At 42.3% G+C, this 61,368-nt stretch overlaps 4 protein-coding genes across 5 annotated transcripts in view; 1 reads left to right on the top strand and 3 right to left on the bottom strand.

Annotated features, from left to right (window-relative positions):
* Positions 1-2,320: 2,320 nt before the first annotated feature.
* tmem208 (transmembrane protein 208) lies at positions 2,321-5,871 on the bottom strand. 2 transcript variants are annotated; one of them, XM_064312558.1, is made up of 6 exons: positions 5,671-5,871; positions 4,958-5,053; positions 4,781-4,837; positions 4,510-4,646; positions 4,285-4,369; positions 2,321-3,189 (listed from the first exon to the last, which is right to left on the bottom strand). In XM_064312558.1, the coding sequence occupies exons 1-6, from the start codon at positions 5,674-5,676 to the stop codon at positions 3,052-3,054; spliced, it is 519 nt and encodes a 172-aa protein (XP_064168628.1). In that variant the 5' UTR covers positions 5,677-5,871; the 3' UTR covers positions 2,321-3,051. The 2 variants fall into 2 exon arrangements, with proteins under 2 accessions (XP_064168628.1, XP_064168627.1); XM_064312557.1 differs by lacking the exon at positions 5,671-5,871 and adding an exon at positions 5,412-5,635.
* A 1,484-nt stretch (positions 5,872-7,355) lies between these two features.
* Positions 7,356-33,155, bottom strand: LOC135241833 (anoctamin-5-like). The gene is made up of 21 exons (XM_064312556.1): positions 32,820-33,155; positions 30,854-30,924; positions 30,030-30,071; positions 28,761-28,868; positions 27,016-27,084; positions 26,089-26,373; positions 25,035-25,154; positions 23,371-23,486; positions 22,636-22,770; positions 22,253-22,358; positions 21,775-21,835; positions 16,581-16,732; positions 14,679-14,759; positions 13,244-13,472; positions 12,431-12,600; positions 11,343-11,440; positions 10,577-10,707; positions 9,783-9,988; positions 9,431-9,633; positions 8,457-8,562; positions 7,356-8,080 (listed from the first exon to the last, which is right to left on the bottom strand). The coding sequence occupies exons 1-21, from the start codon at positions 32,893-32,895 to the stop codon at positions 7,850-7,852; spliced, it is 2,796 nt and encodes a 931-aa protein (XP_064168626.1). The 5' UTR covers positions 32,896-33,155; the 3' UTR covers positions 7,356-7,849.
* A 3,694-nt stretch (positions 33,156-36,849) lies between these two features.
* On the top strand, positions 36,850-39,113 carry LOC135242610 (myosin-11-like). Its single transcript, XM_064313761.1, has 6 exons — positions 36,850-37,026; positions 37,305-37,437; positions 37,581-37,649; positions 37,830-37,945; positions 38,298-38,403; positions 39,036-39,113. The coding sequence occupies exons 1-6, from the start codon at positions 36,872-36,874 to the stop codon at positions 39,111-39,113; spliced, it is 657 nt and encodes a 218-aa protein (XP_064169831.1). The 5' UTR covers positions 36,850-36,871.
* Positions 39,114-53,214: 14,101 nt separating this feature from the next.
* The window catches only part of LOC135241742 (cyclic nucleotide-gated cation channel beta-1-like), an 8,353-nt gene continuing 199 nt past the window's right edge, over positions 53,215-61,368 (bottom strand). The window contains exons 2-13 of the mRNA XM_064312373.1: positions 60,914-60,999; positions 60,537-60,585; positions 59,962-60,037; positions 59,391-59,412; positions 58,260-58,455; positions 57,205-57,468; positions 56,957-56,998; positions 56,344-56,566; positions 56,130-56,160; positions 55,091-55,814; positions 54,774-54,873; positions 53,215-53,278 (exon numbers count right to left, since the gene is read on the bottom strand). Coding sequence (XP_064168443.1) covers positions 55,537-55,814; positions 56,130-56,160; positions 56,344-56,566; positions 56,957-56,998; positions 57,205-57,468; positions 58,260-58,455; positions 59,391-59,412; positions 59,962-60,037; positions 60,537-60,585; positions 60,914-60,999 — 1,267 coding nt within the window. The 3' untranslated portion in view covers positions 53,215-53,278; positions 54,774-54,873; positions 55,091-55,536. The remainder of the gene's footprint in view (positions 53,279-54,773; positions 54,874-55,090; positions 55,815-56,129; positions 56,161-56,343; positions 56,567-56,956; positions 56,999-57,204; positions 57,469-58,259; positions 58,456-59,390; positions 59,413-59,961; positions 60,038-60,536; positions 60,586-60,913; positions 61,000-61,368) is intronic.

The raw sequence follows: 61,368 nt of genomic DNA, 5'->3' as shown, positions 1-61,368 counted from the left end.
GCTGATGTCACAGTCACTACTGGTAATTGAAAGCAACGGAGTTCCAGAACACTGACTTACTTGTAATTTTGAAAGAAATATACAAAACAGCCTATTCTAGGGTTAATACTCGTGTTCCTTCAATAGAATATGAGATGTCAGTACAGAAGTACATTATGTTGATTGTTGTCGATCGTTAACAGCTGGAAGAAATGCTGGTAGGCTACTATTTGTGAACTTCTGGGTTCGCAGCCCATTCCTGATCTGCCCAGACAAAACAGAGCTAAAAACAGACCTAATACCCGTTCCAATCGCAGTATACCTTCAGGCCCCATTGGGTTCAGGTCAACCTGCACACCTCTAACACAGTGCCCTTCATTCCACCCCAAAACTAATAGGACATAGGCTGTGTTCCAAACTATACTTGTGTTCTATCTAGGGTGTAATAGACCGAACAGCACTGCTCTAGAAGGAACACAAGTATGCAGTTTGGAACAGCCATAGAAAGCAGAAGTGCACTTTTCCACCAGAAAAGCACTGTCACCTAGTGGCAAATACAGCAAACACCACACCATTGAAGCTGCCATTGATAGTCTAGAGCAGGCTTTGAGACTGCCTCTGCTCCATGTATGATTTTTAAACGTAAACTTTGTTGTGGTATTAACACTGACAAACCTATCACGGTTAAATTTCACCATATTCCTGACGCATTCTGTGGAGTCCCTCCTTCAATTGGGTTTATTGAATGAGCTTAATCCCTAAATTGTCAAGTTCTCCATTAAAATTTCTTACTATGAACTGTGTACAGCCTGATTTAGGGTAACACTCAAGGGTAACACTTTACAATAAGGTCAATTTATAATTAGTTCACTATATTAACGAATACAAAAACTTTTTTAAATCCCAATATGAAATGGCATTAACTAATATAGTTAACTACTAACTATTAATTCATGTTAACTACTATATTAGTTAATTCCACTTCATGTTGGGATTGAAAAAAGTTTTTGTATTCGTTAACATAGTGAACTAATTATAAATTTATCCAATGTTTTGCATAACTATGTATAACTCATGTAACTAATATATTTGTTAATGTCAACTACTAACTAAATTTCCTGCTTAATTGAATGTATTTGTACATCATTAATTCATGTTAACAACTACAATAGTTAATGCCAATTCATGTGACCTTATTGTAAAGTTTCACCAGCCCAAGTAACCAATAGCCACGCATCATTTTGTCTTACTGTCTGTATACATGCCAACGGGACCTTATTCAGTTTTTCTGTCAGAATTTTCCTATCATATCTCGCTGTTGTGATTGTTGGTGACTTCAGCATACGTGTGGACAAGGACAACAGTTCCTTAGCAACTGCCTTTTCATCTACCATTGACTCTGTTGGTTTAATACAGAATGTTTCTAGGACTACTCGCTGCCTCAGTCATACCTTAGACCTACTGCTGTGCTGTGGCATTCATGTTTCAACCTCACCATTCTTCCCCATAATCATTTGCTAACAGGTCATTTCCTTATTGTTTGAAATTCAGGCAACCACCCGGTGTATACTAGAACCTAGACATTATAGCCAGTCGCTAATGCCTTCTACCGCTCCTAGAGGAAATAAGCTCCTTGAAGACAATACTGAGGGATCTACCATTGGAACAACTGGCTAACCACGAAAATTGTACTCTTGATGAAATTGCCCCTTAAAATAAATAGACAGAAAAATCTTGTTTCTTGGTACAATGACTGCACCCTTCAAGTAGTCAACAAGAAAACAAGTATAAGTGGCACTCGTCCAAATTTGTTATTTCAACTTGCATGGAAAGTCTCCTTTAGAACAAGCTGTCCCTCACATCAGCTACATCGCTATACAGTATTTCTCCAATCTGACAGAACAGAACAAGCATAACCCAATATTTCTTTAATACTGTAGACAAAGTAATACCCCCCCACCGTGTATGTACATAGGTTCCAAAAAATGTGGATGTTATCTAACACTGTGCCAAGAAAAACAGAGAGACAAGTGACCAGTGTCACATGGCTAAATGATAGCATTTTACACAAATAGAATTTCATGGCAGCCATCTTACGGGTGGTGTTACCATGGTTACACTACAGCAACTAAAATTCTCTCAAACCCAGATCACATCTCATTGATAAATATTCCCCCTGTAGTTTTAGTAAGCATTTAGTAAGTACATGTGCCTGAAATAGGTTTATAAATAAGTTATTTTGCACCGTACCACACAGTGGCCACAATACAGGGGTTACAGAGAATGCAATGCCCCTCCCACCACCCCCAAGTCAAAACAGACTAAATAAAAGAGAAACATCCACAGAAGGAGCAGGTTTATTGGTGAAATGTGCATTAAGGCACATTTTTACATTGCCTGTTACGGGGATGTATTCGTTGTATTAAACGTGTGCCGTTGCTTTCTGAATGACGCCGATATATAATGAAGCTCGCTGCCCTTTTTTAAGAAGAAAAAAAGGCTACAGACTATCATGTGCCACTCAAAGTCTCATCATGCAACATTTACACAAATCTGGGTAAATCTTATCTTAATCTTATTTTACTTCAATACTTGGGTATGAACAGGTCCAATAAATCATGGCTATGATCATTTTTTTTTCATATAAATCTGTGCAAGGTCATGACACATTAAAAACAAGAATTCTTCCTCAAAGCATACACGTTTACCAGGTAGCAAGGAAAACAAGGCAGTGGAATTGAGTGAAAACAGAACTAGTGCTCATACTTGTGAACACAGGCAAACAGTTGAATGAAAAAACCGTTACACGCAGTGCTGACAAACACAGCACTCGGTTTTACCGCGAGACCGGCAGACTGGATTGTCAAACGGATACTTCTCTGAACTGAATATGTGTCTCTCCTTGTTTCTTTTCCTTCCAAAAATATCCTTTTTTTTAAATCACAGTATATAACTGGACAGATTGTGAGAAACCACAACTCCTGTTTTTAAGCCGGTGCGAGTCCGTAGCTCTCGATCCACCCAGTGGAGACGTGAGAACGTTCCGGACGCGCGCCGATGCATAAAAGTGGGTCAGAATCTCTTCATCTGTCTTCGCTCCTGTCGTCTCTGTTTCTTCTCATTCAGCTCCTCTGGGGCCGACGGGGCCTCAGCTGCAAACCAGGGGCCCAAGAAGTTGAGCCAAAGCAGGTACAGTGCCCGTGCTGGAGCCTATCATGAGTGAGTTAACAGAAAACATACGAAGCATAAAAAAAGATAATCACAGCAGAGACTGGACGCAATTGCATCAGGAATAGAGGTCAGTGGTAAATGTTTGAAAATGTTGTCAAAATACACCAATTTTCTGAATCTAAACTAGTTTCATCGTAATTGTACACTTACACTACACAAGCCTTATTCTGCAAATAGGCCGCTCTAATTTTGTAGCTACAACCTCAGAAGTAACCAAAAAAAAAAAAACACTCAATTTCTTTTCCATGGTAGCTTTCGAAACTATGAATCTCATTTTCCAAGCTCAGTTATCTGAGAGCCGTTTGATTTCGTTTTATGTATGTTAAACACTTGGCTTTCCCCACAGGTAATGCTCACCTTTTTCACAACAGTGGTTAGGAGCTTGTACTGACATAATTATTTTACATAATTATTACATTACGTACACTACATGGCCAAAGGTATGTAGATACTTGACATTCAACACCTCATCCAAAATTATGGCCATTAATATTGAGTTGGTCCACCCTTTGATGCTATAATAACCTCCACTCTTCTGGGAAGGCTTTATAGTAGATGTTGAAGCGCTGTTGCAGGGTTTTGCTTGCATTCAGCCAGAAGAGCATTAGTGAGGTCAGTAACTGATTGGGCAATTAGACCTGGCTTGCAGTTGGCTTTCCAACTGACCTCAAAGGTGTTGGATGGGGTTGAGGTCTGGGCTCTGGGCTCTGTGCGGGCTAGTCAAGTTCTTCTACACCGTTATCGATAAAACCATTTCAATATGGACCTCGCTGTGTGCCCGGGGGCATTGTAATGCTGAAACAGAATCGTCAAGAATGTGATTCTATGGTGTGGCATTAAAACATGCCTTCCCTCGAACTAAGAGGCCAAGCTGAAACCATGAAAAACAGGCCCAGACCAAGGGGTGTCCAGACACTTTTGGCCATATAGTGCAATTACGAGAATTACATATGCTACTTGCTACAGGTTTCATAGCCCAATCAGGTGACTGGTCAGTCCATACAAAGCTGAATTGCAGTACTGAGAGTATCCATGCAGTACTAAAGGTAAGCAAGGAGTTAGGAAAAGTCTCACCAGCAGCCACAGGTACCAGAAATAAGACGATATTGTGCTGAGGACCTGAACAATGGCAGTGAGCAAGATTACGTCTTTCAAGTGCCTGAAGTAAGAGAGAACAATGGTTATGAACACAGAGAAAATTTGGTTCGCTCCAGCACAAACCAGCATTGCTTTTGAACCAATCATATTCTCCTTGAAGCAAGTTTTTCCAGTTCCCATTTTACTGGACTCAACACTCACTCTGCCATGCCTTGCTCCATGTTCAGGTCAATTCCCCCGTCCAGCAGGCTGCCATCCTCCGCAAACACGGGCTTAGCCATCGCAGACATGGAGCGGTAACTGCCCAAATACACTGCCAGCGCAAACAGCAGCAACAACTGCAGGAATATATAACATACACCCAACATCTGAATAACCAATAATTATTTTTTGTTGTTGTTAAAAACCAACTGAAACGAGTCAAGACAGAGACTCTTGTCATGAGCCCATGTAAAACTGCATTGAGCCTTACCCATGTCCCGACTGTGGATGAACTGTAGAAGAGGACGTTTACAGCAGTGAATATGGCCTTCAAAAAAGAGAGGGCATGTTAGCATCTACAATTATGAATAGAGCTTTCAGCATAAAAGCAGTGTATGTTGTAGCACAGTCGTGACGTGGACCACGTCTACATTGGCGATGTGCTTACGTTTGCTCCCAGGATGACTCGAGTGTAGAACTTCAGCGTTGCAGTGTTCTCTTCGTATATCTGTTTCTTGCCTTTGGTGCCAACCTTACCTTTGGGCTGAGAAATATTCAACGAGTAACTGTAATTCGTGTATAGTCTGACCGGAGAGCAACCCTCCTACACTACACCTACCTCAAAAACCATACACTCAGGAAACAGGTGGATTCCCTAGTTAGTTAGCTAGGCAACGTTAAAGACGATTAAAACAATGGCAGCTTTAGACTTAGTTAATATCTGTATTACAGTGACATTAAGCCAACAACGTACATATGGTAAAGTTAACAAACAACCAACACCTAGTTAGATATCTTGCTAACAGTAGTGATTACTTAACAGGCTAGCTAGTACAAAATACCCAGTGTTTGATAGCAAGAGGAAGTAACAGTAATTAAAGGGTAACGTAGAAAGTACTTACTGCTAGCCAGAAATGTAGCCTAATGGCATGCATGAGCGAATATTATTTCAATATTATCCGTTAACCGACATATGTCGGTAGATGTGTACAGCTGAAACTAAAGAGCTGAAACGTTTTAAAGGCGGAAATCTGGACATAGGTACTTTCCAGCTAATATAGCCTGTTAGCTAGCAATAATGGCCATGATGAACACATTAGCATCCATGCTAGCTTGATTGCAACTCAATCTGTGACAGCTTCAATTTTTAGCACACCTTACCGCCATATTTTCTTACACCGTTTCGACCCGTAAAATTGTGGCCTCCGGTCTCAAGCCAGGTTTCCTTCTTAACATCTACTTCACTGTACTCTTGTAATTGTAAAGTTACCAATCAAGCCATTCAACGTGCAGCGTTGCTCCAACTAGACAGTACGTGGAGCTGCTGTGAAGCTGACGAACTAGCAGTTGAGGGATCAACTTCCGGTGTCGGACACGGCTCAAGATGTTAAAATAAAAGCGCTCAGTTTCTCATCGAATACGTTTGTGCACAGTAGACCAGAGGCTTTCAAACTCATTCCTGGGCAGCATGATTATGCAGTGAATAACGCTGTCACCTCACAGCAAGAAAGTACTGAGTGCTAATCCCAGCTGGGCCTTTCTGTGTGGAGTTTGCATATTCTCCCTGTGTCCATGACTCCACGTAGCTTTCCCCCAGATACTCCAGTTTCCCACTCTCAAAAGATATGCAAATAAGAGTTTAAATATTAGCCTATATTTATGAATGCATGAGTGAACAGTGTGTGGGCCCTGTGATGGACTGTCCAGTGTGTATTCCTGCCTCTCACCCAGTGCATGCTGGGATAGGCTCCAACCCTGTTTAAATAAAGCTTACAGTGTTTCTGAGATTTGAGTACTCCAGCCCTCCTTACTTTGGGTAGTACCTGTGAAGTAATTCTGGTTGACATTGGTTTCAAAGACACTTGATGCCATTGTAATTTATGTAGATTTGGCCTTGAGCTACTGCTGCTACTTTTTAATTGTTTAATTTGTGCCAAATCCACAAACTATATAGTAATTTAAAGGCACACTATTCAGTCCTGTGTTTACAATCAAAGAAGTCTCCTCCTTTATCCTCAACCCTGGCCACTCACCTCCATTGATGGCAACAAACAACCTTGAGTGCAGCAAGCATAGCTAGTTGGATGGCTGGAGGAAACGTTACTTTCAAGTCCAACAGGAAACAGGCCAACTCTGTGTTGCTTTTAATCCCCTTGGTAAACATGAGCTGTCGTTGTTGAGGAAAAGCTATTCTGAGGCTGACTCTGGTTTTTCAATGAGCCCTGTCAGCTAGTCATTTTTCCTTCTTTACATCCACCCTTGCAGTAACTAGCAAACTACAAGCGCTCCACTGAAACCTGATCCCACCTATAGCCTCTGTAGCCACACCCACTCCTACCCATAGAAAAGTGTGTCACACCCAGAAACATCCCAAACACATTTTAGAAGAAATACAGGCAGAGGAAGACAGATTTGCCAAATGTGCGTAAATTCAGAGATTGCCAGTGCATCATAGATGACTGAGCATGTTTATTTAGAATAGTTTCAAGGTAAAAATCCTGCATGGTATGCCTTTAAATTGCTCTTAGATTTCAAATGCAGGAAAATCCAAAAAATAAAAATAAAAAATCAAAAAAGCTACAGGAATGGTGCTACTCTATCAGCAATGATCTGACTGGTAGTTTTGGTGGATCTGGTTTAAAAATACTCACTTAAGAAAAAATGACATGGACAAGCATCACATGAAAAACTAATCAAACAACTGAAAATGACAAGGAATTTCAGTTTGATCCTTTTCAACAAAGCTTCTCCATTTATTCGTTTTGTAAACTATATTTTATTTGTTTGACTTAATGGCATGTCTAATTTGTAGTGGGACGATGTAAACTGCAGTCATACACAAGAAATCAACAACATGTAATAACATTTAATAAACATAATGGTGGCAGACAAACTTCTGTCTGTGACACTTTCAAGTTTAAAAAAAAAAAATTCTACCTGCCTTCTTTGGCACAGTGCAGCTTATTGAATAATAAACTGCCTAAGCAACAGTGCGAGCTATGCGGATATGGCCTAAGATTATACTAGCCCATCCCATCTCTCATTAAGTTCTGCATTGCTTTGATACAAAAACGCCAACTGTATCTGTGGAGTGCAATTTAATTCGCAAATGTCACTGCAAAGACCCCTTCCTTCCCTGTCTGGAGGTGAAGGTTATAGGCAGGGAGGCAGATTCTGCGACACAGAACGAGGTGGGGGGGGGGGTGGTTTCAGTGGGGGGGTGGGAGAGGGTTGAAAACTGAAGCCTCCCTAAGAAGCAAACTGCACCCTGGCGCATCCCGGACACAGTCTGGCACCCTCATCTCGGACGCGAGAGCGCCGGGCCCGGGGAAGCCTGTCGTCACAGGCGCTCGGAATAAATGTTGTGCGTTTCCACGGTAACGGTTTCCGGAGCGTCAGGCTCCGCTCTGCATTGGCCGTTGTGAGTCAGCTGGACCTTGAGCTTCTCCACCTCGTAGTGGTGCAGGTACTCCTGGATCAGGTAGCGTTCCCTCTTGATCCGGGCCTTCACGTCGGAGGGCACGTCTGGAATCATCCAGGCCACGAAGAACTTCACCACAAACACCACGTGCTGGGGAAGAGAAGACGAGTGCAGGGGCTATTTCTTTTTCTTTTTTTTTTTGCATTTCTCATACTAAAGACCTTCCTCGTACACGACTGGACACTAAACACAAATAATCACCAACTACGAACAGGTGCTGAAGTTGATCACCAAGTCACTGGGATTGTGCTGCTACAACATTGTTTTATTGATTTAACTTTCACCCACCAGCAGGATATTTTGTTACCTCGTTTTGGCACCTCAGCACATATGGCGTTTTACCTGAATACCCTCATCCAGCACACCTATCATTGCGCTAAGGAACTATGCCTGGACACCGGTCAGGCCTTTTCTGTTTCCCGGTTTGGAAGGGAACGGTCCTGGGCCCCGGTGCAGGATACTGTACCTCCATGATGATAATGAAGGCCAGCTTTGCCGCCAGAATGTGCCAGAACCGCGTGGTGTGGGAGTACTGCCACTCGTGGTCCGGGGGATAACGGTAGTCCCGGTACCTAGGACAACAAGCGCTGTCATGATAGATCATCACAATAACTCAGGCTTCAAAGCACACGCAGTTTGACGCTCACTGGAATTGAATAATAAATTCCATGGAATAATAATGGAATAATAAAAAAAGTAAGGACATCCAGACAGGGTAGATGAGGTAGGCACTGTCCATCCATCCATCATCTAACCCCCTTATTCCTGGTCAGTTGCGGGGGGCGTGGAGCTTATCCCAGCATGCATTGAGCGAGAGGACCGGAAAGCACCCAGTACAGGTTGCCAATCCATCACAGGGCACACGCACCATTTACTCACATACACCTACGGGCAATTTAGAGTCTCCACTTAGGCTGATCTTTCTTTGAACTGTGGGAGGAAACCAGAGTACGCAGAGGAAACCCACTGAAACACGGGAAGAACATGACCCCATACAGAAAGGCCCTGGGGACAGGATTCAAACTGGGGACTTTCTTGCTGTGCCACCCACTGCACCACCGCCACTGTCTGTCTAAAAATGTCAAATGACTGTGCAGGATCGTCACTTAACCTTTATTTTCAGCCATTTTAAGTCGTATAAATACCAGGAGCACGTAGTGAGGTATGTGGTTTGAGATGCACAAAGTAGGACACGCCCCTAAAGGCACTCAGGAAGTTCTGAGCCTTTTCATCAGCTTTCCCTCCGGATTTCAATCCACCAGAGCCCATCAGCATCAGCATGCGCTGCGCGCTAAAATGAGCAAGATCAGGTGACAGCGCAAAGGCCGTCTTGCCCTGTGCCCGCCTCGCCTACCCTGACAGCTCGTCCCCGCACCCCGAGAACAGCCAATCGAGCGCGTCCTACTCCAGTCACGCTCCCGCCTGCGCACAGGCTCTGACCTGCAGGTCGTCATGGTGGAGCTGTTGAACCAGGCGGGACTCTCTCCTTCCTCGGGCTGGTTTCGCACGGGGAAGTGGGAGATGTTGTACACGGACAGGCTGTTGTTGATGTAGCCCTCCATCGAGGGCTCAGAGCCGGGGTGATAGGCGTAGAAGTAGACCAGGCGGGGGATCATGTCGGAGGTGAAGGCCACGATGAACGCCTGAGGGGTTGGGACGGTCAAGACAGACCCGGCTCAACCGAAGTTCGCGCACTCAAGGCAGGCGGCAGCACACAGAGGCACAAGCGTGCACACAAAGGCACAAAAACATCCGCAGACATTAACGACGACAGAGGAAATGGTGCGCTCACGTTGGTGACGACAGAGAAGATGGCCACTCCGTTGAGGATCTCCTGCCAGGCTCCGATGCTGTGGGCCTTGGCTGCCACGGGCCGGCGGAACTGGGTGGTGAACTTCCAGGCATCGACCCGGACCTCCAGGATGTTATTGCAGAGTGCCAGCAAGGGGGCCAGTGGAAAGGACGCCACAAACAGCGTGATGAAGCCAAACTGGATCACTGAGGAAGAGAGAGAGACACAGCTGAGGATCACTGAGGAAGAGAGAGAGACACATCTGGGGATCACTGAGGAAGAGAGAGAGACACAGCTGAGGATCACTGAGGAAGAGAGAGAGACACAGCTGAGGATCACTGAGGAAGAGAGAGAGACACAGCTGAGGATCACTGAGGAAGAGAGAGAGACACAGCTGAGGATCACTGAGGAAGAGAGAAAGACACAGCTGAGGATCACTGAGGAAGAGAGAGAGACAGTACACATGAGGATCACTGAGGAAGAGAGTAGGACACAGTCTGAGGATCACTGAGGAAGAGAGAAAGACACAGCTGAGGATCACTGAGGAAGAGAGAAAGACACAGCTGAGGATCACTGGGGGAGACTACACAGTACACAGTGAACATGCTGTAAATACTTTTCATGTAAATCGTGTGTAGGTGCAAGAGGTGTCTGCACTGCGTACACACTGCAGACTGATGTTTACAACACATGCAGTGTTCACATTGCGTACACATGGCAGACTGAATTTAATAGCATTGCAGTGTCTGCACTGTGTACACACTGCACACTGGGGTGTTTGCAGGTTCTCTCACCCATCTCAAGGTACTCTGAGAAGAGGCCCAGCTGGCCAAATTCTCGCAGGTCATGGTCCTGCTCCCAGCGGCTGTACAGACTCTCCGGGTGACTGAGTGTCTTCCATTTGCCCCACCAGTTCCTCAGCCACCTGATCACAGGACAGCAGAGCTCTCTCAAACCCGCAGCACCAAAGCTGTCTGAAACGCACAACACTAAAACCGACTCTAACACAGAAAACCAGCGCTCTCTCAAACTCCCAGCCCCAAAAGCTGTCTCAACAACATTAACCCGTCTTAACATGCAACACAATGTCAGAATCTCAAACGAACATCACCTGAGCACTTTTGAACTGTTAACAAATGTTTTGTAGCATCTTGAATAGATAAAACCAAGGCCATCTCAAAAAGACGAACCAGTTCAGCCTTTCAAATAGATAATAACAGCAGAACAAACTTACGCAGATAGTGACAAGTGCTCAACATTCCAGAGAGATATTGCTAGAGCAAATGTTTTTCAGCATCTTCAATAGATAAAACCAGAGCAATCTCACACAGATACATAGCACCAATTCCGAATTTCAAACAGACAGTAACAGAAAAAATCTAAAAGCAGTTTCTCAGTGCTCCGTGTAGATGTGTCTGCATGCTCTACTGTTCACCTAAACGCAGGAAAGAGCGGGACACAGCTGGGTCATCTTTATAGGTCACACAACTGGAATTCCAACATCCACAGATTACAGCAGTCTTGGACGTATTCTGAAGTTGGCGTAGGCCTAATACTTACGGCACCAGTGCTTCTTGGATGTTGCCCCATAACTGTTTGCCAGACATGATGATGACCAGCTGGGTGGTCAGCTCAATCAGACAGCCTCCAGGGTCACACTGCAGATTAGGTGGAAGGGAGAGACAGAGACAGATGTGTATAGTTGGTGGCTGTGTGACTGTCTTATGGTATCACTTCACTCTTCAGATCGTGGACACATCTGGCTTTTAAACACTGACATACGAATACAGCTTTGTTATCAGTCTTGGGTTCCTAGTTTTTAAACTAGAGATCACACACAGTTTCCCAACTACTCCGAAAGTCCTATTAAATCATATTTTTTAAACTTAAAGGCTCTGTTTTGGCTATGTTTTCCCAAATGCACCTGAGCACACAGAGAATCACTAATTCTGTCACTCTATAAAGAAGTTTTACTTCTACAAATTTGAATACTAAAAAGAGACTAAATAATAAAACAATACTTAAAGGCTTACATCAAGCAAATATGAAAATACACAACTGCCTAATTGCAGGTCTTCTTCTGTCATTGTGTGCCCAAGGAGGCTTTTTTGAGGTGACAAATGTGCACCTCATGCGTCACCCAGAGAATTGTATAAGACATGAAGAAACTTCCAGTTTCCTCTTCATGTAAAGTATGTCATTTCAAAATATAAGCTGGAGGTCTGACACAGGGCATCCATTGTTTTTGGAAACTATGATTGGCAGCCAACTAAACAGGCACACTGCTGATTGGTTAAAATGTGAAATTCCATGTTGGTTATGCAATATGGATTGAGAAATGTTTACACTATACACAGTCTCCAAATAACCAATCCCAAATCCTCTTTCAGTGCTCAGTGTAAGAACTTTGTGGGTTTCAGGATAAAAAACGAAAATCTCACCTAAATAAAACAAGCTTACAAATCACAAAATTTGTTTTCTTTGATTCTTTATATATATTACAACTTAAGAAAGTCATGTGCATCAGGCAATTACTAACAATGTAGTCACTTCCTCTGAATCCGCTGCCCTGGCAACCATGAAGAAGAGCAGGGTGGGAATAGTAACAATAGCATAACAATAGTAACAATAATAATAGCGTAACTTACTTCCTCATTCCTCAGCTGTCTGAACATGTAGGTGTAGTTGCCTGGGTAACCCACAAACTTGCCCTTGAAGAAGGCCAAGTAGAAGCAGGAGGAGTAGTAGTTGACGAATTGGAAGAGGAACATCTTCATGGTCAACCTGTTCTCATACTCCAGGTGGGTCTTGGGAATTTCTGTGGAATGACCAGTCAGCATCTGTTCTCAAGCAACGGCAATAGAATAATACACTCCATTTTGGACAGGAACAGAGATAATTTGCAGTTAGCGGACAATAGCCCTGATTCCTATTTTGTGAAGCTTATATAATAAAACATTACAAAAATTTTAAAAGAAATTAAAACTTATCCTTGGTTTCTGGCACTATTATATAATTAATAAATATTAATAAATTAAATGTTTTCTTATCTCATACATATTCAATATTGGATGGCTTATTTACAATACAATGTTTTTTCCAGCAAGAGGATCCAAAGTCATCAGTTTCTTCTATACTGTGACTGTAGTGACTGGTTGTCAACAGAGCCACAGAATGGACTCCAACAATCAACAAACTGCCCACTCCTGCGAAAGTCAATATCCAACTAAAGTTCAAAAGCAAGTTTATTTTGTAGCTGTGATTGTTGCAGTTTGGCATGTGTACACACAAACAGGTTCAGTGTTACTTCAACTCCAGAACAGTATACATGAGTCAGAGAACAGAGTTCAAATTGAATTGCATGTTGTTTAGAGTATAATGTACTCAGTCACAGATGATTCAACACTGAACATTGCAATCTGCAGCCATTTTCTTTATTGACGTCTGTTGCAGCCTCTCACCCATGTCGGTGATCCAGATGGCCACGCGCTCGTAGGTGAAGTTGAGGATCATGATGATGATGAAGTTGATGAAGGAGGCGGTGACGGAGGTGGCCAGCTGGGGAGTGATGAGAGAGCCCACCAGGTGGAGCCTGCTGGGGGGGTTGTCCTTCATGATGCTGGCGAACGCGGCGTAGACCGCCAGCCGGTAGGCGATAACCCCAATGATGCAGGCGATAATGAGCGCCACCTGGAGGGGAACGAGTGCATGTGCTACAGATGAGAGCACGATGATGTCACAGTGGCACACAAGCACACGCATGCCGAGCTCATGGGCTAGCCAGACAAGAGCACGCTGATGTCACAGCGGCACACAAGCATGCTGTCACGTCATAGGCTATAGACACACATGGACACATTCACTGCATTCACAAAGGCTACATCAAATCTTGCATCATTAGTAACAGCTGATCTATTCATGCCAACAATAACCTTTTATCATTGTCCCATACAGTGGTCCCTGTTTTAGGTCCCTTATTGAGGCCCCTCTGTGACTTCTTTTATGCACCTCCCACCTGATTTCTTGACAAACCACTGATACTTGTTGCATTCGATAAGTGCAGTCTCAATGTGAGAAATCAGATGATTGACACCCTGTCAGGCCTATCAAACGTGCTGCTGACGCTAAGATCAGCAGGCCACTGTTTAACATCCAGGCACCACCTGGACTCTGGAATGGCTCAGCCCACTCATGCATTGGCTCCACCCCCCGGCCTCCTTAAGGCATGCTGTTACCGTTGCTGTTGTTAATACAAGACATCAAAGCACAGCTTCCATGTCCACATGTCCCCTTAAGCAAAGCCCTGGTCGCACACAGAGAAATACTGAATGTGACAGGAAAGCATAAGATGGAGATGGAGATGTGGGTTGGGGTAAGGGGGGTGGGGGTGGGGGGGGTACAGCAGGGGCCAACGGTAATAGGGGAAAAATCTTACAAACAGAAGGAAATGCATTTGCTTGTTAGGGACATGCGATTTTCTACATTCTACATGGCAACGACGCAGGGATATTCATTAATGGCCAAGGTTATAAATAGCCCATTGACTTGGGGCCAGCATGCAACTGAATCCGACACCCAAACAGAACCAGTCACCCGCCCCCCCCCACTCTCCCGCTCCAAACCCCACGTGACTGCTGTTGATGAGAACAGCTCTTCAAGTCACAAGCTACTCCTATTGTGCTTTTAAATTTTCAAGTTATTTATATAGTCAGATAAAGCATTGGCAAAATGAATATGATTTTACTTTAAATATGGAGTACTCATAATTTAAAACATCCTCACCTCAAGTCAACGGGTGAAGAATGGTTTTATGGGATGTCTTTAGCATCACCACACACTTATGCCTTTTCAGATTTACCCACAATCCCCTACAATCTCCCCTCTCGCCAGTCTCACCCACAGCACCACTGTGGTCCAGCACAAGAAGAGTTTCCCGATGAAGTCTGTGGTGGTCCTGTTCAAAACCCACTCCATTTCCTGCAAGAGGGATGAGAACCCAGAGAGAGATCTCCAAGAGGGAAGGTTTTTATTCTTAGCCCTTGAATGGGCTAAATTAATAGCTTCAATTATATTTTCATTCTTTATTTGTAAACAAAGGCTGAGATGTACACTATGGGCAGTGCACCATGGGATTGCTGGTTCTCTACCTCTAAACTCTCTCTTTCTTAGGGGGTGGTAATTTTTCTCAGATGCTAAGTAGTGTGGTTTTAGCAATTGCTGCTCTGCACTAAGATATTCCCACAGACATGAATACAAGCAGGCAGATGCAAATGAATGTACTTGTCTTTGCATATCTGGCCATAGCACTGCCCACAGAGGGTGGGGTTGTTTATCTTGTGCAGGATTCCTCTGTTTTATTGGGCACCTGCATCCTGCCTGCATCAATAATGCTAGAACCTGCCTGCATCAATAATGCTAGAACCTGCCTGCATCAATAACTCTAGAACCTGCCTGCATCAATAACGCTAGAACCTGCCTGCATCAATAATGCTAGAACCTGCCTGCATCAATAACGCTAGAAACTGCCTACATCAATAACGCTAGAACCTGTCTGCATCAATAACGCTAGAACCTGCCTACATCAATAATGCTAGAACCTGCCTGCATCAATAATGCTAGAACCTGTCTACATCAATAACGCTAGAACCTGCCTGCATCAATAATGCTAGAACCTGCCTGCATCAATAATGCTAGAACCTGCCTGCATCAATAATGCTAGAACCTGCCTACATCAATAAGGCTAGAACCTGTCTACATCAATAATGCTAGAACCTGTCTGTATCAATAATGCTAGAACCTGTCTACATCAATAACGCTAGAACATGTCTACATCAATAATGCTGGAACCTGTCTACATCAATAATGCTAGAACCTGTCTGCATCAATAACGCTAGAACCTAACTTGTGCTGTTCAACTCCACTGCAGAGAGAAAAAGAAGCAATGGCTGACAGCACATGCTTCAGAGGAGTGTGTGTGCTAATCTACGCTCGCCCAAACTGACGGGGTTCCCTGTAGTAATTAGGTGGGACAATGAATGATTTTGCATTCCAAAGAGCATAGAAATGGAAACAAATGGGGATAGCAATTGGTTGCCCAGCAGTCAGCGGTCAAAATAGTTCAAAATAGGAAGCAGAACCTGACACTAGGGTGTATTTCTACCGGCAATCTCTCTGATGCAAGCGTGAGGCAAGTTCAGTTTTACTTTCGCTACTTCAGAACAGCAGAAAATAAAAACATGACATGAGATAGTGTATCTCGAAGACAGGAGAGCCCAGGAGGAAAGTCTTAAGTTCTCCACAGTATGACTGAAAATAAAGATGAAGGAGTCAGTGAGCAGTACAAATTTTCTCAGGAAAATTGTCGAGGCTGATAAAGTCCCCAATGCTGTATTGAGCTTTACCTGCTAATGCAGAACCAGTCAGCACTAACCTTCCCCTTAAAAAAACCTGGCTCCATCCATGATTAGGCTCAAGTAAAATTAACCTAGATCAATTGCTGATTAGTCCTAAGTAAGTATTGAAATAGGATCAATCCCTGATAAATCCTAAGTAAGCATTAGACCTGGCCCAATCGCTGATTAGGCCCACGTAAGCCTTAAACCTGGATCAATCCCCTTTTGGGCCTAAGTAAGTTTTAACCTGGATCAATCCCCAGTTGGCCAAAGTAAGCTTTAACCTGGATCAATCCCCAACCGGGGCCAAGTAAGTTTAATCTGGAGCAATCCCTGACTAGGGCTATGCACAAAGCTGTGGATCCATCCCAGATTAGGCCTGAGGTCGCGTCCTGGGTTACTGCACCTGTGTGACCTGGTTGAGCTGGTAGCCAGTGCACTTATTCTCATACTCTGGTCGGAGCTGAAGCTGCAGCTGCTTCTCCTCAAAGTCCACCAGATCCCACTCATGCTCCAGACGGGCCTGTCGCCTCTTCCAGAACTCCAGAAACAGGGTCACTGAGGGGACAAAAGAGGCACGTCTTCATGCTTTTGGGTACACACTCTACAACCAATAAGATACTTTAGCAGCACATTCATGACACTGATGTAAATGGTAAATGGACTGCATTTATATAGCGCTTTTATCCAAAGCGCTTTACAATTGATGCCTCTCATTCGCCAGAGTGGTGTGTTAACATGCTTCCCAAAAACTCAACTGTGAATCTAACATGACAGCGAAACCCTTTACCCCAGTCTACAATGGAAATTAATTTCAAGAAACTTACATGAACAAAATCGGATTGTTGCTTGGTACGTGGTCACAAGCCTTCAGTTTTCTCTAAATTCATCTAGAGAAAAGGCTGAGCCATCCCATGGTTTAACCCAGTAAAGAAAGAGCTCGTATTTAACTCAACTCAATAGGGTGGAGAACAGTTGGGCATTGTGTGTACAAATGCCAGAAGAAATTACATTATGGGCATTTAGCAGATAATGTCCAGAGAGAATTATTGGAATCCCTATTCAGATAGGATAAGTTTTCTGGACAATATCTGTAAAGTAACACTGTAATGTTAATGATGAATTTGAACGGGATAAAGTCTCTGTAATCAGTCTCTATAAATGCAGAGATGGGAGTGGCTACTTCATAATGCACTGTCGTCACACTAGAAATGTCCCATGTGTCAAAAGTGCTCTCTGTAACTGATGTGCATTTATACAGTCAATGGGGCAGAACAACAAGAAAGGATGGTGCCAAAACAAAAAAGAAAAGTTGCACAGGAGCAGGGCTGAAACTGGGTCTTTGGGATTTCAGGTTGGGATGAACTCTGCTTTCAGAAGCTATTTGAACAGATGATCCATAACCATTCAGTTTCAGAGGCAATAACTGAGGTAGTGTATTGGAAATATCCTTTAGTCAAGGAGGTGTTTGGGGACTGAACTGAATGTCAAGAACACATAGAACGTATAACTCAAACAAAAATATAGTGATTGTTTTAAGCACAACAAAGGAGAAAAGGAAACTCCTTTCCCACAGTAAATAACAAAATATCAGAATCAGAATCAGAATCAGAATCAGGTTTATTGCCAAGTAGGTTTACACATACAAGGAATTTGTTTTGGTCAGGTGGTGCATAACAGTGAACATAAAATAAGATAAATAAAATGAAATAAACATAGTGCAATAAAAACATAACAGACATAAAATAACATAAACATAGTGCAAACGGTAAACAGTAAACAATAAACAATAGTGCAAGGGGATAAAGTGTTATAAGTACAGGTGCTGTCTGTTTGGTGTCCGTGGGGGTCAGGATAACAGTACAGTATCAGTGGGGGTCCCGGGCCTTGTTGATGAGGCCAGCTGCAGTCGGGAAAAAACTGTTCTTGTGTCGTGAGGTTTTGGTCCTGATGGACTGCAGCCTCCTGCCGGAGGGGAGTGTTTGAAAGAGTTTGTGTCCAGGGTGGGAGGGGTCGGCCACAATCTTTCCTGCCCGCCTCAGGGCCCTGGAGGTGTGCAGGTCCTGGAGGGATGGCAGATTGCAGCCAATCACCCTCTCAGCAGCGCAAATGATACGCTGCAGTCTGCCCTTGTCCTTGGCAGTGGCAGCAGCGTACCAGATGGTGATGGAGGAGGTGAGGATGGACTCAATGATGGCAGTGTAGAAGTGCACCATCATTGTCATTGGCAGGTTGAACTTCTTCAGCTGCCGCAGGAAGTACATCCTCTGCTGAGCCTTCTTGGTGAGGGAGGTGATGTTCAGCTCCCACTTGAGGTCCTGGGTGATGATGGTGCCCAGGAAGCAGAAGGACTCCACAGTGTCGACTGGGGAGTCATGCAGGGTGATGGGGGCGGGTGGGGCTGCGTTCCTTCTGAAGTCCACTACCATCTCTACTGTCTTTAGGGCGTTGAGCTCCAGGTTGTTATGGCTGCACCAGGACACCAGATGTTCAATCTCTCTCCTGTAGGCAGACTCATCCCCACCAGAGATGAGTCCAATGAGAGTGGTGTCGTCTGCAAACTTCAGGAGCTTGACTGACTGATGACTGGAGGTGCAGCTATTGGTATACAGGGAGAAGAGTAGAGGAGAAAGGACGCAGCCTTGAGGGGAGCCGGTGCTGATGGTCCGGGAGTCGGAGACGTGTTTCCCCAGCTTCACGTGCTGCTTCCTGTCAGACAGGAAGTCGGTGATCCACCTGCAGGTGCAGTCAGGCACGTGCAGCTGGGAAAGCTTGTCCTGTAGTAGAGCCGGGATGATGGTATTGAAGGCGGAGCTGAAGTCCACAAACAGGATCCTGACATAGGTTCCTGCAGTGTCCAGGTGCTGGAGGATGAAGTGGAGGGCCATGTTTACAGCATCGTCCACAGACCTGTTGGCTCTGTATGCGAACTGCAGGGGGTCCAGGAGTGGGTCCGTGATGGTTTTGAGGTGGGACAGTACAAGGCGCTCAAAAGACTTCATTACCACAGAGGTCAGGGCGACGGGTCTGTAGTCATTGAGTCCTGCGGTCCTTGTTTTTTTGGGGACGGGGATAATGGTAGAGGTCTTGAAGCAGGCTGGTACGTGGCATGTCTCCAGTGAGGTGTTAAAAATGTCTGTGAACACCGGAGACAGCTGATCGGCACAGTGCTTCAGGGTGGAGGGAGAGACAGAGTCTGGTCCAGCTGCTTTGCGGGGGTTCTGTCTCTTGAATAATCTGTTAACGTCCCTCTCCAGGAGGGAGAGAGTCGTCATTGTGATAGGGGAGGGGAGGGGGCCTCTGAGGTGGGTGATTGTAGAGAGGCCCGGGCTCCTGCCGAGATGGGGGAGGAGGAGCTGGTGGTCTGGAGCTGGTGAATGGGTTCACGGGGGATGGTGTCAGGACTGTCCCATTGTCTTTCAAATCGGCAGTAAAACTCATTCAGGTCGTTGGCCAGGCGCAAGTCATTAGTGGAGTGGGGGCTTTCGGTTTGTAGTTGGTGATCTGTCTGAGGCCCTTCCAGACAGAGGCCGAGTTGTTTTCTGAGAACTGCTGTTGGAGTTTCTCAGAGTACAGTCGTTTAGCATCTCTCACCGCCTTGCTAAACCTGTATTTAGACTCTTTAAACCGGTCCTTGTCCCCACTCCTAAATGCTTCCTCCTTTGCCAGCCTTAGCTGTCTGAGTTTAGCTGTAAACCAGGGTTTGTCGTTGTTGTAGATAACCCTGGTGCGTGATGGTACACAGCTGTCCTCACAGAAGCTGATGTATGATGTCACAGCCTCTGTGTACTCATCCAGACTGATGGTAGCAGTCCTGAAAACATCCCAGTCAGTGCAGTCCAAGCACGTGCGAAGATCCTCCATAGCTTCACTGGTCCACTTCTTAGATGTCCTCACAACAGGTTTGCAGAGTTTTAATTTCTGCCTGTATGCAGGAATCAGGTGGACTATGATGTGGTCAGAGTGTCCCAGTGCAGCGCGGGGACGGCGTGATAGGCACGGTTGATTGTACTGTAGCAGTGATCTAAAGTGTTCTCCTCTCTGGTCGGGCATTTAATCAACTGGTGGTATTTAGGCAGTTCGTGGCTGAGATTCCCTTTGTTAAAGTCGCCGAGGACGATAACGAAAGAGTCCGGGTTTGTCCGCTCCACACACAGTATCTGGTCGGCGAGCGTACGCTGTGCCTCCTGCACGAGGGCTTGCGGTGGAATGTAAACAACGACCAGAATGAATGAAGCGAACTCGCGGGGGGAGTAGAAGGGTTTGCAGTTGATGAAAAAAGTTTCCAGAACAGGAGAACAGTGCTGCATAATCACTGTAACATCTTTACACCAGCCACTGTTTGTATAAAAACAAATACCTCCACCTTTCATTTTGCCGGAGCCCTCTGTGTCGCGATCCGCTCTGAATAGCTGAAAGCCTGCCAGCTGCAGCGCAGAGTCCGGTATCGATCCACACAGCCAAGTTTCCGTGAAGCACAAAACGGAAGATGTTGAAAAGTCTCTGTTTTTCTCCACCAGTAGCTGGAGTTCGTCCAGTTTATTGCACAGCGATCGCACGTTAGATAGAAATATTCCCGGTAACGGAGTGCGTAGACCGCGTCTGCGGAGACGCACGAGCGCACCGGCACGTTTCCCTCTCCTCCGGCGTTTCACTGCGTGAACAAGGGTGAGCGTACCTTTGACAAAAGTGACCAGTAATTCCGCAGATGTGATGAGAATGTTCGGAAATAAATCCACAGGAGTTGTTACCCTGATATTCATGAGCTCTTCCCTGGTGAAAGAGTACCGGATGCTATCGCAAAACACTGAATTTACAAACAAAAACAAGGCAAAACAATGCGCACCAACACACCGAGGCAGCCATCCGCGGCGCCATCTTGATGTACTCGACATGTCAATTTGCATGGGATTTCTATAACCTGAGGTTAGTTTTGCAGGACATTTAACAGTAGGTAAAAGACGCTGGAATCTTTACTGGTCTGGGAGCGGGCAGTCCATAAAAGTTACTGACATGGCAGATTCGGACAGAACCAAAATAACGAAGACACCCCAGAAATAATGATATTACTCCACTTCCCTCTGCAAAATGTATTCTGCCCTATAGGACAGCTTTAGGCAGCTTTTGAGTTCTTATAAAGCATCCTCTTACACAGCTGCACATGTACTGAAGCAATGCAGGTTAAGCATTAAGGGTACAGCAGCAGTGATTCATTGATTTTTCGTTGATACAACAGCAGTGACCAATATGGGAATGGAACCTACGAGGCCAGTTCCTTAGCTGTTTTACTGCACAGCCATCGCAAGAGAAGCAATGCTGTGTGGCCCTTATTGTTCCACTTGGAAACTGTGTGGCCCTTATTGTTCCACTTGGAAACTTGGAAACTCTGAACCATATGAATCCAAACAATGAACCGTATTGACATGTTCCGATTCTTACAGTTTCAACAGATGAGACTTATGTTGATTATTGATTATTATGGGAAACTGAAAATAAAAGTTGATGCAATGTCTTATTAGTCCACCGGGAGAGCAGGGGGCATGAGAGCTAGAATCCATTTCTAAATAGACAAATAGATTTGCTAATAGACAGCTACTCACCCCAAATACCCATGAATAGGGCAAAGACAACTGTCCCCATGTTGTCGAACAGATGTGATTGCTGAAAAAACAAAGGACAGGATTTATCTTTTGAAATATCAAAAATATTTGGGACACTTGTGGTTGAAATTTCATTGACCAGGAAGCGCTTTCCAAAAAAGTTTAAAAAAATAAAAACAAAAATAGAAAAACAGCTGACAGAATTCAAAAGTAATTAAAAAGTACAAGACAAAAAAAAGTAAACAGCTGAAGGTAAAAATGTACAATGTAAAAAAAAAGACAATGTACAAACAAAAAATTGATGAGTAAAACATGATGGGGGTGGGTTATTCAAAGAAAATCTAAAATAATGTGCATCTTTATAATGACCACGTCTATGACAAAATAGATTAAAAGAAGGAGCGTCAACAGGAAACGGCAGTTGGTCTGGGCCCAACTCCACAGTTAAGGGTCTGTAGGAGCGCGGCATGTCACTCACCCAGGTGGAAGTGCACGCCGAGCTCAGCTTCCAGTACCCGCACTTCCTGTCACAGAGCGGGCACATCACGATGTTTCCACCGATCTCAGGGTCGCAGATCTCTTTACTGCAAGAAACGGTGGGAGAGAGGTACAGCAGGACCTCAAAACAACAATCCCTGAGTCGGCCCTCAGGATCAGGAAACACCATCTTGTGTGTTCTGTCAGTTCTGGGCTTCAGTCTGCCAGTTCCCTAATGGCACTGAGACTGGACTGGAAATACGCCACAGGCTCATTTCTGGTCTATGATCTGAGGCAAACTTGGGTTAATTCCAAACAATGGCTTGCTGGGTTCCATTATGGAACAGTCACATTAGAGTTCTGTTACCACGGTCCTGTACCCACCTCCAGGTGTTTTCGTGGTAGGTCAGGACGCCGTAGATGAAGCAGATCAAGCCCACCACGGCAGCGAAGAACAGCATCTCCGTGTAAAAGCCCAGCCAAGCAAAGTAAATCCCAATCTTCTCTCCATAGTACTTCCTGATACCAGCAAACAGCAGACAGAAAGAATACATAACACTCCAGCCTCCATAGATGAGATTAGATAAGGGAACTCGTTGTGCAGCGCTGGGTATAATGAATATTGTATCACAAATAGCAGAACATCCCATCATTCATTTAAAATGATAACATCTCTGGTTTGTTCAAACAGCAACAGCAACAAGTACTGTATTATTATTATTATCATTATTACAATAACAACAACAATATACCTAGTGAGTAGTAGAACACTAGTAGACAGTGAGGAAATGGTTATTTTAGCACAGAGAAAATAAAATGAAATGAAATAAAATAAAATAAATAATAATAAAAGTTGTGACTGAGCTGAAGCGGAAACCTCAGGCTAATGGTGTCTCGGTCCACAGGCCAGAACATCAAACGCATCCTGAGATTTTGGTCCTCCCTCTCAGAACCTCACCATAAAGGTGTGTACACTCCTGGGCAACAATGGTCTTAACAACAATGATTTGTTGTTAAGACCATTAAAAGCTTAATATTTTGCCATTTTGGGCTTGGCCCATTTTATTTGCCCAGGAGTGTATGTAATTGTACATGCGGTGGCTCGTTGGCTTTCCTCACCGAATCAGGTTGAGAGGCTGCTCCTTGTAGAAGCACAGCAGTCGACCCCAGTTATTGAACAACAGGTACCTCTCGCTCTCGCAGTTGGGGTCTCTGGCCCTCTTCCAGTACTGGCACTGCATGAAGAGAGGAGAGCACCGTTTTCCTTTACACTCATGCCCTTACGTCTACTATCTTGAATGAAGATGATAAACTTGAAGAAACCTTAAACTGTTGGAAACAGCAGTGGGTGCTGCATTAGACTGCTGTAGCTTAGACCAAGCGAGGCTTTTACAATTGGTACAGTAAATTGCCGCATTGCATTAAGGTGACTAAGGTGACTGTTACTAGGAGAGCAGAACGTTTACCTTCCTTTCATATTGCTTTTACTGTATTCAGACGGGTGAAAACACACAGAATAATGACAAACAGAGCAAAGACTTCAACACCGGAAGTGCCATGGCAGGGGACCAACCCTCCAAACGCGTGAAGGGGATCGCATAGGGCTTCAAAAGCCTGTGGCTTGGCGGCATGCGCCACACATCACGCCTTGCTGTTTATAACTCGAGGCTAAGCATTTAGGCATTTAGCATACTGGGCAGCCTAGGTGGGCAGAATGGTCTGGCCTCATCGATAGAAATAAGACCGTATAAAATATTACTTCATATTTACACTCATATGAGAAAGTTTCAGATCGTCATCATTTGCTTTTTAATGATGAATCCCCCAATGATGAATACAGTACAGCAGCTTCACAGAAGTCCAGAGAAGGGGGGTGGCTATAATGCAGGACAGTCCTGAACATAACTTCCTGACCACCCATCTTAACATAACCTCTCCGTCACCTAAATTCAAAAGGCAATTTTAAACCCTGTGGCAATTTCAGAACCCTTAAAAAACAACTTTGGCTAGATGATGAACTGAGTGCTGATCGGAGAATTCCACATTCCACATTGCATGTCTCAGAGGTAATCAGCTACTCAGCGTCTGCATTAATGCGCTCACTGAAATGCTGTGCAGCATTGAAAACCCAGAGGATACCAACTACATTACGATTCCTGCTCCTGGTTTCAGGAATCAGAATCAGGAGCCTGGTTCCCGTTTCAAACACAAAATCACATTTGTGACAAAGCATTTGGCATAAGATATTTTAATATATTATTGATATACAAATACATTTAATACAGAATATATTATATATTATAAATGTAATAATTTTGATTACATCATTGGACACAGTAAACCTGAACCTTCGCCTGTTTTTTGGTATGTGGAAAGCAAAGATTAGAAATGCAAAAATTCTTAAACAGATGGTGTTTGGCTGATGTCAATTGCCTTTTTTGTCATTTTGGATTTTTTTAAGCACATATTGAAAGTTGCCATCAAGCTCTACGGTCTATCCCTGTTTCAGTAACTGAACAGCCAACAAAGTTAAATCAGAATCTCATGTGGCAAGACCAAAGTCATAATGATGAACAGAAAAAAGAAGCACTCAACTATTCCTCAGTGTTACATTTCTTGAATACATGAGTTTTTGCAACAACACGATTAAACCATAAACTGTGCAAAAAAGTGAACAGGATGTTCATCCATGTTCTTGAAGGTGTATTATGGATGAACTGGGGGTGGGTTTTATCTACTGCTGTTATGGTCTAGTGCGATCCAGCGGCATGGCTGAGACTTACATCATGCAGTGGGAAAGCAGCGGTGTAGGTGCCATTGTTCAATAACCGCTTGATCCCGGTCTTGTCTTTGGCCTTGCAGTCCTCCGTAAAGTAGGGGCAGCGAGCCAGGATATAGTACACCTGCGGAAGCACAGCCAATCACATCAGGGTGGACACAGCCAATCGCATAAGATCAATCCAACGGAAGAGCAGACAGGGCCATGCTCTCCAGTGGCTGGAGGAGAGTATTGTTTATCTCGTTGGGAATCAGAGGTTGTTACGAGCTGAACAGAAAGAATAGCGCTCAATTATGCTCCCAGCGCATAGCTAACTGTGTATCACTGCCTCATCACAAGTGCATGTGTCATTGAAGAATCATTCACATAATGTACACAATCATACAATGCATGCAGCTCGAAACTGAATAGCATTTATGCAAATGCACTGCTGCTCCCAGGTTGAAGCAGCAGTGCATGAAGTTGTGTGTCTGTATCAACTTCATTAGCAACATCCATGTTCATAATACAATTGCCAGTATTGGCAATTAAAACAAGCACAAAACCGTCCAGACCCACGGCGCACCTGTACAAAGTGTCATGAGTAAAACTTGGCTAACTATATAGCTAGCTAGCTATGGCATGTCCTCACCTCTGTAACGGTATTTGTTGTCCTCCATGTGTCCATAGATCTGTATCAGTAGTACGTGCTAACTAGGTTAACTAAATTAGGCGAAACGCTAACATGTAGGGTTAGCTAAAGTAAGGTTAGGCGATAAAGTTGTGCTTAAAAATCTTGTGCCGTTTGAAGTGGTGATTTTGGGAGATGCACCTGTGCATGCGTCGTACTAAACGAAGCACCACCAGCACACGCGTCCTACCAAACGTCCCTCTCAGATCGTCCATGAGTGAGTGAGTGACCACAATTTGCCACGCATAGCCCACGGCGGCAGGCAGTCCTGCGCGCCGTGGGAAAAAATAATTAGCAAGTCCAACTGGTAACATTATCATATTTTGCATGGTTTTCTTTAGGAACTAGCTCACGGGTGTTTGAATGTGAGGGGAGGAGGGGCTCTTACAATTCTGTTGCGTTTGGAAGGGGAGAAAAAGGTCTCCTTGTCGTCAAGGAGGAAGAAGTCGATCTTCCCCTTGTCGAAGTGGGAGGTGAAATAGTCAGGCTCAGGATGCATGATGTCACTGGGCAGGCGCAAGGGCTTGAAGAGCCACTCCATGGGCGTGTCCCTGTTGTCGGGGATGTCATTCGCCTTGAAGGGAGCCTTGATCTTCAGCAGATGAGCGTAGGTGGCTAGCACCTCCCACGGGGCGTGGATCTTTAAGAAAAAGGTCCTGCCGTCATCGGACTCCTGTGGCGAGATGGAAGGGTGTTTTTAAAGATTACAACGCCGCGTTTGAAGTGCCATTACAATGGGGCTTTACACGTGTCACAGCTTTCTCAGTCACCGCACCCACCCAATCGAGCATTTCCAGAAATGTTGCTCGATACAGTGTTCTCCACTTCATTACAAAAAAGACTGTCTTAACAAGAGTTGTAGTCGTGTAATGACATTTAAAATTGTATTCTTTTTCTCTTTGCTCATTGCCTTGTTTAAGGTTACTGTTTGCTTGACAAGTGAAATTTTCATACATTATTTTCTCGGCAAATCTTGAAATGAATCAAATTGTCTCACCTTGTGGGCAATATTTTAGTCTTATTTAGCAAAAAAAAAGTAATAGAAATAAAATTTTAAGCCTAAATATAAGACTAAAATACTTGCTGACCAAACAACCAATACTGGTTAATAATGGCAATAATGACTACATTGCTGTTCTTTTTTCACTTCATAATATTAAAATAAAAACATCTGGTCAAGTGCACCAGCTTTATTACACCAAAGAGAAATAAATCTGGCATGTCAAATAAATATCTGTGCATTTTGTACTTTGATCCAATTACTGCTGCTCATTGAGAAATATAAGATTCTGCATGAGGCAGTGTTGCTTCTCACAGATTTGTCTTCTGTCTCAAGCTCCAGCCCTTCCTTCAACAGGTTGGCCTCATACTGTTTCCTCCGCTCCTGAAAATGCAAAATACAACAAAACAAATACTTGCACAAGAAGTCAGATTGCATCAGCTGTATTCATGGACCGATTACACGAAGCCATCTTTAGCCATTAATAGCAACCCTGCAAATGGTTGTAGAAAATATTTTTCCTCATAGAAAATACAGTTTGGTTCTGCGTTTGCCAGATTCTCATTGGCATCACAGTAGGACATCCTGATTGTATCTGATAGGGTCTAATTAGCTCCAAGCCTGTCTGTTTTAATTGGGCTCGCCAATAACCAGAGATGAAAATACCCCCTGTGAGTGATCTGCCGGGTGCAAATGGAACAGCTTTTGTTGAGAGCATTTGGGAACAATTCTTCAATACAGTGCTTCAATAAAAAAAATTAAATATCCAGAGGACAAAAAAAAAAAAAAAACTACACAATGATTATTTTTTCAGGTTTCAGGATTTAGACTCTATTTAGAGAGTCTGATTCTTGATTGAAACCCAAAATCACATTAGTAAAACATTTTGTCGGTATTTGTCAGATAATGTATTTTTCTAAATATACTATATATTAAGTCATTTGTGCCACAGTATTGGTCACAGTAAACTTGATTCTGAGCCAAATTGTTGGTTGGTTTGGAAAGCAAAGAAAGTCATTCTTGAACACAGATGGTGTCTGGCATCTACTGAAAGCTAAAATAAAAACACTAAAACGTACATGTTTTACTTAATCCAATTTATTTAATAGGACTATTACCAAAGAATTGGTTCAGTTTTTAGTTCACAATTTCCATGCCAGGATCTTCAAATGTCTATATAATAGAAAAATGATATAGAGAAGAATGACAATACTGCTATCAAGCATACGCATCTTCTACAGATTGACAGTACTGACAGTAAGGTTGTGTTCAGTGGCACTGAGCAGTAGACAATATTTTTGAAACTGTTAGGGAAAATGTGAGAAGGCTACCAGAACGGACTATCGCAATGCTCCGTATTCAGGTGTCAATTGTCAGAGTTTGACTTGACTCCAAGTTGTCCAAATTCAGCAGTTAGACTTTCAACTGGAACTAAAAATAGTTCCAACACATCTTCTCTTGGCCTCCATGCACTGGTATCCAGTAATATTTTATTTTAAGATGATCACTCTTAATTTTCTACATGGCTTAGCCTCTGACTATACTCAGATTTGGCTCTGCACTCCGCAATTTTGGAGTTGAAATCAAACAATTCATATGTGGTTGAATTGCTGATACTGCTAAAGCAACAAAGGAGTTTATCAAAGCCAAAAACTGAAAGATTCTTGACTGGCCAAGTCATTCACCAGATCTGAATCCAAGTGAACATGCATTTCATATGCTGAAGAGGAGACTTAGCCTCCAAAACAAGCAGGAGCTAAAAATGGGCTGCAGTACAGGCTTGGCAGAGCAACACCAGAGAAGATACTCTGGACCTGGTGATATCTGTGGGTCACAGACTTCAAGCAGTCATTGCATGCAAAAAATAAATAAATAAGAAATAATAAAACGTCTACTTTCATTTACATAACATTTATGTCCCAAACATTAAGGTGCCCTGAAATGGGGAGGGGGAGCTATATGTAAAAACTGCTCTAATTTGTTCAGTGCTTATAAACTAGGTTCAAGTGTGCACAGCTGTGTTAAACTGTGCTTGTGATCTATCTCTATATGGAGCTTACCCGCTTCCTTGCATCATTCCGGTCATCCACGTAGGACAATACAAAATCAATCCTTCGTACCCCATCCCGAAAGAAGATTGAGTCTTTGCTCTGTTGATGTTTGTCAATCTGTGAAAAGATAACCAGAAAGAATGTGAACACACACATTCATGCACTGAATCAGGATCAGTATCACAGACCCATATACAGTGAATGCAAATTAGAGACATAATTAGAGACATAATTACAAATGATGTCACTAACTGGGGGCATGTACAATTAGAACAATAAAGGGGCCAATAACTGGGTCATGAGGGACACCACAAGAAACACTTTTGCTGATTCACTGAGAAGATAAAGTATTTTTTTCTATTAGTAATTTAAAATTAAAACATTGGTAAGGCCATTTCAGATAAGCCCACACTGTTGTCGTAAAATATTCTGGTATGAGAAACAGCACTAAAAAATGAGAACACTCAGATATATTTATTTTTTATTTTACCTCAATGGGTAAGCAGACAGTTGAAGTGAAAGCAAATTATGATGACAATATGCACAGTGTTGCTGGGTTGCAATGAGAGGTTGAACACAAGGTCAGTCGCTGCACAGATTTGCAGTTGCATATAAATATATGGATCCGGTAATGTAATACTAACAATATATTCACTACGAGCCAGTCTGAAGTATTCACAGTAATAGGATCACTGCTTGCGTTATGATCTCTTGAGATAAAGATAGCTGGTCTATGGATCACTGAGTGTGCTGATCTGTCAAGGTAGAGCTTAGTGTTTTGATACAATCAACACCGACTACAGGAGCCAACCGTCTGAAACCACCTTAATAATGAGTGGAGAGCCTACATCGGGAATACTCAAATCTGGCCATCGAGGCCAGTAGTACTGTCGGTTTTCTCATCCACCTGATAGTTAATTGATAGCCTATTGCCAGTGACTGGCCAGAGATTTAACTCACCTGGTGTTCCAGCCCTGATTAGAGGGGAAGAATGAAAGCCAACAGTACTACTGGCCTCGAGGGTCACACTGGAGTATCTCTAGCGCCGCGGTGTAGTGTGGAATCTCACTAACCAGCCACCCCATGCAGTAAAATTTGCCTGCACAAGAATTTAAATATGGTTCAGCCCATATATTAACTGCAGTCCCTCATCTCTAGCTAGATAGCAGGCTAATTGTGGGACACAAAATAAAACACAGAGCCATTTCACAGCGTTCCTCTCGACAGAAACCACAGCCCAGGGACGCCAGTGCAGGAAGTCTTTGAACTCTGACGTACCCTGGAGCGGAACTTCAGGAAGAGCTGTCGCTTCCTCCAGACCTGGGGAGCAGCAGAACAGACAGTGAAGAAGTGGCAGCTAATTCAGCACAGAATAAAAATAATAATGACAATAACAATAATAACATTAACAACAACAACAACAACAACAATAATAATAATAATAATAATAATTAAATTATAAGGATGCTTTACACTCTACAAAATTATGACAACAGGAGAGAAGCAATCTGTCATAAATGTATTTTTGGTGACTGGACTGATGGACTGACTGACCAGTGACTGAATGGGTGTTTAAATAGAAACAGCATGCATAATTACACTTAATCAAGCTCCTTATTGTGACATATGCAAAAAAGAAATTTAACCTTTAAACTAAAATATGTCACACCTTCCATTGATTAAAAAATACTGCTTAAATTAATATGATTGGGGAAGCCAACACTGTTTGATGTAAAGACGGGAGGACAGATTCAGGGAGCTAGATTCATAAGAGGACAAAGATGGCGAGTCAGTGAAAAAGAGATGCACTGCTCTTAATGCACACATAGGGGAAAAAAAGGATGTTCTATGTGATTCAGATTACTGCTGGCTTTAGTTTCAGTTATTAAGTCATAATTAAAGTACGGATTATAGCTACAAAGTTAGAGTGGCCTTTAAATAAAAAGGCTACCATAATGTAAGCATATGATTCCAATCAATAAACGATTAAAATTGATAAAGAATTCTTACATTTCTTTTCACGCAACTTTAATCTTCGCCCAAGATACTCACAGACATTATTAATACAAAACACAACATGAGCCAGGCACAGTGAATCTTACATCGTGGTTTCCAGGGAGCTGGGTTGCTGTGTCACACACTGACGTTAAATCAGAGTCATCGCTGCATTCTCCTGGACAAATGGACACGAGATGAGTGACTGCTTAAAAGAACTAGGATTATATCTCCTGCTCAGTAAAATGCCAGGGTAACAGTTCTCCGTAAAAAAGCGCTATACAGATAAAATTGATTTGTTCTATGAGTTTTAGAGTCACACAACAACATAGAGAAATGGATTGAGGGGAGCTGGGATGGACTGGTTCTTAGAGATTTAAATGAGTTAATCCTTTTACTATACAGGCTGTGGCATTGTGCAGTTTCTGGAAAATTCTGTGATATTCGGTGTTGAAAAATGTCATATTGAAGAGTAAGGGGGATAATGATTGGCTGATTTCACCCGAAAATACTGCTTTACAATACAAGCTAAACCCTGTAGCATTGACATTAATCATCCAAATGTGGACAATGTATAAAGCTGACAGTCACCAGGATCACTGTGATATGACAGCAGTGTTGGCAAGGATAAATAAGCCACTTAGCCTAAGGGTTTTGTTTTTTGTTGTTTTTGCATTCACGTGGAAGAATCAATAGTCACATGTCACAGGGTTTTGGGCTTTTAAAAACTACAGTTGCAAATCTGAAATATTTTAAACAGGAACAGGTTTTTTAACATGAACAATTTAATAAGAAGCAGCCTGCTGAATTACTATCCACAAAATTAGACGATATGTTGCTTTTCCAAGCATTTTGCCAGTGAGAATTTCAAAATAAAAATCCATTGAAGTGGGGTGTCTAGTGTGTTGTGATTGTTGTCCCTGAATAGATTATGGATGGTGTGTCCAATCTTACCCAAAAAGGGCCAGCGTGAGTGCAGGTTTTTTCTGTAGCCCAGCATTATGACACCTGATTCAACTAATTTACTTCAATCAAGCCGAATCAGGTGTCTTAAGAGCTGGGCTAATACACAAACCTGCTCCCACACCAGCCGCATTCGGATGAGACTGGACGCCCCTGGACTACGAGATTATGACTGATGATCATGAGTTGGTAAAATATGATACGAAATAGAGGTGAAATTGATTTATAATAACATGTTCATAATTTTTTATATGACTCCCCTTCAGGGAGTAACAATTTTTCTTACAAATGTTTGTAACATCTGTAAAATGTATCTGTATGCTGCTAGACATTTATTGTGATTCACTGTACTTTGGCCTAATCTCTACAAATATCTAAGCCCCTGCAAACACACAATTACATTAACACACAAATACACACAACCAAAGTATACACAGACATCTACAACCCAAAAAACAAATAGTAAAAAAACACACACAACCAAACACCAAAATGCAAACAAACACAACCCAAACCCACACAAAGCAAACACAGAAACCAAGCTCAATGCAAACAAACACAACCCAACACGTGGCTGTGTCCATGGCACTGCTGGTTGTGGGGAATCCTGAAAGGCGAGTCAATCCATGACAGCCACGTTGCTATGTTTAGAAATTAAGGCATCCGGACCACGCAGTAGGCATGACATTTAATTTAAAGGGGAGGTGAGTAAGCCGCACACTTAACAGCCACTGGGTGAAACTTCCAGATCTCAGTATTTACACATACATTTATAATGTACACAGGTTACTGTCACGTTTCCCCTTATAAAATATGAGACAAATACACTATTTATTTCCCCCATACACTGTTCATAATTTCTAGGTTAAATATTTTAACTTTAAAGATGTTAAACGGCAGCCTAATATTACAGAATGTTCAGTCGCAGTGACAAAAGCACACAGTCGACTGATCAGAATTGTTTGAGTTAACAGCTTAATTCATGTAGAAATATTTGAAGGCGTGATCGTAAGGGTGATCATATGTTATAGCTTTTAGCACCAAACGTAGCAACAGTCAGTTTTTGCTTGTGTTTCAATATATGAATCAAAAACTTGGCAAGTAATTTACCTCCACTCCGGGAACACTCCGAAACTTTCATCTCTATAATAGTTTCATCTTTCGTATTGTCCCTTACTTGATTCATCGTAGTTTGCCTTTTCTAAGGGACTGGTTTTACTGTTGCCGTGCTCCGTAGGCTAGCTACCCGCAGATTTCGCTATTGACAGAAATCAACTTCGTCCCACAGACGTTTGCATGCCAAAAAGTGCCCGTCCAATCTTGCCATTTAAAGGGGATTGCTACCCTGCTAATAGGCTACTGTGCGGTTGATAAGTCGTGGGCAGCCGGCCAACTCTCTTAGGAAGTTTTATGGGTTCACTCTATGAAGAACGTGTATTAAAACACAATTATGTAAGCCACTCAAAACACCAAAAGCAAAGGTTCGGTTGTATTAAGGCTGTGTGTTACCACCCTATTTTTGAAAAGCAGAATAGTTCATGTAGGCCGATGTATTAGAAGCGGCAGCTGAACACTAACTGAAATTCACATTATTAATTTAAGCAAGTTCAGAGATAACGTGAAAGGTAACGTCATACCCGTTGAACGTCAATTATTAATTGAGTTTATTATTGGATTAGTTTATGTGGACAGCTTGGTCTTTAACTGACACTTCTTTACCTGAGCAGAGCATCCGAGGATGCGTGCAGTAAAAAATAAAATAAAAGAACCAAACATACACTAAAATGCATGTCAAAACATGCATTAGGCCTACTGTTGAACAAATATAAACTTTGCGTATTTTAACATTTGTTTTTGACACTTAGCTAAGCTAATTTTATAATGTAGATAACATAATGCAGCCTCTTGTGGCTAAATTATGACGTGCTGGACCGTTCCATAAAATGACACACAATATTGAAGTATATTGGGAAACCCGAGCAAATATTGCACCCGATGAAAAACACGTTTTCAACGTGCAGAAATGTGCAAAAAACGTTACTCACACAAAACACTGTCTTTAAACCATTAATTCAAATATAGGCCTCCACATTCTGTTTATTTTTTAAATCACATTTATTCTGTGCTCCAAGAAAATTCAATACGTTAATTGTGAACACATTCATCAGAGAGAACAAAAAAGGAAGATGTGCGTCACAATCATTTGCACCCCCTTCATTTAGCACTTTGTGCACTTCCCATTGCCAAGGTAACAGCACTGAGTCTTCTCCAGTAAGGCTCGATGAGCGGAAGAACACATGGCAAGGGACCTAGGACCAATCCTACTTGGAGAATATCTCCAGATCTTCAGAGTCCTCGCTTGTAGACTCTCTCTTCAGCTCAGCCCACAGGTTTCAATGGGACTCAGGTCAGGGGACTTGATTCTAAGTAAGGACTAGACAAAACTTGATTCTGTGGTCAGTGAACCATTTTGTAGAGATTTAGAGGATTCTTTGGATCTGTCCTGGAAGATCCAGCCATGACCCACTTTGAGCCTTCTGGCAGAGGCAACCCGACTTTGGTCTAAAATCTCCGGGCATTTGATGGAGTCCACAATGCCATGTGTCCTAACAAGGTTCTCAGGACCTTTGGAGGAAAAACAGCCTCATCAGATCTGCCACCGTACTTCACCATGGGAATAAGGGTAATTTCTGCACAACTATATTTCTTATTTTGCCACCCTCACGCTCCATTTGTTTCTCATCTGTCCATATCACCCAGTTCCAGTCTAAATCCCAGTAACATTTAGCAAACTCCCGGTGCTTGTGATTGTGGTATGAAGACAGCAAATGGTTTGATCTGGCAAGCCTTCTAAATGGCATGTTGGCATAGAAGTGGCGTCTAATTGTACTTACTTTTCCATATAATTTGTTGAGACTTGGTGACCCCAAGATGCAGCCAACTTCTGCAATTCTCAATTCTCTTCTCTGTGATTCTTGGAGAAATTTCTGTCCTTGTGGAGGCAAAATGCACTTGTGTCCTCTTTCAGGAGGGTTCTCAGAGCGCCCGTTGCCTTGAATTTCTTAGTTTTTGCCCTCATGGTGAGAATAAGTACGCATAAATTTATTGTTCTACTGCCATTTCCTGATTTTGGCCTTTCAGAACACTGCAGACTGTCTAGCACAGAAGCCCTCTGTGGTATTATGACATCACAGAAGTTCATTTATGTCATCATTCTAAAGAAGCAGTCTGCAGTATATACGTGGCTGACCCAAGTTCACTTATTCATAATTGGCATTCTTTCTGGAGCAAACAACACGATATATTTATTGAATTTAACTTGTACTCTTCTAACGTATTTACTGAATCACCTCTAGAATAGCATCAGTTGCATGTAAGCATGCCACCCATCGCATTTTTGCGAGGGTGGCTGCTTATTTTGCTGCTGGTGTCGTTCCTTTTCCTTCATTTTGGGGCATTTTCCAACTTTGGTAAGTGAATTTGTCACTGTCTCCGGCCAGGTTAGCTTAAGCAGGTAGTGAAAATCTCGCAAGTCAGTTTAACCAGGATTTTACAATTCACTTGCAGTATAAACACAATTGATGTTTGAAAGCTTGAAGAAACAAGGAAATATGTTGACTGAACAAGGACGAGTTGATAAAATAAACAACTTAATAAACTAATTATTAATAGAAGATTTTATCATGAATATAACTGCTTTGTTTGAAACCAAAGATTTAACTAACTGTATTGAAGATATTCTGGTCATCCTCCCAAAAGACTGTGTTCAGTTGTGATTTCAGTTGTATTTTATCTGTAATTAACGTGATTCTATTCTTTTTCCCAGCCCTAAATTCCGAGATCATTCAAGAAGTTTCCATACAAGACGTTCTTGAGCTTCCCGACACGGTACATTTTATTTATTCAAGGCTTTAGAATGAAAAACAGCACGATGATGTTGATATTACCAACAAATAATTAATGAAAGTGTGCCTTCTAAAATATTGAGGTTCTTTGCTATTGTCAGGTTTCTACCCCGATAAACCTTACTGAGAATATCAGTGTTTTTACCTATATTGTTGTACACTGTCTATTTGACTCACTTCAGATTAGGTGTATTATTATTATTATTATTATTGTTGTTGTTGTGGTTGTTATTGTTGTGTTATTCTTTTTTTGCTGTAGTTGCTGTTATTGTTATTATTGTTGTTGTTATTATTATTATTATTATTATTGTTGTTGCTGTTTATTTGGCACATGTTTTATGCAAAGCAACATAATTAGTGCATAAGATGTGTTCAATCAACATGAAAGCCCACTGCTTTGGACCCATGGTTTTTGTTGAATTTGGTTCAGCTCATTGACTATTGGCCCAAGAGATGGAGACCAGGTCCAAGTACGGAAGACAGGTCTATACACCTGCTGAACATCGCTAGTCTGTTCATAATCTGGAGGACAGTGTTCAGTGTAAGCTTCTCTCTCTCCATTTTTGCTGTTTTTAAATACTCTCAGCATGAAAAACATTTAAAAACACAGATGGTCCAGCTGTTCTTCATTACGCCCTTTAAAGCAGTTTGTCGCCAGTAAGTGTTTTGAGTATAATATATTTTTCTCTCTTCCTCCCTCTTGTCTTTCCAGATAAAACGCAGGATATATGAATGTAAGTACTTTAATTGATAATTGATTTGTTTTTAACACCTTACATGTTTCAGTACTTTACTAGCTTCCAGTTGATTTATGGTTTTGGTATTGATTTTGTTAAGGGACAAGACATCATGTTCAACAAATGAACACAGCGACAATCGCATTACAAAATGAAATAAAAGACCTGAAGAGAAACGTGAGTTAAAGAAGCCCCTTTGCTTTACGTGTGGGTCTGAAGAACAACTTTTAACCAACATGTGCCAAAAATGTGCCATGTTATTTCAGATAAAAGATCTCAAACAGCAGTGTAAGGAGGATAAAAAAAGCCTGGCCTCCACCAAGCTGGAAAACAAGAAGCTTAAGGTAAGATGTTGTAATGGTCACGTCGTGCATTCATGAACTTGGTGGCCACAGGTAACAACTTTTAACACAAAAAATCTGTACCAGATATACATTCATAATTATGTGTGTATATAATTTGTGCCATGCAACCTGATGCACAATCTATTTTTTTCAAAAAGGAATCTTGTAAGTTCTATATGGCACACAGCGAGAGAATGGAAAGGGAGAATGGAGAATTTAAGGCTAACCTGGATCAGCAGAAAAATATATTTGAGGCTGACAAAGGAAGCCTTGAAAAGACGCTGGAAAGTATAACCAACCTGCTTCAGGAGAAGGAACAGACTCTACAGCAGTATGTTTTTCAGGCTTAGAAAAGCTGAAGGCAATAGATTTTTTTTTCAGGGTTTTGGTGTATCCCTGAGAATAACTAAAATAGATAATACTTTTATTTGTAATGATGCAGGTAAATACGAAGCACACATAATGTCCTTAAAAGGGGAACTGGTGGGAATACAGTGTCGATTGCACTATAATTTATTTGCTCAAATACGCTGGTGGAGGATGTATTTGCTCATGGGATGGAGTCAAGTCAAGTTCTAGGCTGATGCCCCCTGCGTCTCTGTATCTCAGGAAACTGGCTCAGCAGGAACTACTTCACCGTGCGCGAGAGGCTCAGTTACTGTCAGAGGTCAAGGCCTGTGAAATGAGCCTTACGGCAATGACCACCAAACGGCAGGCAAATGAGGATTCCTACAAGACCCAGGTGAGCAAGTCCAGCTCTTGGACCTGCAGTACTTCTCCCTTCCAGAGTCAGTTTTCTCTAGTGTCATGGAGTTTTATTCCCTGTTGTGCACATCTTGAGAACAGCTGTAATAAATCTCATTGCCTTTTCCTCGTCCATTATAGATAAAAGAACTCGAAGAACATTTTTCAGATTTGGAAATTTCTTCAAAAAATGAAAACGATATACTAAAGGTGAGATGCTGAAATGCATGTGCCCACGTTATCAATAAAGTTTTAGTAACATTTTGAAATAGCAGCACAATGTCCAGAAATACATTGAAAATTGTGAAGTTAGCATGTGGATTGACATCTTAAAAGCCATGTGTTCTCTATGCAGCAATTTCTATTCACACACTTTCTCATTTCACTAAGGAATCTTTGAAGGCTTATAAGGGGAGTCAGATACAGCGAGATGAGATAAAATCCCTTAAATGCCAATTGGAGAGCATGGCCGAAAAGATACAAGAGTTGGAGAGCACTCTTAAAAAGTAAAGTATCAAGCAACAGACCATGTGTGTTGAGGTTACAGGCATATGAATCAGTTCATTGAAACATGGTGTTATAAGTTCTGCTGTAATGACACAGCAGTAGGTAAATACAATGGACAACTGATAAAAATCGATAAAGTTGTGAAAGGCATTGGTTAGATCTGCTTATCACTGGAGACTAATTTTTAACATTGTTCTACTGCTTTATCCTTAGTTGTTTCAGAATATAGAAGGAAATGTATATTTTATGTTGGATCACAGGGGATGTAAAATAGATGCGTAAGCTGAATTTGGGGCTAAAGTAGCTGTGCATTGGAAGGCTGCTGAGTGTCTTGCACTCTCCGTGTCACAGTGAACGGGCTCAAAACGAGGCCACAGCTCAGAACAAAGAGCAATTAGATGGATACAGAGGCCACTTCCAAGAGGAAAGAGTGCGCCATCTTATTCTGAAAGATGAGGTAATCTCATTTAGCCAATACTCTTAAAAATGCTATTATACTGTTATAACACTTGCTGTATATTTTCCCACTGTAATGTGGTTGTTTTTGCTGTTTAATTCCCCTTAAGTTGATTAAGGGAGGGCTTTGATTTGATTCAAAACATTTCAAGTAATTTCAAGCAGTTCATCCTTTTCAGTTATGTCCATGAGCAGAGAGCACTGTGCCTTCTGTAAAGTACAGCATTCATATGAACTGGGCATTTCCCCTGTGAGGGTGATCAGCAGACACAGTGCTAATTCCTCCATCCACCTTACTCACAGTATTGACAAAATGCAGTAGTTTATATTTCAATATTAATCTGCAAGGGTTATGACCTCATTTATGCTCAACTAATCAGGTCCCATGCATTAATTAACTCCTCCAATGATTTCTGTGGTCAGATTTTGTGCATAATGTCAACTCTCGCTCGCTCGCTCTCTCTCTCTCTCTCTCTCTCTCTCTCTTTCTCTCTCTCTCTCTATTTCTCTACAGGTAACATTTCATCAGAATAAAGCTTATACGAATAAGGTAAGGACGCAATCACTCTTGAGAGCAGATTTGTGATTGAACACCTTTTTCTGCAGAATGTAACTCCGCCTTTTTGCCTCCAGATGGCTTACCATCATTCTAAAAGAGCACTGGACAGGGAAAGAAACAAGACAGCCGATCTGCACAGGAAGTGGGTTTAGTAGCCACAGAATACAGTTTAAATAAGTTACTGACAAACACTGGGTATTAGCCAATCAGTGACTGTGGATATGGATTTGTTTGTATTTTCCTTGCTGAGCTAAATGGGCTAATGTTTCTTGGAGGGTGGAGACTGAGGCTGTCTGAATGGGTGTTTATTGGTTGTTCAGGCTGGAGGAGCTGAACAAAACGCTTGCAGAATACTCTGGGAAATCTGAGAGTCCTCAGTCAGCTCAAGCAGGCCCTTGTGAAAAAGGTGAGTCCTGGAGCCGCTGTGTGGCTCATCCCGCTAACACGCTGGGTTCCTAGCAATTTCCATACGGGACGGTGGGTGTACCCTAATGCTGGAGGGCCATGGTGGTCCCCTTGGTTTGCAGTGCAGTGATAACAAAAACCTGTACGAGTCCTGAACACTGTTCCACATACACTTTTACTGTTCCTGCCCTAACATCTCTCTCAGTTCTGTGTTGGAACTCTTTCATTCCATCCATCCATCCTTTTATCTGGTCTGCCCTCCAGTTTCTAAGCTATCGTGTCTATAATAAATAATAAATAATCATTGCTACTTTGATCAATTAAATTGGTAAGTTATCATTTAAGATCATCTGTCATTTTCTCCTTGATCATTGTATGATCCCTCTTTTTGCAGATGTTTCTCCTCACCATGGTCATCCCTCAAACTCAGTGAGATCGGTAAGTTTTTAAGCTTAAAATATCCCCCAAAAATATTCATGGATAGAACTAAGATGCGTTTAAACATAGCGCCAATTCAAATGTTTTCACAGAATCGCGCAGCAGTGTTTTGAACTCTCGGTTGTTGGCTCTCGCACTTGGCATCCGTGAAATGTTTCATTTTCAGTCCCTACTTGATTTGTCTGATGCTAAACTGTGGTCCCCCTCCCTTCACTCTTGAAGGCTGCGGGTCAGGACAGGAACAGGAGGCAGTGGGGTGAGGGACGGCCTGGTCTCAGAGGCCGCAATGAACCCTGCTCCTCTCAATCAAAAGGAATTACCTAAAAGTATCGGGATATAACTCCTCCGCCTGAAGTTCACTTAAGTGTCCTTTTAGTTGGAAAAAAAATGTAATGATGACTTAATCTTTTCTTTCTCTAAATTTCTAAAGTTCAAATCAACATTTACCACCATTTAATATTCCTTGTTTTGTCATTTTGACTGCACTGTTTCATCTGAAATGTTGTGAACTACAGTATAGCTTGTGACACAATTACAAATGTGATTAATTATTCCTTGTGAGGAGGATGCAATTTTAAATAAAGTTTACTTTGAAAACAACCCAGTCTCACATTGTGCAGATGGAATTCCACTTTAAAGGACACTGATCTCAGGTGTGAGGACTGCCCCTGTCCCAGTCCGCTTCAGTTAAGCTGTTCAGTCCAGGTGTTTATCCGGTAAACCAGCACAGGACGCTGCGGCCTGGCTTATAGTTATAGGCCGGGCTCAATCACTGTAAGCGTATCTTCAAGTTGAAGTCATCAAGATCAATGTATGAAGGGTCTCGAATGGCATTCACACCATCCCAAGACAAAGGACACAAGTTCAGATGTTCAACGTTGAACATCGGCCCTGATCGTGTTAGTACACTGACTGGGCAAGGTAGCCAAATAAACTTAGCAATTAGCACTGTAAACATATGCTAACACCACAGAGGCAACTCAGTACTATTGCTGTCAGTTTGGGATGGGGTGGGGGGGTGGGGGGGTCCCAGCATACACTTCATTGAATGTCTTACACAACACCAAAATCAAACATGTCTGCTGTTTCCTGGTGATCGGTGAAGATGACTGAAGAACATTTTCCCTCTGGAGGGAACCAGCAGCAGAACTGATTTCAAGCAGGGAAAAAAAAGACTGAATTCACATCCTCCCTCTGAGGATAGACTGTCAGCATCCCCCTGTCAGCACCTCCTTTATGTCTGTTTAGTCCCAGTCTGACACTGGAGACAGCACTAATTAAACAATTCCCACAACGAGGTCATCAACTATGTGACTTGGAAATGCAGCAGCTTGTGTTCTGACCAAGACCAGGAGGAGAGCACACATTACGGCTGTTTTAAAGGCCCTTCGCTGGTTGCCTTTTGAGCAAACCTGGGTCAAACACATATTTGTTTTTGATTCAAATACTTTTCTGTGCTCTATTGATCTTGACTGGTGTAAATGAGCCTGCCAATATGACCAGAAGGCGGGGTTTGCACTTTTTGAGAGTATTTAATTGGTTGCAATACACCAGACAAGATCAGTAAATCCAAAATAAATATGTATAAACCTGAATTCATTTCAGACATGATTTTAAGATATGTCCCCTTTATATCCCTCTGGTCCTCTGGTTGTGGCCTTTGAGTAGTCCCACGGGTCAGGACAAAGACCCAGGGGGAGGCTGCTATTAGGGTCTATGGTCCTCGCCTCTGGAAGAGCCTGCCAAAGACCTTGGAGTTTCAAAATCTATGATCATTTTAAAATGAAATCTTAAGACGTGCCTTTTTAACTTAGTTTTCACAAATAATTTCACTTTTATTGTTTCTCTTGTTGTACTTATTATTTTACCTCACTTTTATTTCTTTTAATTTACCTAATTTAACCTCACTTCTATTTCTTTTAATTTACCTAATTTACGTTTATTACTTTTAATCTATTTTACTTCGTTTTAATTCTACTGTTGTTTTTATGACTAGTATTCTTGCTATCATCAATTAAAAAAATTATTTATAGTTTTCTAACTACTTCTATTATTGTTCCGTAACTTTTTTATGGGTATTTTTATCTTCACTATGTGAAGCACTTTATATTGCAATCTATGTTAATAAATTGTGATTTGATTTGATAAAGAAAATACAGATGACATACAGACAGAACCACAAAACAAAACCAAATTTACACTGTTTTAGTCACTGGCTGTCAAATACTTCTCTCCGACCAGAAGTTGGGTTCCCCCCTGGAGCCTGGTTCCTTACTAGGTTTCTTCCCATCTGCTACAGGGAGTTTTTCCTTGCCACTGTTGTCTTAGGCTTGCTCCTGTGGGGGTCTAGGCCAGGGTTGTCTGTGAAGCGTATAAAAGTATAAAAGGGGTCAATTTCACCCAAACCGAGCACAAGAGTTAATACAGCATGTTTTAAAGTGAATTTGGATGAATGAATGAATGAAAGCATCCTTGCTGATTTCCCTCAGCACAAAGAGACTACAGAAATAAGCTATAAACCGCAAACTATTCCACCCTCAATGTACAATATGGCCGTTGCCATGGTAACACACAATAATATACGGGACATTTGTTCCTTTAGACTAGCTAGTATTCATTCATTCATTCATTCATTCATTCATTCATCGTGATAGTCAGGGAAGAATGTTGTGACATGGAGCCATGCGAAAGAGCCAGCAGGCTTTTTCCCCCTACTGAGGTGGCGGTGGACCCCGGAACTAGGTCTGGCCTTACCTCCTAAACTCAGAATGCTGCTGCAATGGCAGACGGAGGAAAACGCAGCTGCTCAGTTCTGGGCAGAGCTCTCGCTCTCGCGGTCAGCCGAGCGCCGCCGCCGCTCTCGTACCCGTGATCTGCTGCGTCACTGACCGACCTCGCCGCGTGCTGTCATTCTGAATGGCAGAACTGGTCAAAAAAGTGAAACAAGATAGATCAAAATAAATTTAAAAGATGAACTGAGCTAAATAAATAAATACATAAAAATAGACCTAGTTTAAATGCCACATCAGGAGGAGATGAGGCTAAGGAAGTTGCAGCCGGGCCAGCAGCCGTTGAACATGAGCCCAGCCGCCCAAATAATGCTATAGGCTGCTACTAGCGCGTAGCGCTCTGGAGCTACCTGTTAGCGTGCGGCTAGTGAACCTGGCAGTGCAGCCCCAATAATGGCAGTAAATCCGGAAACATAGCATCATTAGGGAAACAGGATGACGCCACCCCTACAGCGGCTAGCCCGGATACAACAGGGATGGCAGCCAACGACCAAAGGACTAAAATCACACTGGGAGGGCAAAGAAGTAAAGGTGCTGTAGGCCTTTTGTGACAGGAAAAGATGGCTCAGTTCCTGCGATCGGCTGTTTGCACCTACAGCAGTTAGAACCTCGCTGATTTCACCTGTCAGATTACCTGTCAGACTGTAGATTAATCGGGGAGAAAGTAACCTCTTTCTGAATGAGCTGTGCGTCAGGATGAAAGGCATTAATCGATCCCACCAATGGAAAGTCCTGGGATGTCATCATGGGAAATGTATTCTTCACAACATGCACGGACATTTCTGACAAACAGTGACCTCAAGGGCAAATTATCCCTCAGTTTATACATGGAAAGCATCTATTTAAGAACAACGGCTCTGCAGAATCAAGGGTTCCAGTTATGCCTGAAACAAAGCAGCACCAGAGGAGGTGCCCCAGAATTGATTTGGAGAACCCCTGGTTTTGGTTATGGCTGTGGTATTTAATACTACAGCCGAATATATCTAATGTGTCCATATCTCTGAATGCTACTGTCTGCTAGTGCACAGTATGCACATTTGCTGTCCTTGTGTTTAATGGAAATGTCTTGAGTGATGCTGTTCTTCTCAAACATCAAGTAGGTCTCGTGAAAAGAGAGACTTAATGTGGTGTAAAGTCCTATTAATGTACTTTACAAACACACACACACACACACACAAACACACAAAAAAACTGTGTGAGGCAGCATGATAAAAAATCCTTAAGTAACGTTTCCAGCACTTTGTCCGAATCCAAGCCGTGAAAAATTCTGGCTGTTCTGCAGGAAAGTGAGGGTCCTACCGGTACTAGATAGGTGTACCTAATGAAGTGGCCACTGAGCGCATATCAGCAATATCAGGCTTCTGGAGCTATTTCACCTGCCCGCAACATTTATATTGACATAAGAAAACACCATACAAAAAAAACGAAAGGCTAAAAACATAACCCAATAAACAACCCCTTTAAGCACATCAAGATAAAAACAAGAGACATAATGTCTCACTGCAAATGAAAATGTGTGTTTGTCCCTACTAATTTGTTTTACTTGGGGTACGATAATTTCTAGCTAGGACGTGGTAGTTATCCCTTAACAAGAACAACCCAATCAAATTAAAAAGTTAGTAATGTATGAGGAGGACCAATGTTATTGCTTAGTAACAGTAACTGTGGCAACCAAACACTACATGCTTTAATGAACAGGATAGTGGAGATATGTCCTCTTTAAGGAGAAGCGGATTCAATTCAAGGGCTGAATTGTTAAAGAACAACATAACAAAAAATTTTTTTGAATTCATAAAATAAAAATAAGGATAAAAATAAATACATACAAACCAATTTTACTGTAATAAAAATAGCCTCCGTGTAATTAAAGGAGGTGCTTCAGCTGAGTGGACATCTCTACAGACGTTCGACTGGAGAAATGGTGACAGAAATCTGGAGCCTACCTCAAGCGCTGTATCCTGTAGCAACAGAAAGCAATGCCGTTTGCTATTACTGTTGTTACGCTGTGCCACCCAATATGTTTTTAAACTTCCGAAATCTAAATAAGTTATTCCAAAATAAGTTACTTTGATTAACATTGATTATCATCCAGCAACATCCAAGTGGAAAAACAAACAAACAGCAGAGCTGTGCTGAGCCTGAACACAGTACAGTGTTCAGTGTTAAACTGACTCTTAGAGAGTACATATGGTCCCTATTCGACTCATATGTTCTCTGTCAGAGCTGAATTCACACAGGAAAATTTACTGTGTACAGCACCGTGCATTTTATTAACTGATGCCAAGTAGAGCCTCATGGTGAGAATAAGTACACATAAATTTATTGTTCTACTGCCATTTCCTGATTTTGGCCTTTCAGAACACTGCAGTCTGTCTAGCACAGAAGCCCTCTGTGGTATTATGACATCACAGAAGTTAATTTTGTCATCATTCTAAAGAAGCAGTATATATGTGGCTGACCCAAGTTCACTTATTCATAATTGGCATTCTTTCTGGAGCAAACAACACGATATATTTATTGGATTTAACTTGTACTCTTCTAACGTATTTACTGAATCACCTCTAGAATAGCATCAGTTGCATGTAAGCATGCCACCCATCGCATTTTTGCGAGGGTGGCTGCTTATTTTGCTGCTGGTGTCGTTCCTTTTCCTTCATTTTGGGGCATTTTCCAACTTTGGTAAGTGAATTTGTCACTGTCTCCGGCCAGGTTAGCTTAAGCAGGTAGTGAAAATCTCGCAAGTCAGTTTAACCAGGATTTTACAATTCACTTGCAGTATAAACACAATTGATGTTTGAAAGCTTGAAGAAACAAGGAAATATGTTGACTGAACAAGGACGAGTTGATAAAATAAACAACTTAATAAACAAATTATTAATAGAAGATTTTATCATGAATATAACTGCTTTGTTTGAAACCAAAGATTTAGCTAACTGTATTGAAGATATTCTGGTCATCCTCCCAAAAGACTGTGTTCAGTTGTGATTTCAGTTGTATTTTATCTGTAATTAACGTGATTCTTTTCTTTTTCCCAGCCCCAAATTCCCAGATCATTCAAGAATTTTCCATACAAGACGTTCTTGAGCTTCCCGACACGGTACATTTTATTTATTCAAGGCTTTAGAATGAAAAACAGCATGATGATATTGATATTACCAACAAATAATTAATAAAAGCGTGCCTTTCAAAATATTGAGGTTCTTTGCTATTGTCAGGTTTCTACCCTGATAAACCTTACTGAGAATATCAGTGTTTTTACCTATATTGTTGTACACTGTCTATTTGACTCACTTCAGATTAGGTGTATTATTATTATTATTATTATTATTTTATTTTTTTGTTGTTATTGTTTTTATTCTTTTTTTGTGTGTTGCTGTTATTGTTATTATTTTTTTGTTATTTTATTTTATTATTGTTGTTGTTGTTGTTGTTGTTTATTTGGCACATGTTTTATGCAAAGCAACATAATTAGTGCATAAAACGTGTTCAATCAACATGAAAGCCCACTGCTTTGGACCCATTGTTTTTGTTGAATTTGGTTCAGCTCATTGACTATTGGCCCAAGAGATGGAGACCATGTCCAAGTACGGAAGACAGGTCTATACACCTGATGAACATCGCTAGTCTGTTCATAATCTGGAGGACAGTGTTCAGTGTAAGCTTCTCTCTCTCCATTTTTGCTGTTTTTAAATACTCTCAGAAAAACATTTAAAAACACAGATGGTCCAGCTGTTCTTCATTACGCCCTTTAAAGCAGTTTGTCGCCAGTAAGTGTTTTGAGTATAATATATTTTTCTCTCTTCCTCCCTTTTGTCTTTCCAGATAAAACGCAGGATATATGAATGTAAGTACTTTAATTGATAATTGATTTGTTTTTAACACCTTACATGTTTCAGTACTTTACTAGCTTCCAGTTGATTTATGGTTTTTGTATTGTTAAGGGACAAGGCATCATGTTCAACAAATGAACACAGCGACAATCGCATTACAAAATGAAATAAAAGACCTGAAGAGAAACGTGAGTTAAAGAAGCCCCTTTGCTTTACGTGTGGTTCTGAAGAACAACTTTTAACCAACATGTGCCAAACATGTGCCATGTTATTTCAGATAAAAGATCTCAAACAGCAGTGTAAGGAGGACAAAAAAAGCCTGGCCTCCACCAAGCTGGAAAACAAGAAGCTTAAGGTAAGATGTTGTAATGGTCACGTCGTGCATTCATGAACTTGGTGGCCACAGGTAACAACTTTTAACACAAAAAAATCTGTACCAGATATACATTCATAATTATGTGTGTATATAATTGATACACAATCTATTTTTTCCAAAAAGGAATCTTGTAAGTTCTATATGGCACACAGCGAGAGAATGGAAAGGGAGAATGGAGAATTTAAGGCTAACCTGGATCAGCAGAAAAATATATTTGAGGCTGACAAAGGAAGCCTTGAAAAGACGCTGGAAAGTATAACCAACCTGCTTCAGGAGAAGGAACAGACTCTACAGCAGTACGTTTTTCAGGCTTAGAAAAGCTGAAGGCAATAGATTTTTTTTTCTTCAGGGTTTTGGTGTATCCCTGAGAATAACTAAAATAGATAATACTTTTATTTGTAATGATGCAGGTAAATACGAAGCACACATAATGTCCTTAAAAGGGGAACTGGTGGGAATACAGTGTCGATTGCACTATAATTTATTTGCTCAAATACGCTGGTGGAGGATGTATTTGGTCATGGGATGGAGTCAAGTCAAGTTCAAGGCTGATGCCCCCTGCGTCTCTGTATCTCAGGAAACTGGCTGAGCAGGAACTACTTCACCGTGCGCGAGAGGCTCAGTTACTGTCAGAGGTCAAGGCCTGTGAAATGAGCCTTACGGCAATGACCACCAAACGGCAGGAAAATGCGGATTCCTACAAGACCCAGGTGAGCAAGTCCAGCTCTTGGACCTGCAGTACTTCTCCCTTCCAGAGTCAGTTTTCTCTAGTGTCATGGAATTTTATTCCCTGTTGTGCACATCTTGAGAACAGCTTTAATAAATCTCATTGCCTTTTCCTCGTCCATTATAGATAAAAGAACTCGAAGAACATTTTTCAGATTTGGAAATTTCTTCAAAAAATGAAAACGATATACTAAAGGTGAGATGCTGAAATGCATGTGCCCACGTTATCAATAAAGTTTTAGTAACATTTTGAAATAGCAGCACAATGTCCAGAAATACATTGAAAATTGTGAAGTTAGCATGTGGATTGACAGCTTAAAAAGCCAAGTGTTGTCTATGCAGCAGTTTCTCTTCACACACTTTCTCATTTCACTAAGGAATCTTTGAAGGCTTATAAGGGGAGTCAGATACAGCAAGATGAGATAAAATCCCTTAAATGCCAATTGGAGAGCATGGCCAAAAAGATACAAGAGTTGGAGAGCACTCTTAAAAAGTAAAGTATCAAGCAACAGACCATGTGTGTTGAGGTTACAGGCATATGAATCAGTTCATTAAAACATGGTGTTATAAGTTCTGCTGTAATGACACAGCAGTAGGTAAATACAATGGACAACTGATAAAAATCGATAAACTTGTGAAAGGCATTGGTTAGATCTGCTTATCACTGGAGACTAATTTTTAACATTGTTCTACTGCTTTATCCTTAGTTGTTTCAGAATATAGAAGGAAATGTATATTTTATGTTGGATCACAGGGGATGTAAAATAGATGCGTTAGCTGAATTTGGGGCTAAAGTAGCTGTGCATTGGAAGGCTGCTGAGTGTCTTGCACTCTCCGTGTCACAGTGAACGGGCTCAAAACGAGGCCACAGCTCAGAACAAAGAGCAATTAGATGGATACAGAGGCCACTTCCAAGAGGAAAGAGTGCGCCATCTTATTCTGAAAGATGAGGTAATCTCATTTAGCCAATACTCTTAAAAATGCTATTATACTGTTATAACACTTGCTGTATATTTTCCCACTGTAATGTGGTTGTTTTTGCTGTTTAATTCCCCTTAAGTTGATTAAGGGAGGGCTTTGATTTGATTCAAAACATTTCAAGTAATTTCAAGCAGTTCATCCTTTTCAGTTATGTCCATGAGCAGAGAGCACTGTGCCTTCTGTAAAGTACAGCATTCATATGAACTGGGCATTTCCCCTGTGAGGGTGATCAGCAGACACAGTGCTAATTCCTCCATCCACCTTACTCACAGTATTGACAAAATGCAGTAGTTTATATTTCAATATTAATCTGCAAGGGTTATGACCTCATTTATGCTCAACCAATCAGGTCCCATGCATTAATTAACTCCTCCAATGATTTTTGTGGTCAGATTTTGTGTATAATGTCAACTCTCGCTCTCTCTCTCTCTCTCTCTCTGTCTCTCTCTCTCTCTTTTTCTCACTCTCTCTCCATTTCTCTACAGGTAACATTTCATCAGAATAAAGCTTATATGAATAAGGTAAGGACGCAATCACTCTTGAGAGCAGATTTGTGATTGAACACCTTTTTCTGCAGAATGTAACTCCGCCTTTTTGCCTCCAGGTGGCTTACCATCATTCTAAAAGAGCACTGGACAGGGAGAGAAACAAGACAGCCGACCTGCACAGGAAGTGGGTTTAGTAGCCACAGAATACAGTTTAAATAAGTTGCTGACAAACACTGGGTATTAGCCAATCAGTGACTGTGGATATGGATTTGTTTGTATTTTCCTTGCTGAGCTAAATGGGCTAATGTTTCTTGGAGGGTGGAGACTGAGGCTGTCTGAATGGGTGTTTATTGGTTATTCAGGCTGGAGGAGCTGAACAAAACGCTTGCAGAATACTCTGGGAAATCTGAGAGTCCTCAGTCAGCTCAAGCAGGCCCTTGTGAAAAAGGTGAGTCCTGGAGCCGCTGTGTGGCTCATCCCGCTAACACGCTGGGTTCCTGGCAATTTCCATACGGGACGGTGGGTGTACCCTAATGCTGGAGGGCCATGGTGGTCCCCTTGGTTTGCAGTGCAGTGATAACAAAAACCTGTACGAGTCCTGAACACTGTTCCACACACACCTTTACTGTTCCTGCCCTAACATCTCTCTCAGTTCTGTGTTGGAACTCTTTCATTCCATCCATCCATCCTTTTATCTGGTCTGCCCTCCAGTTTCTAAGCTATCGTGTCCCCCACTCTGGTGTCACTCTTCTTCTTATACGTTCATAAATAATCATCGCTACTTTGATCAATTAAATTGATAAGTTATCATGTTACATTACAGGCATTTAGCAGACGCTCTTATCCAGAGCGACTTACACAACTTTTACATAGCATTTTTACATTGTATCCATTTATACAGCTGGATATATACTGAAGCAATTTCGGTCAAGTACCTTGGTACAACGGCAGTGTCCTACCCGGGAATCGAACCTGCAACCTTTCGGTTACAAGCCCAGTTCCTTACCCACTGTGCTACACTCCGTCATGTAAGATCATCTGTCATTTTCTCCTTGATCATTGTATGATCCCTCTTTTTGCAGATGTTTCCCCTCACCATGGTCATCCCTCAAACTCAGTGAGATCGGTAAGTTTTTAAGCTTAAAATATCCCCCAAAAATATTTATGGATAGAACTAAGATGCATTTAAACATAGCGCCAATTCAAATGTTTTCACAGAATCGCGCAGCAGTGTTTTGAACGTATCGGTTGTCTGCTCTCGCACTTGGCATCCGTGAAATGTTTCATTTTCAGTCCCTGCTTGATTTGTCTGATGCTAAACTGTGGTCCCCCTCCCTTCCCTCTGGAAGGCTGCGGGTCAGGACAGGAACAGGAGGCAGCGGGGTGAGGGACGGCCTGGTCTCAGAGGCCGCAAAGAACCCTGCTCCTCTCAATCAAAAGGAATTACCTAAAAGTATCGGGATATAACTCCTCCGCCTGAAGTTCACTTAAGTGTCCTTTTAGTTGAAAAAAAAAAAAATGTAATGATGACTTAATCTTTTCTTTCTCTAAATTTCTAAAGTTCAAATCAACATTTACCACCATTTAATATTCATTGTTTTGTCATTTTGACTGCACTGTTTCATCTGAAATGTTGTGAACTACAGTATAGCTTGTGACACAATTACAAATGTGATTAATTATTCCTTGTGAGGAGGATGCAATTTTAAATAAAGTTTCCTTTAAAAGCAACCCAGTCTCACATTGTGCAGATGGAATTCCACTTTAAAGGACACTGATCTCAGGTGTGAGGGCTGCCCCTGTCCCAGTCCGCGTGTTTATTCGGTAAACCAGCACAGGACGCTGCGGCCTGGCTTATAGTTATAGGCCGGGCTCAATCACTGTAAGCGTATCTTCAAGTTGAAGTCATCAAGATCAATGTATGAAGGGTCTCGAATGGCATTCACACCATCCTAAGAAAAGTTTTTCATTTCTATTTTACCAGATACATCTAAACGGTTCCCAATTACCTTCCTGAGACCATTTAGCTTATCTTGAACTATTGGCCAGTGGAGAAGGGGTTCCTGCTCAGTATCTGGGCTCTTCAAAAGATTTCTTCTCAACAGAGTTTTCTTTTTTTGCTTCAATTGCTGGCTTTGGGTTCTAACTGAGTCTTGCCTATATACTGTTTTTCTGTAAAGTGCCTTTTTGCAGTGTCTCTGTTAAAAACACTATACAAATAAAATTGAACTGAATCCCAAAGCAATAGCACTGCACTAAGAAGAAAACCTATTTTGTTAGTAAGGTTTTACAGAGTAAACAATGCAATTTGCCTACATATACAATAACTGACTTGAAAAATAGTTCCGCTGTGTATGTTCTAAATATGTTCACAGGCGTGTATTCTAACTGGCAGCTCAACCAGGTCACAGGTAAATTTTGCACCTGGATGTACGCAGTATTCTCAAATACAAAATATCAAATACACTGTTTGGTGTAGTATAACATTTTTTGGTCATAGTATCATGAAATTGACATAGTATATTAAGCAGATTATTGCACAAGTCAAGCATTTTAATTTACCAGCCAACATTTTTATGAAACACCAGGATCCTTCACCCAGGTCACATTTTCTAAAACTGACATAACATTATAACAACGTTTCAGATTTATTATGGTTGTGTGTTCAAACTCAACTATTCTGAAATGTTTTGCGTTCAGAATCATTCAAGTCCCTCCTGTCTTTCTTCTGTGGACCAGGAACCTTTCACTAAAAGCCGAGCTTCTGCATTTAATGCCATTTTATTGTTCTTATTTTAATGATGCAGTTTTTGAGAATATTACTTGTCACCTAGACTCACATCGTTAGTTGGGAAAACAGCAGCACATGCATTTAACTTAGTAGAATGCTTTCAAAACTTTTTACGACCAATACTCGCATCTCTTCTTCTTTTCAAAAACATAACTACGACTACTTTTCCAAAAACCAAACTAGCAAGATGAAATTTAAAGCAACAGAAACTACGCTTTTTGGAAAAGTTCTCTTTTAAAAATATATACTTTGTTCTTTTCATCAAGATGGTAAAAACCTAGGTTAATCCAGCCCTGTGCTTTGTAAAGTAAGCTTTTACTGCCTCCAAGAAGAAACAGTTTACTCTGCCAGGATTTCTCCAGAAGGCTAACATATCCAGTTAAATATCCGCTCCTTGAGGAGGCATAATCCAACACACAACTACTGTTCACTTGATATTGAGGGGAGACAGGAAGGGATTGCCATGGGAACAGGAGTGTTTTGGCTCCGGGTATAAGCAACAGAGTGAAGTATCTGGTTTATCGTCCCATATCGTCGTTTCAGTGGAGCAGGTTATCTTGCTAATTTTCCTCTATTTCAGTTTCCACGGAATAGGTGTTCTGGTTTCTTTTCTTGGATTCAGAGTCTCGCAGTGACACTGCATAAGTCTGGTGGGGCCTAAGTGCAGCTTGGTCTACTGCTTCCTGGGACTGTGACATCACTTCCTGTGGGCGGTAGAGAAGGCAGACTGTTTCGCTACGCCCCTGGGTTGCGTTCCTCATTGGGCCTCCGGACCCTCGCTCGGTTTTAGCTCCACAGAGAGCAGCGCCTCCCCGTGGGTGTGCGGGGCCATTCGGATCACCATGGAGCAGTCCGAGGTCTCGGACACCACGTCCTCGTCGTCTTCTGGAATCTCCCGCGGCATAGGGGAGGGCCGGTGAACGGGGGGAGGAGGAGGGACGGACGCAGTAGAGCTGATCTGGGGAGAGACGACAGGTGTGACCTGAGAGATAGAGGAGATATGAAGGGTGAGTCCAGATGTGAAAAATGACATCACTAGAAGATGTTCCTGTGTTCATACTATCACACATGTAACGCATACACCAGACATCCACCGTACTTTTCAAAATCATTATACTTAGAGAGCAGCTACACAGTAAATAAAAACACCACGCCCTTGTCATCATAGCATAGCTATATTCAGATACTTAATCTGAAATACTTAAACCCAACAGACCCCAGTACATTCCTGTAGATTAATGACCATTTTGAAAGAAACCTCAATTTTCACCAGCATGCAAACAAGTTTTATTTGGCATAAGGGTACATTTTGGTTAAGAGCATGTTTCATTGGAAAGTCTCAGGGATTTTCAGGCATGTTTTCGAATAGTAATTCAATTTCTAACATATTTGACCCAGGTCTGATGAAGGCCAGTTTTATCTCCTTTACCTCAGGTAATTCAGTGTCAATGCCCGTCTGCTTTGCCTCTTCATCGTTTGTCGTTACCAGTGTTCTGGGGGAAAGAAGATGCAAACAGGAAGTGAGGTACTCACAGGACACAGTCACACTTAAATAAGAATACCATCACACATGCGCTTTACTCAGAACGCAGTGACATGCAAATAACAGGGTTCCACTGCACATGTGTGTGTTGTGCTCACAAACAAATATTAGTCTTCAAACAAAACACTGTGACAATGTTTCAGGTTTCTACAATAACACACAAATGTTGCCAGGATATTTGGTGTCAGCTAGGCCGTAGACTAAAATAACACAGGACAGACAGCAATCATGATGATACATTTTTAAAAATCATTTTTGTAGAATAAAAATGATTTAAAAATGTGCACGCAATTACAAATACACATTGACACTTTTCACACATAACAGATCACATGACTTCCTGCCATGTGATAGCATTCAGCTATGATAAAAAGCGCTATGTGGGATGCATAGAGGATGTTCAATAATCCAGTTATGGCCAGTCCCCTTGCCCTCTCAAACAGGATTCTACACTGATCACATGACCTGTTCACATGACTCAGATATAAAGAGGTGTAGTAGCGGTAGGTGGTAAGACATAATGGGCGGAACATTGAGCTCTCAATCGCTGACTCGTTTGAACCAGTGACAACTTTTTTGCCGTCCACAGCAGAACACTCATTGGTTCTGAAGTGATCGGTGCACATCAGTGAGCATGTGATAGCTCCTCCCATCTGGGCTTTCAGAAAGGCTCACTCTTCCATCAAAGCCTCACAGCAGCATCTGGGACTGGAGGCAGTGGGCCTGGGTCACTGATTTCTGTCCAGGATAACTGCGATGGTGATCCCTGTTCCCTCCACCCACCACCAGAAAGCTTCCCCGGGGGCAAAACAACACAGCAGAGTGTTAAAGGGGTGGGGGGGGGGGGCGACAGAGAACGGCTTAAAGTAATGCAATCCTTCACAAATCAGTAACACTTAAGCTGCTGACCTCTTGTTTATGCAACAAAGGTCACAGTAAATTCAAGGTAAGTCATAAATGCTCATAGGGAACTTTGGCTGGAAAAAAACTCACTCAAAAGAGTAGAGAATGCTAAAATAAGGATTTCAAATGTCTAATTTTTTTCCCCGTTTCATAATTGGTTACTGTGTTGTCATTCACTTTTTAAAAGGCCAAGGCCTTTGTTTAAAAATACACAGTGGAGCAATGCACTGTGATGCTGCTGCCTCTGACTCTAAAGTTTCTTTTTAAGGGGTGTCAGCTGTTTTTCAAAACCAGGGGTTTGATTTAATAGTTATTGAATTGCATGAAGGTGTTTGCATTCAGCTGAATGCCTCCATTTCAGACAGTTCATGTTTTACCTGTTGGACGTTCCCTTTGAGCAAAGTGTGTGACAGGAAAAGGGATTTGAATACAATAATAATATAACAAAAATACACACTACTTTTAGAAATAATATAAAGCCTGGAGGGCATAACAATTATCTGATATAAGAACGGTCATAACAAAACTATCCTGCGGCTCACCTTTTAGTTTCCATGGGGACATAAGGGACGGTAAGGACGTTATCTGGAGAATAGTGCAGGGACCTTGAATATTTAATGTTCCTATGGCAGCTGGGTGACACTGAGTAGGAACACAAAGAAATACATGATACTATCTATTATTCAAGAAATCACCGGAGTTTATGGCTTTTAAACTGCACAATGAAACTAGTTATGATTTCAAAAAGCCTTTTAATCATAATTTCATAAGACCCTATAAAATTTCTGTTATTATTGATTCAGTGTTGTAGCTTGCCCAGAATGAAAATGATGCAGAAGTTAACCAACCACATTCTTACCAAAACATTTGCAGAGTCCACCTTTGTTCACTAGCAAGCCAGCCAACCGCTAGTGTTCTTGGGTAAGGAAACACAGTCTCTTTTGCTTCAACTCCCAGTTGGTTGATGTGAATGCTCTCTTTGCCATGAAATTCTTAAAACGTATCCGAGAAAAAAGGACACGTGTGTCCATCCATGGCTGAGATAGCAGCAGTACAGTGCAGTACAGGAAGGCACAGGAGTGGGCAGCCAGTCCACCTGGACGGCAATCAGAGGTGAAGTGCGGAAGGTAGGGGTGAATCAGGGGGCTAATGTGAGGCAGGTGAGAATCAGGGAACCAATGGGAGGCAGGCAAGGTTCAGGGGCGAATGGGAAGCAAGTGGAGATCAGGGGGCCAATGGGAGGCGGGCAAAGATGAGCCTCTGACACAGGAGGGGGAGGGGCCTGGGTGTAATGAGGAGCTGGTCTTAGGTTTCCTGCTGAGGGTTGAGGCTGTTGAGTTTGTTGAGGATGTTGAAGTAGTACTGCTGAACCCGCTGGGGCAGTTGGGAGAGCTGAGGGGGTAGATGGGGCAGATGGGGCAGATGGGGCAGATTCCCGCACGTGAGGCCCAGCGAAGGCTTGCAGGGCATCTTGGGGACTGTGATGGTGTTGTCTTGCAAAAGCCGGTTGAAGTTGGCCAGGCACTCTGACGTGTGGGGCATTTGCATCAGCCAGTTCCTCACAGCAATGCAGCTGGTGGGCACTGGGGGCAGCAGAGAGAAGAGCACAGACACACACGGTTATCACCAAATACACATACACAAACAAACACACACACACACACAACCAGTGTATATATAACCCACACTACGAATTACTCCTTAGTGCACCCCCAACAGTGTTGAGTCTTGTCTCATCAAAGATAACCTTGGGGTTCCAATGTGAGGAAAGTGAACATGTTTCTCATCACAAAGCAGAACTGTCACGTTGATTGTTTCGCATCACAGGTCTCACGGAAAGACCGGCTGCCAGTGATTTTGCATTTATGTTGCGTTTTCCCAAAAGCAGGTGGACTTACCTCCACACCCCTCATCGGCAGTTTCATCGTCCTGACAAAAGAGAGGAACATGAGCTAACTGCCAACCAATGGCTGGATAAGCCAACAGACAAAAGAATCAGAACCACGAGAAAATGAGCTTCAGTGGGGTAAATCAACAGGATTTCCAAGTACCAGGAAAAGCACATAAGCCGTGTTGCTTTCCCATTATGCCTTGCATCAGGTGCACCGTTACCTGGGCAATGGGTGAGGGAGGATGCACCTCCTTCGTAGGCTCAGGCTGCTTGGTCACTACGCTGGGCTCAGGTTTATCCCCTGACGTGGACACCAGAACCAGCGAGTCTCTTTTCACAGAGTTCTCTGGCTCCGCCTCCTTTGACTCTGGCACTGTGGGTTCAGTCTCCGTGGAGACCAGCAGCGGAGGGGTGCCTTCTGCAGGGTCCATATCCTCCAGACACCTACAGAGGGAGGGGGAAGCATGAGCCAAGTCAGCAGAACACAGGACACAGAAATTAGGCCCTCAATCAGAACATCGGGTTTATCCTATGATAGTCACTATAATAACATAATAAGGTCTGTTAAATCTGAATTCATCACATTAGTACACACAAAGAAAAGCATGCACAGATGGAACTCGGACCTCACTATTGTTATTGAAATTTTGAAATGGCGCTGTTGACGTCATGGACACCCTGAGCCACAGTCAGGTCTGATTCTGCTCACAATGAAACACTGTTTCTGGGTTTATTTGTCGTAAACCACTGGTTCGGAAAAAAAAATAAAAGACTAAAAAAGAGGCAGACAGAAGGCAGGGAGTAACAGGTAGGCCGGTCAAAGATAGGACTTACTGAGAAACCTCTTTCATCTCTTCCTCCTGGATATTGGCCGATCTTTGCAAAACAAACAGTGAGCAGTTCATTATTGAAGCACGTTTTCTAGGGATTTGTGACCTTTGTGTTTCCAACAATGGCTTGCTTGACCACCTTGCTTACACCACAGAAAAACCCCCAGCGTACATTTCTACATAGCGCTTTTCATCACAGCTCATGCATGTGCAGGCAGCTTTAATGCCACTTTGTAGCAACGAGTGACTTACTGCTCTGCGCTACTTGCTTGAGTGGCCTCCTCGGCCACCTGTGCGGGCTGCTCTTCCTCAGGTTGACCGCTCTCCTCGACCAGCATCGCAGCCTGGTCTTCCTCAGGTTGACCGCTCTCCTCGACCAGCATCGCAGCCTGGTCTTCTTCAGGTTGACCGCTCTCCTCGACCAGCTTCACAGCCTGGTCTTCCTCAGGTTGAGCATTCTCCTCAGCTTGACTGTCTAGCTTAACCTCCCCACTTCCAGCCTCTAGTTGCTCCTGACTGAAAAAAAGATGAATTAAGATTGAATACATTTGCTGTAAAAAAACTGATAGATATCCAGGCATAAGTTCAAAATGAAGGGTTGAGACCAGTACTGGTACCTTCAGGCCTATGTCATATATTTTGCTACATATTTTGCTACATTTGAAAAAGCATTTGCTCCTGCTTCTACTCATGCGCTCCCCTTACATACTGAGTCTCTCTCTCTCTTTTGACAATCTTAAATCTTCTCTCTCTCTCTCTTCTCATTAACCTGGCATAGCCTACACCTGACTATCCGCCAAAGATGGCAGCCAGTCTTGGCTGACATACTGTACCAACAGACAAAACTTCCTGAGCTCTATAGCTATGGATTATTCAGATAATTGTAAAACATTGGTAAACACATGACACAAAAGAAACCAGACTGAGAAGGTGCCACAGATGTCGTGTGAATGCTGTGTCCATTGGGATTTCAGTTAAAAAACGCAAACCCAATTCCCACTAAAATGAAGATTAGACTACTACCTTACCCATGTAATTAAAAACCTTTAAAACTCTTACAGGAAACCAAGCAACCAGAATATTTTCCAAAGTAAATAAATACAAAAGAAATAAAGCTATATGAAAGAAAATAAAAAATAATGTGGCACAGCAGAAAGAGACCGAACAAAATAATTTAAAAAAAAAAACAAAAGCCACAGTTAGCTTGGGTTCCAGTTCTACTCAAATTAATTCATTCAGTTATTGAACGGGGAAAAAAATGCCCATAATGTTCTATGAGGACTTCTCAGTTAGTTATCTTCCCTTACCTGTTCTCCAGCGTTACCGTGGTCGCCTCCGTGTGCGTCTCCATTTCCTCCTGCTGTGTGGACAGCACCTGGGTCGGCTCGCGCGACTCCTCCTGCAGGTCCTGGGGCTTCTCCTGCTGTTCTGTCTCCCCGCCCTCCTCCACCTCCTCCTCTACCTCCTCCACCACCAAGTGGTCAGGCTGCTGGCAGATGCAGACTGGGGAGAGAAAGCCGGGCACGGGGGTCAGCTCAGGCACCACCCCAACACTCAGATATAACACCAGACGCAATCAACTCTGATACCAAGGACCAGAGGCCTAGATATGCAGTGTGCAGTAACAACATTATACACGATTACATATAACAACACAATCAGGTCTGCAGCCTGTGATCACCTATCGCAGGGGTTCTCAAACTTGGTCCTTGGGCCCCCTGCATGTGCTGGTTTAACTCACAACCAATTGCTAGGTCAATTCACATTGCAGAAAACATGCTTCTTCCATAACATTCTCCTTCACCTTATTTTAGCACAATGCAGGCTATATACACTCATTATAACTCAGAGCTTGCAATTAGTGGCGCTAGCACGCACGATGTGCCTCAGGACCTAGTCTGCGCACCACTGACCTCGCGGCTCGACCCCCCGTGGGAACGCAAGGAACGCGCATCCTGCTCGAAACGCTTCACAGTTACTGCCCCCTGGTGGTCATACGAGCTACCGACAACTTCCAGAACCGAAGGATTGCTGGCCACCTTTCAGCGAAGGCACCAAATACCATCACTTCCCAATGCATCATAGCTCCCTCAGCTCACCGTGTCCTCTACTGTAGCACTAACCGAGATTTATTTCACTTCGGCCCCTGGCTCTTGATTACTGGTGCACACCGTAATGGCTGTTATTGCACACTCATATTTCCGTTTGTATTGTCCCCTTCACATTGGAACTTTAAAATGGGTCTGACAATATGTTATTGTATCATAGCTTTACGTCAGGACTGCCCAACCCTGCTCCTGGAGATCTAATGTCCTGTAGGTTTTCATTTCAACCGTAATTTGCCACAGCTGTTGAACGCGGTGTGCTTGTTCCAATGTCAGCATTGTTACTTATCACTCTACGAGTGCTATGAGTGACTGAATTAATGTTTTACTTACTGTTTTGCACAACTGTTATTTCCTGTATAAAACAGAAAACAGGATGAAATTAGAATTCATTCTAAAAACTTGCTCCAATCTTACATTTATATTGACTGAATGCCACTAACAATGTGTGATATTAGTACACACAATAATACAGTCTGGTGAACACCGGAATCCAGCGAAAGCCACCAAACATGCAATGCTACTCATTTAATGAAGTATCGAATGTGTATTTTGGATAAACATTCACATTAATTACGATTCTCTGCTTTAAGTGTACTCCGAGCCTTTTTTTATTGTAATACTTAAGTCGAAAAGGCAATGCTTCTTCAGTCTTCTAAATATCTAAATGTATAAGCCCATATTTACACCAGTATAATGATTTAACATTACAATGTTTCTTCTTGCTTTTGGAAGTTGCCATTTTGGATCAACATCACCTCTTTGCGTGGATAAAGGTATTAAAGTATCCAGTGTCACAGAATGGGATTGCATGTTCTATGTAATGGTGATGCGGTGTGGCATTAAGGTCACACAGTGCATTAAAGCTATAGTACTGTATGTTAGAGACCGTAGCCACACTCACTGAGGTGTCGTCTCTCGGTCTGAGCACCGGCTGTGGTACCATGCGGCCCAGTCCCTTCACAAACCAGCCAACCATACTGCAAGGGGAGAGCAAAGCGCTTCAGACCCAGCCGTTTCCCACAGACACCCTTCACACTGCTTCAACACACCTGCACACACAAATTCACATAAACGCACACATACACACACACACACACACACACGCACATGTGCACACACACACAAGAACACAACACACAAACACACACACACACGTTGTATAGGAGTTAATTATGTGAGATACAAAACAATCTTCAAGAGTTCCTAAAGTTTTGATATGAAATGCATACATTGTGGCACGGTCGTTGATAAACCATCTTTAAATTATTATTATCATTATGTTTCATTAGGTTATACATTAACCCACACCGATACAATTTCAGAGCCTCTTCTGCCAGAACACCCATAATTACATATGCATGAAGACTGAGGTGCAAAATGATATTCAGTACATGCAAATAGAATTCTGCAGGTATAATAAATATCCCTGTGTACTTCTGTGCCCTCTGAGCGGGCTCTGGGCCTGTGGGGTCTTACTTAGTCTCTTCATCTGATGCCTTCTGTGCCTCCGGTGGCTGTGCGGTAACTGTGGCAACAGACAAACACAATCTGTTGGATTCCATCGGCGAGCGAACACAGATATATCAGGTGTCTTCAAACAGATCGTTCGGAGAATTGCCCGTGGAAATACTTTTCCAATTCTTCCTCTAATTGGCCGAAGTGGCTAAATCAGATTTTATGGATCCCTCAGGAAAACGTCCATTACGCAGCTCTCTGTCTGCAGCTGTGGTCCGTAAACTCTCGATTATATTTGAGAAATAGACGGCAGAACACAAAGCAACAGACGTTTGGCAATATATATCTTTCAGTGGTGCTGAAAGTTAAGCTGTGGATCTGTATGTGTGGCACTGTACCTTTCACTGGTGGGCAGTGGGCAGGGCCTGGAAGTTCAGGCTGAGGAATTATCTTCTCAAAGCCATGCTTTATCCAATCAACCATGCTGTCAGGCCAGACACACAGAATTACCAACCCCGTTAGGCCAAAAGCATAGAATTACCAATCATGTTTAGCCAAACACAGAATTACCAACCTTGTTAGGCCAAACACATAGAATAGTTAATAATGTTAAGCCACGCACACAGAATTAACAATAATGTTTGGCTAAACACGTATTTAAATATTTTAATTACCAATCACTCAAATTGCACAGCCAAACACATAGAATTAGACACACACTGAGAAGGCATGCAAATTATGTGGCAGCAAGCAGAAAGGATAGAAACATATAGGCTTAATGGAGTCCAGATAAGTCTATGAGAGAAAGAACAAGACGGAACAGAAGGAATCAGAACTGTGGAGAAAGGGGAGG

The sequence above is a fragment of the Anguilla rostrata genome, chromosome 16, assembly GCF_018555375.3.
Source record: "Anguilla rostrata isolate EN2019 chromosome 16, ASM1855537v3, whole genome shotgun sequence".
In the NCBI taxonomy this organism is placed as follows: domain Eukaryota; kingdom Metazoa; phylum Chordata; class Actinopteri; order Anguilliformes; family Anguillidae; genus Anguilla; species Anguilla rostrata.
Note: the sequence above shows the minus strand (reverse complement) of the source record. Positions and strands in the feature narration are given on the sequence as shown.

What these genes read in the sequence shown, in the direction of transcription:
- tmem208 (XM_064312557.1), bottom strand. Translation starts at nt 5,444, where the DNA reads ATGCATGCCATTAGGCTACATTTCTGGCTAGCA. An exon ending in CATCCACAGTCGGGACATGG is followed by an intron (nt 4,647 to 4,780) that starts GTAAGGCTCAAT and finishes ATATTCCTGCAG; the next exon opens with TTGTTGCTGCTGTTTGCGCT. An exon ending in TCTGGTACCTGTGGCTGCTG is followed by an intron (nt 3,190 to 4,284) that starts GTGAGACTTTTC and finishes CACTCATGATAG; the next exon opens with GCTCCAGCACGGGCACTGTA.
- LOC135242610 (XM_064313761.1), top strand. Translation starts at nt 36,872, where the DNA reads ATGGCACACAGCGAGAGAATGGAAAGGGAGAATGGAGAATTTAAGGCT. An exon ending in AAGGAACAGACTCTACAGCA is followed by an intron (nt 37,027 to 37,304) that starts GTATGTTTTTCA and finishes TCTGTATCTCAG; the next exon opens with GAAACTGGCTCAGCAGGAAC. An exon ending in TTGGAGAGCACTCTTAAAAA is followed by an intron (nt 37,946 to 38,297) that starts GTAAAGTATCAA and finishes TCCGTGTCACAG; the next exon opens with TGAACGGGCTCAAAACGAGG.
- LOC135241833 (XM_064312556.1), bottom strand. Translation starts at nt 32,895, where the DNA reads ATGAATCAAGTAAGGGACAATACGAAAGATGAAACTATTATAGAGATG. An exon ending in GACAGCTGAGGAATGAGGAA is followed by an intron (nt 11,441 to 12,430) that starts GTAAGTTACGCT and finishes CCTAATCTGCAG; the next exon opens with TGTGACCCTGGAGGCTGTCT. An exon ending in CCTTCATTATCATCATGGAG is followed by an intron (nt 8,081 to 8,456) that starts GTACAGTATCCT and finishes TCTCTTCCCCAG; the next exon opens with CACGTGGTGTTTGTGGTGAA.